Source organism: Sorex fumeus, unplaced genomic scaffold, assembly GCF_029834395.1.
Source record: "Sorex fumeus unplaced genomic scaffold, SorFum_2.1 ptg000006l, whole genome shotgun sequence".
Taxonomy (NCBI): domain Eukaryota; kingdom Metazoa; phylum Chordata; class Mammalia; order Eulipotyphla; family Soricidae; genus Sorex; species Sorex fumeus.
In genome coordinates this window covers 4,880,929-4,950,000 of record NW_026606063.1, presented here as the reverse complement: position 1 = coordinate 4,950,000, position 69,072 = coordinate 4,880,929, and the positions used below count along the sequence as shown (strand labels likewise).

The window sequence follows — 69,072 nt, the reverse complement described above, 5'->3', positions numbered from 1 at the left end:
CAAGGTTGTTGAAGGAAGAACGTGGGCTTGAAGGACTGGCTCTACTTACTTCAATATTATAATCTGTATTGTTTCCTTACCTTCTGGTTGTGATTTTTTCCCCTTTTATTGGGTTTTGGTGGAGGTTTTCGGCCACACCCACTGGTGCTCAGGGCTCTGACCTCAGGGATCACTCCTGGTGGGCTTAGGGGAGATACATGATATCAGAGATCAAACCCTTCTCAGCACCATGGAGGCAAGTGCCTTACCTGTGGTACTATTCCCTCGGGTCCTACTGTTCCTATTCTTCCTTCTGGTTTGAGGGCTCCCCTGGCAGTGCTCAAGTCTTCCACTAGAAGCTTCAGGGACCATGCAGTGCCGGAATTGAATTGAACATATGCTCCATTCTGCTGGGCCACCTCTCTGCTCCTCTACATTTTTTAAAAGTAAATTTTGGGAAAGAAAGCTCTCATAAATAAAGAACATGAGGGCTTAGAGTGATGGTGCAGTGGGTCGGGCACTTGTCTTGCATGCGGCAGGTCCAGGTTCAGTTCCTTACATACTACATGGCCCCGCCAGGAATAGTTTGAGTGCATAGCAACCCTTGAGCACCACCAGGTGTGGCCCAAAAACGAACCAGAAAAAAAAAAGAAGGAGGAGGAGGAGGAGGAGTAAGAGGAAGAAGAAGGAGAGTGCAGAGAAGGAGGAGGAGGAAGAAGAGGGGGGAGGAGGAGGGGGAGGAGGAAGAGGAAGAGGAAGAGGAAGAGAAGGAGGAGAAGGAGGAGGAAGAGGAAGGAGAAGAAAAAGGAAGAAAAGGAGAAGGAGAAGGAGAGGAGTGGGTGGGGGAGAAATTTAAAAAATCCCCCCCACACATATAAATGTGTTCACAACTAACATATAATTATGTTTGGCAAGGGCTGTTTGGAAAAAAATTGTTTTTGGCACATCTGGTAGGCAATGTTCAGGACTTCCTCCTGTCTTGGCTTTCTCCTAGTTCTGTGCTCAGGGAGCATTGCTAGTGGTCTCAGGGAATCATATAGGGCGCCTGGGATTACACCCGAGTTGGCTGCATGCAAGGCAAATTCCCTTCCTGCTGTACTTCCCTCTGGCCCCTACTTGGATGTTTTGTTTGGTTTGGGTTTTTAGGTTGCAGGTCACACACATGGCAGTACTCAGTGGAGTCCTCTGAGCTCTGTGCTGAGGGGGCAAGGGTCACTCCTGGCAGTTCTCAGGGGGATCTGCAGTGCCGAAGCTCAAACCCAGGCCTCCGTCACTCTATGCTTGTGCTCAGTGTGTTGAAGTTTTTGTTTGCTTGGGGGCGACCCCCAGCTTTGCTCAGGGTTATTCCTGGCTCTGCGTCCAGAGATCACTCCTGGAGGGGATCAGGGGATCATAGGGGGTACCAAGGATCTAGCCACAAGTAAAGTGAGTGCCTTACCCACTAAATTATCTCTCAGACCCCAGTTGAACATGTTTTTAACCAAAGCTTGGTTTTGTTTTGTAATTTGTTTTGTAATTTGTAATTTTGTTTTGTAATTTGTTGGGAGGATCCTCCCAGGATGGGAGAAGCATGCTGAAAGTAGACTATAAACCAAACATGATTGTCACCCATTGCCTCTTTTGCAAACCACAACACCCAATAGGAGAGAGAGAACAAAAGGGAATGCCTTGGCACCGAGGCAGGGTGGGATTGGGGGGGATGGGGTGTGGGAGGGATACTGGGACTCGTGGTGGTGGGAAATGGGCACTGGTGGAGGGATGGGTACTTGATCATTGTGTAACTGAAACCCAAGCACAAAATTTTGTAAGTCTACAACTGTACCTCATGGTATCTCACTAATAAAAATTTTTAAAAAAAGATGGAAAAAAACTTAGATACCTACTTTGAAGATGAAGAGGCCTTAGCCCATGCCCACTAGTTAGTGCTCAGGGCTTACTCTGACTGAATTCCGGCTGCCCCGGGGCACCTAATGGCCATATCTGCACTCCTATACCTCCAAGTCCAGCAAACTTTCTTTAGTAGGAAAATGGGTCAGTTGAGAAGGGTATTTCTGTGAAGGGTGAATCCAACTGGCTGTGTTATCGTACTGAAAGAAAATCACCCAGGGCCTTCTTCCTCCCGAAGTATTGAGGGCCAGTGTGAAGACAAGCATGCAAGAGCGTGTCTGTGACTGTCTGCAGGGCTGGCTGGTGTCTGGGACCGAGACTGAGAAACAGTTTCCTACGCGGATGCAAAGCTCTCCCACAGTGATTAGAGTGCTCAGTGCATCTCAATTCTGCAAAAAAATCTATGATTTCTATCTAGCACCTGCTTCCCTTCTAGGAATCTTTTTTTTTTTTTTGCTTTTTTGGGTCACACCTGGCAGTGCACGGGGGTTACTCCTGGCTCATACACTCAGGAACTCCTCCTGGTGGTTCTTGGGGGACCATATGGGATGCTGGGGATCGAACCCGGGTTGGCCGCGTGCAAGGCAAACACCCTACCCGCTGTGCTATCGCTCCAGCCCCATCCTTCTAGGAATCTTCGGGAGCAACTCGAATAAATACCTGGGAGACGCTGCTCTCAAACTGTCAGAACGCGGTGCTGGGAGAGTTTAGCGCGGCCTGTGGGACCCCTGGAAGCTTCACATGCTTTTCGTTTCGTGCTTTCTCTTCCTCCTTCTGCATCTGTTGTATGAATATTCGGTCAGTCGGAGGCGCAGAGACAAGTTAGGTGAGAGGAATGGAGAAGCATGGAGGACCACGGCTCTCTGGCTCTGTGGCGAGGAAGAGCTTCTTGTGATCTCCTTCTATTTACTTTCCTACCATATCCATCTCTAATGAATTCAGTACAGCGAGGGGAATCATTAACGGAGAAAAAAGGAGTTACAGGATAAGCATCTATCATCAAGACATCAAAGTATACATTGTCCCGCCAGGTCCATTAACCAAATGGCTACAATCCCTGGTTACATGGCTTCTTAGGTCACGCACTCCTCACACCTATGGTGGGATAAGCAGGAGGGCTGTTTTTGTGTTCTGCCAGGAGTTAATGTCTGACACCAAGGCAGATGTAGGAGGACCTGTTGACCCTTTCCAGATCAATCAGACCCACAAGCTTTTGCTCGCCCACTTAGTTCAAAGTGGGGTCCTGGTTCTGCATCCTGTTTGCAGGGCAGTGTCCACGGACTCGTCCTAATGATCTGGCTAAGCACCAACATGCATCATTTCTTTCGGCTATAAAAACTAACTGTGGGACCTCCCTCATGATCACGGCCACTCTCCACACGCTCAGATGAGCCTCACCCACGACTGACTGTAGAAAAACCCAGGTATGCGGGACTTGTGACTGAAAACTCCAGAATCAAGGGAACCGGGAATGGGTGACCCTTCCCCATCTCCGCCTGTTTCCAGCAGCTTGGCAGTCACGCCCACAAGCCGCCTCTGGTTCCATATAATTTCATTAACAGCCATGATCCAGGGGCTGGAGCAACAGCACAGTGGGTAGGGCGTTTGCCTTGCATGTAGCCGACCCGGGTTCGATTCCCAGCATCCCATATGGTCCCCTGAGCACTGCCAGGGATAATTCCTGAGCACAGAGCTGGGAGTAACCCCTGTGCATTGCCGGGTGTGACCCAAAAAGCCAAAAACAAACAAACAAACAAACAAACAAAACAGCCATGATCCAGAGACCCAACAATACATCTTTCAGAGGAGGGCACAGTATGATATGCCACAGCCATGCTGCCAGACTCTGGGCCAGGCTGTTTCATTCAGGCAACCCAGAGGGGGCGGGTGAGCCTCCTCCCCACCCCAAGGGACCCAGGGGAGGGACCCGGGCAGCTGAAAAGCTCCAGAACTCAACCACCACTGAACTCACAGTCACTCTCCACACGCTCTGGCTGAAACTAACCCATGAGTGAATCTATTCCTGGACATCTCATACCTCACACCACTGACATACCAAGAGCATCGCACACATTTGATGGGGTGTAAAGTGGAAGGCAACCAATCTTAGGGGGAAATTTATTTAGACAGATATGGATATAAGCACACAAGGCTCAACCTTTAACAATGTTACTAATCTCGGGGCTGGAGCGATAGCACAGGGGGTAGGGCTTTGCCTTGCACGCGGCCGACCCGGGTTCGATTCCCCTGAGTACTGCCAGGGGTAATTCCTGAGTGTAGAGCCAGGAGTAACCCCTGTGCATAGCCAGGTGTGACCCAAAAAGCAAAAACAAACAAACAAAAAAAACCCCCAAAAAACAATGTTACTAATCTCTTATAGAAGGGCTTAATGGCTCCTGGGTGGAATACAACAATCTTCACATACTTTCTTCTAGGAAACCTTTTTTTTTTTAATCTCATTTTTAGTGGATTATTCAAAACAAGCAATACAAAATAAAATATTTTGATTCTGCTTTGGGGCAGGGATTAAGGTTCGGAATAAAATATGGTGGTGGGAAGGTGTAATGATGGTGGAATTGGTGTTTGAATATGAAATGTACTCAAATATTGTGAATAATTTTATAAAAATAAATTTTTTAGAAAAAACTAACTGTGGGGGCCAGAGAGATAGTATAGTGTGTAGGGCAGTTGCTTTGCACATGGCTGACCCAAATTCCATCCTTGGCATCCCATATGGCCCCCAAGCCAGGGAGTGATCCCTGAGCACAGAACCAGGAGTAAACCTTGAGCACCACTAGGTGTACCCCAATCTGCCCCTCAAAAGAAAATCACAGCTGTGAATATTCTTGTATCCTGGTCTCGTGATATTCCTAGTGAACCACTGAGGTCTGCAGGGACCCTGGGGTTCTCAGGAAGGCTAAGAGAAACAGAAGTTCCAATTACAATCTTCTCATCAATTTAGATTCTGTTTCAACTAATTCAGACATAGGTATGTGGTTCATTTAAGTGACAGCAAAAGATAATGAGTGATGAATGAGCCAAATGAATAATACATTAATTTTGAAGAAGTTGATAGGAGGTTGAGACAAAGCTAAGTCTCTTTGGAGCATGACTGACAATGAATATGTATTTAGGCAAAGCTGACGACGGACAGGGTGGACATAAAACAGATTGAAGTATCACGAAGGTGAAAAAATGAAGAAACTCAAGGATCATTACCAGGATCTGAAAACTGAATATGTTGGACAAGATGGGGAGAGTCTCAAGGATATAGAAGTCTTTCTAGGGGCTGGAGCTACAGTACAGCAGGTAGGGCATTTGCCTTGCACGCGGCCGACCCGGGTTCGATTCCCAGCATCCCATATGGTCCTCCGAGCACCGCCAGGAGTAATTCCTGAGTGCGTGAGCCAGGAGTAACCCCTGTGCATCGCCGGGTGGGACCCCAAAACAAAACAAACCAAAGGAAATCTTTGAGTTGAAAATTATTTTGAAAAAAAATAAATAAAAGAAAATGATTTTGAGGGGCTGGAGTGATAATACAGCAGGGAGGGCATTTGCCTTGATGCAGCTGACCCAGGTTCGATTCCCAGCATCCTGCATGGTTCCCTGAGCACCGCCAGGAGTGATTCCCGAGTGCAAAGCCAGGAGTAAGCTCTGTGCATGGCATGCAGGGTGTGACCAATAAAGAAAAACAAACAAAAAAAGAAGTCTTTCTAAACCCACTGCAGGTGGCAGAAACCACCCTTTACGCAAATAACACCTGGGTGGCAGAGAGCCTACACAGCCTTCACTTTGCAGGCATCCCACTCCAGTTTGAGCCTCGGGCATTACTGATCTTCAGTCAGAAGTGATTCCTAAGCACCGAGCCAGAAGCAGCCCAAAGCAGAGGCCCAAACCCGAAAGAAACCCCAGAAACTCCTTGCATGTAAGTGTCGACTCAATTTGTGCCGAGATTCCCATTACTCAGCTTTTCCTGAGCAAGCAAGGCGAAAAGGTCCACCTATGGACCCAGGAACTTCTGCCAGCATTGATGGGATGTGCCCTCTGATGGCTTCGACTGCTATTCTAGGACTCACAGAGGAGTCTTTTATTAACTGATGATGCTGACACGGCCACAGCATCAAGCAGAAAAATCAAGTTAAGCGGGTTGGGTAACAATTCATACTGTCAGGCCTATCACTACAATTTCAAAACTGTGAGCTCATTCACGCTTTCACTCCTAACGACTCCTCTGTTAACCATAGTCTCTCAAACTGGTATCTGTTTTTTGTTTCTTGATTTTTCAGTCCAACCTCCCCAAGCAATAGATTTCATATCCAAGATCAGAATGGCGAAAGCTCATCCTGTTAGAGTGCATGTTTGATATGTGGGAGACCCAGGATCCAGCCCCAGCACCCCAGTTCCAAGGGCCCCTAGGATCAAGTGCTGAGCACTTGAGATGGGAGCAGCCGCTGAGCTCTGCTGGGTGTGGTCCAAAACCCAGAAAAAAAAAACAGGACTGGAGAGATAGTACAGAGTTAAGAAGCATGCCTTTCACAAGGCCGAGCCAGTTATTTATTTTTTTTTTAAATTGACTTACTGTGAGATAGACCCTCACAAACCTGTTCATGATTAGATTACAGTCATACAGAGTTCCAAATCCCACCCCACCCCCGTGTCCCCAACCTCCCTCTGTGATGGCAGGCGTCTCTCTCTCTTTCTCTCTCTGCCCCCCTCTCCCACTCTTTCTCTCCCCTCTCTCTTTTCCTCTCTCTCACTTTCTCTCTCTCTCACCCCCCCACTCCTTCTCTCCTCTCTCTCTCCCTCCCTCTCTCTCTCTCACTTTCTCTCTCTCTCTCTCTCTTTCTCTCCTGTTGGGCATGGTGGTTTGCAATACAGATACTAAAAAGTTGTCAGGTATGTCCCTTTACCTACTTTCAACACTCAGTTCTTGTTCAGCATGGTCATTTCCAACTATTATTTTTTTAAATTTTATTTTAATGAATCACTGTGAGATACAGTCACAGATTTACAAACTTTCATGATTACGTCTGTCATACAATGTTTGAGTCCCCATCCCTCCACCAGTGCCCATTCTCCACCACCAATGTTCCCAGGATCCCTCCTGCCACCCCCACCCCTTCCCACCCCTTGCCTCTGTGTTAGGCACATTCCCTCTTACCCTCTCTCTCTTTTTGGATGTTATGGTTTGCAATGCAGGTACTACGCAGCCATCATATTTGGTTCATAGTCTACTTTATATAGAAATATATAAATATATGCCTCTCGGAGAGCCCGGCAAGCTACTGAGAGTATCCCACCCGCATGGCAGAGCCTGGCAAGCTCCCCGTGGCGTTTTCGTTATGTCAAAAGCGGTAACTATAACAGGTCTCATTCCCCTGACCCTGAAAGAGCCTCCAATCGTTGGGAAAAGAAAGAGGCTGCTAGCTTCACCACTCACCTCTGACTTTATCAAACTATTGCTGTTGGCAATAAAATTTAAACATCTTGCTTCATTAAAACATTAATATTTTCTTAGAAATAAAATTTAAAAATATTGAATACTTTCTTTGAATAAGTCGCTACCTTTCTGCACAAATAGCAAAATTTGTACCATAAACCATAATGCATTAGCCTTTGTTTCTTCCATGCTTATTCTGGTGACAGTTTACATCTATAACTTCAAACATGTAACTTCAAATAAATTCCCTGTGTGTCTTCCATTTTTTTTGGGGGGGGTCACACCCAGCGATGCACAGGGGTTACTCCTGGCTCTGCACTCAGGAATTATGTAACCCTGGCGGTGCTCAGGGGACCCTATGGGATGCTGGGAATCGAACCCGGGTCGGCCTCGTGCAAGGTAAATGCCCTACCCGCTGTGCTATCGCTCCAGCCCCGTGTCTTCCTTTTTTTTTTTTTTTATAATTTATTTATTTATTGAATCACTGTGGGAAAAGTTACAGAGCTTTCGGGTTTAGGTCTCAGTCATGTAGATACCGAACACATTTCCCTTTACCAATACTCATTTTTAACCCCGAACCCCAATAGACCCCCACCTCCCACCCCTCCCAATTCTTGTGAGGCAGATGAGTTCTAGTTAATACTCTATCTACTTTGACTAGATAGATTATTTCGATAGAAGATGCACAATTATTGTTTAGAGTTTACGACCCACCCCCCCCCCCAATCAGACATGCTGAAACAGCGTTGTGAAATGATTTGCTTTCCTCTGTAACTTTTCCCACAGTGATTCAATAAATAAATAAATTTAAAAAAAAAAAAAAAAAAAAAAAAAGAAATGATTTGCTTTCTACAACTTGGTTTAAGAATAAAATGATGTCGCGCGGCCGCAATAGCGGCCGTGAGGTTTTGAATTTCTGCTATTTTACTTATTGACCCTGGAAGAATTTCTATTAAAAGTTAGCTAGTTAAGAGATTGGTTTCTGTGCCCTGGAGTCGTGGCCGTGCCGGAGAGCCGCTCGTGGGGGGCAGCTGGCGACCTCGGTGGGGCGTGGGGGACGGCCCACAGAGCCCCCCTTCCCATGAGGTCCCCGCCGCTCCCCCCCCCCGAGCCCGGCTCAAACCTGCTTTCCACAAGGCTCCCGTGCGGCCGCCATCTTTCTTTCCAGAGAGGAGCGGGCGGGCTGGTCAATGCCCTTCCCCCTCTGGGCAGGCTTGGTGGCGCGGATCAACACAAGTCCATTTGCTTTTCTGCTCCAAGCGGCTGGTTCTCTGTGCTAAGTCCTTGTGCCTCCGGGGCCGTGGCCGTGCCGGAGAGCTGCTCATGGGGGGCAGCTGGCGACCTCGGTGGGGCGTGGGGGACGGCCCACAAAGCCCCCCTTCCCATGAGGTCCCCGCCGCTTCCCCGAGCCCGGCTCAAACCCGCTTTCCACAAGGCTCCCGTGCGGCCGCCATCTTTCTTTCCCGTGTCTTCCATTTTTAATTTATTTTCTTTACAACTATGATACTTATGAAAATATCAACTAATTCAGGTCTAAAAGTCAAAATAAAAGTCAAAATGTATTTCCACCATTTAAAGATAGTTAAATCACTGTCCTCTCGTTGTTCATCGATTTGCTCGAGCGGGCCCAGTAACGTCTCCATTGGAGACTTTGTTGTTACTGTGTTTGGCATATCGAATACATCATGGGTAGCTTGCCAGACTCTGCCGTGTGGGCAAGATACTCTCGGTAGCTTGCCGGGCTCTCCAAGAGGGGTGGAGGAATCGAACTCGGGTTGGCCATGTTGGCTGCGTGCAAGGCAAATGCCTTACTGCTGTGCTATATATATATTATAGTTAACAGTACTATGTTATGAATGTCTCTCTAGGCTTTTTTTTTTTTTTGGCTTTTTGGGTCACACCTGGCGATGCACAGGGGTTACTCCTGGCTCTGCACTCAGGAATTACTCCTAGCAGTGCTCAGGGGACCCTATGGGATGCTGGGAATTGAACCTGGGTTGGGCCACGTGCAAGGCAAACGCCCTACCCACTGTGCTATTGCTCCAGCCCCTCTAGGCTTCTGTTTATAAAAAGATCTTGATAGAAAGATAAAGGGTACAATAAACATAAGATGCTAAAAAATCTAGAAATAGAGATTTTTAATTAAAAAAATTTAAAAATAGATGAGGCTCCTAAAATTTCAGTACTGGGAGGAATAGAGACATTACTGGTGCCTGCTTAAGTAATTTGACGATCAGCGGGATGACAGTGATACACTGAAAGTGATACAGTCTACTTTCAGCATGCATCTATCATCCCAAGCGAGCCCTCCAACCATCATTTCCTTAGTGGTCCCTTCTCGATCCCAGCTGCCTTTTCCCCCAGCACGTGAGACCGGCTTCCAAGCAGTGGAGCGATCCTCCTGACCCTTATCTCTATTATTCTTTTTTTTTTTTTTTGCTTTTTTGGGTCACACCCAGCGATGCACAGGGGTTTCTCCTGGTTCATGCACTCAGGAATTACTCCTGGCAGTGTTCAGGGGACCATATGGGATGCTGGGAATCGAACCCGGGTCGGCCGCATGCAAGGCAAACGCCCTACCTGCTGTGCTATCACTCCAGCCCCTATCTCTATTATCCTTAAGGTTCCAAATACTATTGAGACTGACCCCCCATATGTAGGGGGACTACATATGATCCCCCTCCAGGAGAGACCCCTGAGCACAGAGCCAGGAGTAAGCCATGATCAATGCTGGGTGTGCCCCCAGACAAAGACGAAGAAAAGGAGATTCAGAATTTTAGATTATCTTTTAATGATTTTAAGAGTTGGAGGCAGGGATGCAGGTCAGGGCTAGAATACTTGCTTTGCGCGTGTGAGATCATCTGCATTGTGCATGACGTCATCCTGAAATGAACAAAGCAGCCGGAGTTAAGTGACGAGGGTCCTGTTTCATTAGGGGATGTCACAATGCGGCTTTAACACAGGGAAATGATTCACTGGGCGCGATTATGTTTTCACACACTGAGAGAGCTACAGAAGAACAATCTCCTAATTGGCACTCTTCTCCTCCTCCTGACACTCACTTCCAATAAGGTTTTATTTTGCTTTTTCTTTTTTTTGGTAGTGTCAGGGATCAAACCCAGATCTCAAGCATGTAAGACATGTGCTTTGGCACTGAGACACCTCCCCAGCCCCCAAACTCTTTCTGTTTCTGTTTTTAGTGACAAATGATGGCACCCAGGGCCTTGTACATGCAACTCCATAACTGGATTCTGTCTCTGATCTCACGCCTGGATTCATATATTTTTGGGTTTGGGGGTCACACCCAGCCGTGCTCAGGGATTACTCCTGGTTCTGTGCTCAGGTGTCACTCATGGCAGGATTGGGGGACTGTATAGGGTGCCAGGGATCAAACCCAGGTCGGCTTAAAGCAAGGCAAAGTGCCCTACCTGCTATACTATCACTCCAGCCCCTCAATCCTCCGTTTACCTTTTCTCCTCTTTTAAATCTTCTATATTTTTTTCTTTTTGAAAGCTTAAAAAAATATATTTTGCCCCCCAGCAGCTGTCCTCAAACCTACTTCTGGCACTATGCTCAGGGATCATTCCTGGCAGTGCTCAGGGGACCCAGGCCCAACCTGTAGTACTAGCTCTCTGACCCCATTTCCTGCCTCTCTTGAAACCAGTCACCGCCTCCTTTATGGCTCTCAATGTGCCATTTTGATGTCGGTGGGCCCCATGGGTGACTTATGTGAAGTGGGGAGGAGAAAGACGGTCACTTTCTCCCCACCTACCTCTGCCACCTGGGACTCAGGATTACTGGGTTCTTGTCTCACCTCACAGAAAGGAATTTCAGGAGTGGACAAGCAGTGAAACAAATAGATTTTATTTGGAGGATTTTTAGGTATGGAGGGAGAGAGAGGGAGAGAGTAACGTACTCGAGAGAGAACACGGGCTTCTCCAAGGACGGAGAGAGAGCCCCTGCACACATCCTAGCATTAGACAAGAAAGCATGAAAGTCCACATCTCAAGAGGGGAGATGCGGGCGACACATGTGCTCGGGCACCACATGTGCTCGGCCACGTGGCACAAGCAGCACATGGGCTCGGGCAGCATCTGCGCGCCCTTCCTTTGTTCCAGGTGGCCTTTATAGGGTTTCTCTAACCTGCCCCCACGTGGCGCTTCTTCCCAGGTAAAAGTCCGTTGCTAAGGAGGTTACCAGGGAGGTTGGGAGCAGTGATGGTCTTCTTTGGGCTGAATCCCTAAAACTTTAGGGATTAAAGCGGAGGTCCAAAAAGAGGAATTTCAAGGGGAGGAGGCTTTCTCCTCAGGGTCTGCAGATGGTCTTATCGGGTCTTTGTTTTCTGTATCCTCAAGGTGGGTCAGTCCTAGAATTCTTCTTCCATGGAACTTTGTTTCATTGCAAAGGGCCTTTCCCTATCTACCTGCCTACATCAATTTTACTTTCTTGTTTTCATTTTGGGGCCATCTCAGCTGTGCTCAGGACTCACTTCCGGGAAGGTTTGGAGGAGCACATGAGACGCTGGCCACCGAATCTGGGTCATCTGTGTGTGAGGCAAGCACGTTGCCCGCCAGACTATCTTTTTCCAGTCTTTCTGCATTCTTTTTTTTTTTGGGGGGGGGGTCACACCTGGCGATGCTCAGGGGTTCCTCCTGGCTCTGCACTCAGGAATTCCTCCTGGCAGTGCTCGGGGGACCATACGGGATGCTGGGAATCGAACCCACGTTGGCAAGGCAAACACTTTACCGCTGCACTCTCGCTCCTGCCCCAAGCAGAACTTTAAGTGAGAAGAGGTTTTAAATATATACTATTGGTCCCTTCATCAAATATAATCCAGCATCTCACATGCTAAAGGTCCGGCAATTCCTCAAAAAGCAAGTGAGGCTGAAATAGCCAAACAACATGTCGGTGGTAAATGAAAACTTTGGTAAGTGAATTTGGTGGGTTAAAGGGATAAAGTGACCTAGTGTCCCGGATTACTTAGCACAGTACTCAGCTCCTCCCTTTTGTCCTGCTAAAACTGGTCCAGATTCCATCTGAGATTAAGTTTCCTGCAAATTCTTGCCATCTGCAAACTGGGAGGCTCTTACAATGTGTTTTCAAAGGCTAAGAAGGCCAGAAGCTTCGGTCTAAACAGAGGCAGTCATTTCCGGGGCTTTGTTCGTTTTGCTCTGGGACCATACCTGGCAGTGCTCAGGAGCCACTCCAGGTTCAGCACTGAGGGTAGGGGGTCATGGGTGGGGTCATTCCTGGTGGGGCTCTGGGCAGGCAGAACTAGGGCGTGACACAGGGTTTCTGCAGGAAGAAGAGCGTGGGCTCTAGCTCATTGCATTTCTCTGGCCCAGCCAGTACTTTGCTGATTCCTTACATTTTTTTTTCCTTTTGTTTTTGGGCCATACCTAAGTAGTGCTCAAGGACTACTCCTTAACCAGTGCTCAGGGTAGCATGCAGTGCCAGCACTGAACCCAGGCCTCCGTATGCTAAACCTATACTCAGACCCTTGCCTATTCCTCTAGGCAAAGCGGCACTCATGTTCTGTTGCTGCTGTTATTGGGCAACACCCAGTAAGGCTCAGGACTTACTCCTGGCTCTGTGCTCAGGGATCATTCTTGGCGGGGATTCGGGGACCCTGTGCGGTGCCAGGGATTAAACTTGGGTCAACTCTTCCCCCTACTATCTCGTAAGCGCCAAGGCAGTACTTTTTTTTAAAGGGAATTCTAGAAAAATGTCAATTCAGAAATTAAATTTGAATAGAATATAAACAGCCTATGTAAAATTACTTTTGGGGAAACTCTAGATTTTTATGTCATGATCTAATGTATGAGTGGCCGGCAGTACCGCTCAAGTCACTCCTGACAGGTTCAGGGGACCTTTAGCTGTGTGTGTGTGTATATATATATTTTTTCTTTTTGGATCACACCTGGCGATGCTCAGGAGCTACTCCTGGCTCTGCACTCAGGAATCACTCCTGGTGGTGCTTGGGGGACCCTATGGGATGCCAGGGATTGAACCAGTTTGGACACATCCAAGGCAAGTGTCCTATCTGCTGTTTTTTCAGGAGCAATCCACCTTCAACTCTATTCTGAGGCTGGAGAGACAACATAGGCCCCCAAAGGGACCGAGAGCTGGGTCTGGCCCAAAATACGAAGGAAGAGAAAAGACGGAAAGAAGGGAAGGGAAGGAAAGGGAAGGAGGGGGAAGGGAGGGCTTGATCCCTGGAACCCCCTGCTGCCTTCCAGCGCTCCTGGAAGCAACCCCTATGGCCCAGTTGCAATCTTTCTTTTTTTTTTAACCGTTGTAAACTCACAAACTTTTGCGCTTGGGTTTCAGTCATCCAGTGAATGAGCACCCATGCCTCCACCAGGGCCTATTCACCAACAGTGATCCCAGGATCCCTCCACCCCGCCCACCCTGCCTGCCTCTGGGGCAGGGCATTCCCTTTTGTTCTCTCTCTCTCTCTCTCTCTCTCTCTCTCTCTCCCTCCTTTTGGGTGCTGGGGCTTGCGGAACCAAAGAGCAGCACCACCCCATCGCGAGAAAGGAGCCCGGGCGAACGAACGAACGAACGAACGAACGAACCGAGCCGAAGCCCAGCCAGGATCCCGAGCGCGGGGAGGAGGGTGGAAGGGGTGGGGGGGGGAGGGCGGGGCTCCCGTGGGCCCGCAACGTCACAGCCGCGCGACGGCGCCCGGAGAACGTCGCGTGCCGAAGTGCACCCTGGGGATTGTAGTTCGCGGGGGTGGGGCGGGGAAGAAGAGAGCGCGGCGGAGCGTCGTTCCCCCGCCCCTCCACCCCGGGGCGGGTACGGCGCATGCGCGCCCGGGGCTGCCGGCAACAAAGACGGCGGTGTGCGCGTGCGCGCCGGAAGCAGCCGGGGCGGCGGCGCGCGTGCGCGTGCGCGAGGGCGGCGGCGGCGGCGGCGGGTGGCGGCGCTCGCGGCCCTGACAGGCGGTCGCGGGCGGCGCGGCGGGGCGGGGCGGGTGATGGCGGCGGCGGCGGCGGCGGCGTCGGGCGCTGTGGATGCCTCCTCCGTCGGGCCGCGGGAGGAAGCCCGGCCCGGCCCCGCGGCCTGAGCGCGGCCCGCTGCGGCGGGGCGTCGCGCTGCTGCGCCTGCTCGCGCTGCGCCTGGGGCTGCTGTGCGTGTGGCTGTGCCGGCGCCTGGGCCGCGCGCTCATGGCCGCCCGCCGGGCCGCCCGCGCCGCGCCGGGACCCGCACCCGGACCCGCGCCCGGAACTGGACCCGGACCCGGACCCGGACCCGCACCCGCACCCGCGGCCGGGGAGGCCGAGGCGGTGCGCGCGCGCCACAAGCAGGCCTTCGAGTACATCTCGGTGGCGCTGCGCATCGACGAGGACGACCAAGGTAGGCGCCGGCGGGTGGGCGCCAGGGCGACCCCCGCCCCGCCCCGCCCCGCCCCCGCCGCGCTTCGCCCTGGCCTTCGGGGAGGGGGCGCCCGCTGCGGACCCCGGGCCTCGGACCCCGGGCCTCGGCCTGCCCGGCGGGCGAGCGAGCGAGCGTCCCCGTCCGTCCTGTCCTGCCCTGTCCTGTCCTGTCCTGTCCTGGCGCGTCGCCCGGCCCCCGGTCCGGTCCGCTGCGCTGTCCCTCCGGCCCCCGGTCCGGTCCTCTGTGCTGTCCCTCCGGCCCCCGGTCCGGTCCGCTGTGCTGTCCCTCCCTCCAAGCCCTGGTCCTGTCCCTCTGTCCTGCCACCCGGCCCCCGGTCCGGTCCTCTGTGCTGTCCCTCCGACCCTCTGTGCTGTCCCTCCGGCCCCCAGTCCGGTCCACTGTGCTGTCCCTCCCTCCAAGTCCTAGTCCGGTCCTCTGTGCTGTCCCTCCGGCCCCCAGTCCGGTCCACTGTGCTGTCCCTCCCTCCAAGTCCTAGTCCGGTCCTCTGTGCTGTCCCTCCGGCCCCCAGTCCGGTCCACTGTGCTGTCCCTCCCTCCAAGTCCTAGTCCGGTCCGCTGTGCTGTCCCTCCGGCCCCCGGTCCGGTCTGTTATGTCCCTCCGGCCCCCGGTCCTGTCCGCTGCGCTGTCCCTCCGGCCCCCGGTCCGATCCTCTGTGCTGTCCCTCCGGCCCCCGGTCCTGTTCGCTGTGCTGTCCCTCCGGCCCCCAGTCCGGTCCGCCGCCCGGCCCCAGCCCCCTCGGCTGTCCTGTCGCTTTCAACCCCCCGTCTTCCCGCTGTGCTGTCACTCCAGCCCACTGACCCTTCTGCCTTTTCCTGCACGGAAGGAAGCCCCTTCCCCCGCCCCCCATGGCCCGTCGGCGCCCTCACTCGCATCCTTTGCTGCTGCCTTTCTTTTCGGCCGTGCTGGGGTCGCTCTTGGCAGGACTTGGGCCGGGACCGTGGGTGGGGCTCGAGGGTGGAGGCAAGCACCTTCCCGCGTCCTGCCACGCTGGCCCGGCATTTGGTCATTAGCTGTTTTTTATTACTTAATTGTATTTGGGGCCACGCCTGGCTCTGCTCAGGAATCACTCCTGTTCGGGCGGGGACCATGCGGGGTGACGGGGATTGAACCCAGCTGCCTTGTCCATGTGCTGTCTCTTTAGCTTACCGGGTTCTTTGTTGTTGTTGTTGTTGTTTTTAAGTGAAATTTGCAGTTCTCTTGTGATACTTTGTTCCTCCAACGCCAGACACTGTTGTGGAATTTAGGTTCGTTAAAACCAATTTCCTTTGTGGTACCTGGACAGTAGGATACAAGGAGAGAAGCGAGTGTTCCTCTTGATGGGGTGCAAGGGACAGGGTGGAGGTGAAGAGCATTTGAGGAAAGAGCCATTTCCGAGACTCCCAGGCGTTTGCAGAGGGAAGTGCTTCCCCTTCTTCACCATCTCTCAGTCACGTCCGATCGTCTCCTGGGAGAGATGACGAGAGCACCCTGTCTCTCTAGAGAAGTTCTGGCGAGAGCAGCACCCGTCGCGTTGGGCGCTGTGAAGTTTACTGATCAGGTTGAAGTGCTGAGGGTTGGACCTGGCGCAGCCTTAGCTGCCCTGTGGGGGAGATTGCTTGTAATCAGCAAGAGAGTACCAGAGACAGAAGGAGCATTTAGTTGACGCTTGGTGATGGGAGTGGGGGAGGGACATTGACGGTAGTTTTAAAAGAAACATCACTTTTGGGGGAGGGGGAATGCTGGGGATAGAACCTCGGTTTTCATTTGTGTGTGTTTATATTTTGGGCCACACCTGACTCTGCTCAGGAAGTGCTCCTTGGGAGAGTGATACGGGATGTCAAGGATCGAACCTGCAACTCCTCCCTGTCCTCGCTGGGCTATCACGCTGGCCTCTCGGAGTCCTGGGTGTTAGCCACACCTGCCGGTGTTAGGGGGTCCCTCCCAGTGTGGTCCTTGGGAGACCATGTGGTTCTGGGGATTTAACCCGAGCTTGGGTCGCCAGGGGGCAGAGCCGATCCTCACCTGAGCTGTGCCTCGTGTTTGGGGCCACACCTGCGAGTGCTCAGGGGCTGTCCCAGCTCTGTACCCAGGCTGTGCTCCCTCCCACTACTCAGGTGGTGCTGGGGATTGAACGGCCCCAAGCAAGGCACACACCCTAGCCCCGTCTCTCTTGATTTGAGCTGATGTCCCTTTGAGTTCGGCGATTGACACGTCATCTGCCAAAATAAATTAGTTTTAAGCAAGCATGTTACAGATTTATTTGCCCTTAGCACTGAATTTTTACCCTAAAAACTGAATTTACCCTTAAAATTGGGCTGGAGCGATAGCACAGCGGGTAGGGCGTTTGCCTTGTACGCAGCCGACCCAGGTTCGATTCCTCCGCCTCTCTCGGAGAGCCTGGCAAGCCGCCGAGAGTATCTCGCCCGCACAGCAAAGCCTGGCAAGCTCCCCGTGATGTATTCGATATGCCAAACACAGTAAGTAACAAGTCTCACAATTTGTTGTGAGATGTTACTGGTGCCCACTCGAGTAGATCGATGAACTACGGGAGGACAGTGCTACCCTTAAAATTGGGTCCCTTAGTAAGGTCTTGCTCTGTTGTTCCCTCGCTAACTTCGTTTCTGAATCGACTACGAGCACTTTAAGGCCGGCGGAACAGCGTGGGGCTTTAGAGCACCTGCTGTACAAGCCCCTGAACACAGGTTCCAATCCCTGATGTTCGGCTGCTCTCAGCAGGGCTTGGGGAATCTCTGCCGTTTTAGCCTGGCAGCTGAGCCGTCTGGTATCCCTGACACCACAGTGATTGCTGGATGCGTGCAAGCGCCAAGAAGGGGCGCAATCTCGGGCGAGCCTGGCAGCTGAAAAGGTGTGAGTGCCGCAGCTGGGTGTTGTGATCTCGGGCAGAACCGTGTGAGGCCAGAGAGTAGGTGGGGAGGACACTTGCCTTGCACCCAGGTGACCCAGGTTCGGTCCCTGACACTTCCTATGGTTCCCCAGCTGGGAGAGCTCCAAAATCACAAACATGTGAGTGCCACCACCATAACGCGTGTGTCTCAGCTGAGCCTGTGAGCATGTGACTCCTGGCAGGCTTGTACAAGCCCAGCGAGGACCAGGGTTGGAAGTATGCTGCAGCCAGCCAGGCCGGCAGCCACCGCTCGTCCTGGAGCATCAGCGGGCATGGAGCGGAGTGAATCAGAACTTTGTCATTTGTTTGGGGACCACATCCGACTGCGCTCAGGCTGATTCCTGGCCCTGTACTCAGCGTCACTCCTGGCAGTGCTTGGGGACCAGATGTGGTGCCGGGTAGCGAACCTGGGTTGGCTGCGCGCAAGGCTAGCTCCCTGATCCCGATCCCTGCATCCTCTCAGGCCAGCGTTGAGAAAGTAAACGGGTGGGGCCCTGGGATTGAGCCCCAGAACGTGCGTCGCGCACACACACACGCACAGCCACTTTCTAGCCAGTTTCGGACTCGGTGGTGTTGGTTAATTTGGTGTGTTGAAATGATAAAGGCTGGGCTGGAGTGCGCACAGAAAGCGCATTGTTCTAGACACTCTGGGAGCAGCCCTAGCACTGATGGGTGTGGCCCTCCAGAGCAAAAACAGAACAGATTAAGGCCTAGTGAAAATTGGCTTTGAGGGACTGGAGAGGTAGGGTGGGTGGGTGGGTAGGGCGTTTGCCTTACTTGTGGTTGATCCAGGTTCTGGGTTCAATCCCTGGTATCCCAGTGGTCCCCAGAGCCTGCGAGGAATTGAGTCCTTGGAACAGAGCCCGCAGTAAACCTGGAGCACTGCCTGGTGTGGCCCCCCAAAAAAGTACCCTTATTTTAATGAAGTAATACACAAATATGGTTTAAGCAGTACTTTTTAGACTTTGTTATTTTGGAGGGGGCCCACAACTGATGGTGCTCAGGTCTTCTTCCTGGCTCTGCGCTTTATTCTGGCTCTGTGCCTACCATATGAGCTGTTTGGGATTGACTCTGGACCTATTCTGTGCCGGCTCCCTAAGCGCTGTACTCTCTCTTGCCCCTAAGTATAACATTTTTTTTGGGGGGGGGGGATTGAATCACAGTCGGCTGTGCTCGGGGCTTATACCTGACTCTGCACTCAGGGATCACTCCCGCATCACTCTGGGGGAACTATTTGTGGTACAGGGGATCAGACCTGGGTTGGCTACCTACAGGGCAAGTGCCCTGCCCATGGCTCTGGCCCCTAAATAGTACTATTTTGAAGTGTGTGTGTGTGTGTGTGTGTGTGTGTGTGTTCAGAGCTTGCTTCTGGGTTTGGGCTCAGGAGTGTCCCCTGGCAGTGCTCTGGGGACCTTGGCAGTGCCAGGGATCTAATCGGGTCAGCCACGTGCACGACTTAGCCCCTTAACCCCTGTACTACCTCTCCCACCTCTCTCTCTCTCTTCAAAAGCGTTCCTTTGGTTTGGCACCACACCTGGCAGTGTTCAGGGGACCTTGTGGTACCAGCAGTCAACCCTTGGCCTGTAGAGTGTGTGCTCAGGCTTAGTGTGCTCTCCCTCTGGGCCTGGTTTCTGTTGGTTTGTTGTTTGGGCCGCACCCACGATGCCCAGGACTTACTCTTGGCTTTCCACTCAGGTATCATTCCTGACAGCCGTGGGGGGGTCTAGCCCAGGTGAGCCGTTTGCAAGGCAAGTACCCGGCCCTCTGTACTACCTACTTTGTATTAAAGCCTCTGGCCCTATTTTGAATTAGAGCTGAGATTTGTCTGAAATTAGTAAACTGTTTTTGACCAGAGATGGAGCTCAGTGCTAGAACTCATATCCTGCATATGTGAAACCCTGGTTTGATCCCACCACCAGCAGCACACATAAAATGAAAGCACCCTTTATTTCTGGGCCTCGTCTGGCCGGACTCGGGCTGCTGCTGGTGCAGTGTAGGAGCTGTTCCCTGCTGGGTTGGGACGGCTGCGTGCAGAGTAGGTGCTCTCAGCCCCTCACCCCTGAAATCAAACTATTTTAAATGGGAAGAGCTGGAGCACGCATGCTCTGCATGCAGGAAGCCTGGTTCAGTCCCTCCCACCAGCTCAGCCCCTAGGGACAGTCAGGAGTAGCTCCTGGCATCAGCAGGTACGTTCCTTCCAAGCCACAAATAATAAAAAGAGAATAGCACCACGAATCCTATTACCCAATGGAAGGATATGTGAAAAAATTTTTTTTTTGTGAAAGCATTTAAAGGATCCCAGGTCTGTGTTCTAGATACTGCTGGAGCACCAAGAGACAGGATACTGAAAAAGTTCTTGCCTTTCATGCATCTGACCCAGGTTTGATCCCTGCCACCTCGTATGGTCCCTTGAGCCCTGTGAGAAATGACCCCTGAGTCTAGGGTGGTTCAGAAATCAAAAACCCAACAACAGCGTAGCTACCACTTGATTAAAATTTACTCCTCCTGGCCAGGGATGTTCTGACATTTGTTAAGTGATCAGTATTTATCTATTCAGGGTATAGTGTATATATTTTTTGTTGTTTTTGGACCACATCCGACTCTGCTCAGGTGTCACTCCTGTGACCATATGTGGTGCTGGGGATCAAACCCAGGTCTGTCGGCTGCATTCAAGGCAAACACCTTAACTTTCTTTACCGCTTCCCTAGCCCTCTTACTTTTGGTTTGATTTCTTAGTTTGTTTGAAGAGTGGGCGTTTCTTTCGGGACCACACTCAGACTCAGGAATCTGCCTGGCTCCGTGCTGAGGGGCTACTCGTGAAGGCGCTTGGACAGCGAACCGACCCGGATCAGATGTGGGGCTCCCCGTGTGGACCGTGTGCTCTCGCCCTTCGGGCTATTTCCCAGCCCCCAGCCCTCTTTTGTTGCGTGTGAACATTTTCTTTGATTGTCGGAGTGTCCTTAATCAGTCACCTGTGATAGCCATTGTACCCACGCGGAAACAGATTGGAAAGTGAACTCAGTAGCCAAGCCAGGAACTGTGTCGGTGAAGAGACTGACCTACATGTTCTGTCCTTTGTAGGAAGCATGTCAATTTTACAGCGCTAGCCGTGGGCCCTGTGCAGTAATTACTACAGGGAGAAGAGGAGATTGTGATGGTGGTACTTTGGATAATCACACCATGACAGCAGTTTTTATGGCTCTTCCTCAGGAGCCCGAGGCCTCCGTAGTACAGTGGTGCAGGTTTCTGGTGTGGTTTATCGTGCTCGCTTGTCGGCTCGACAGTCAAGGCCTAATGTGTGTGTGATGCTGAATGAGCTCATCTCTCAGAACGTTCTTTGTGGTACCGAGGAATTTGGCGTCCAGGACAGACGCTGTGTAAATATGGTCCTTTTCTGAGGCTGGAGAGCAGCTCAGCGGCGTGAGTGCGTGCTGTGCGCTGGGTGGCCCGGCTCTGGGCCGGGAGGAGCTTCTGGAGCACCACTTTGGTCGCCCCCCAGCCTCTACCACTTCTTCCTAGTAGTCGTACTTTGAATTTGGGAGTGTGCGGAGGTGGTTGGGGCACGCTCAGCTCTGCTCAGGGCTTCCTTCCTGTTTCCTCTCTCCTGCCTCCGTGTGTCGCCCCCAATAGCACGTGCCGGAGAGGCTTAGTGTAGTCTTCACGCTCATGAATATTGATAAACAATTGTTTCTCTCTTAAAGCAGGACAAAAGGAGCAAGCCGTGGAATGGTATAAGAAAGGTATTGAAGAACTCGAAAAAGGAATCGCCGTCATAGTCACAGGCCAAGGTAAAGTGAGGCTTATTTGGTTTAGTAGCGTCCCAAATTATGTTCAGGTGATTGTCCTCACTCCAGATTCATTGTTAAATAAAGATACTTAGCACATTTTATTTTAATTTAATTCAATTTTTTTGATACTTAGCAAATTTTGCAATATTTTTGTTAACGTTTGTATTCCTAGCGTTGATACTTTATGACTTAGGCCACATGAGCTCGGAACCAGCGGTAAGCAGTCACCAGGAAACTCTTTCCTCTTTGGACCCTCTGGTGGTGATGTTTTTGTCCTATTTGAAATCCTCAGTTTGAAACCTGGCCCTGTCTTTCTTGTCAAGGCAGGGAAGGAGTTGTTAACACACAGACTGCCCCTTGCAGTGCAGTTGCTGGAGGGGTGGTCTAACAGATAGGGTGCTTCCCTTGCTGCGGTCGACCCAGGACTGATTCCTATCCCAAGTGCCTGCCAGGCGTGATCCCTGAGTGCAGAGGCAGGAGTAAGCCCGGAGCACTGCTCCATGGGGCCCCTATATATGTATACTTAAAATAGCATTTTTCCTGTAACCTCAAAGTAAAAATTGGAATTTAGCACTGCTTTAAGTATACAGGTAATGTTTATTGTGTACTTTGTTAAAAGTTTTTCAAAGATTTCTATTAAATGAGGGAGATAGTTACAAAGTTTGTCTTGGCTTTCAGTTATACACTGTTGCAGCACCATTTCCCCAACCCCCCCCATCAATGTCCCCCAGTTTTCCTCGAGATCCACCCCCAATCCCCCAGGCTGCCTCTGTGGCAGATTCTTCTTTTTCTTTTTTTTTTTTCCACATTTTATCCCTTTCAGGCTCTGTGGTTTGCAATACTGTGACTGGAAAGGTATCATGTGTATTCCTTTACCTCCTGTCAGCACTCAGTTCTTATCCAGAGTCACAGAGTGATCATTTCCAACTGTCGCTGTGTACACGTCTTTTTTTTTTTGCCCACACCTGGCAGTGCTCAGGCTTACTCCTGGCTTTGTGTTCACGGGTCACTCCCGGAAGGCTCAGGAGACCATCTGAGGTTTCAGGGATAAAACTGTGGCTGGCTGCTTGCAAGGCAACACCCTAATCGCTGGATTATTGCTCTGGCCCCAGTTTATAGCACACTTTATATGCGTCCAAGTATCATTGTAAGTTCTTCATATCTACATAGCTACATAACCTTTTTTTTTTTTTTTTTTGCTTTTTGGGTCATACCTGGTGCTATTAAGGGGTCACTCCTCGCTTTGCATTGAGGGATTACTCCTGGCAGTGCTTGGGGGCCATATGAGTGCTGGGCACTAAACTTGGGTCAGTCACGTGCAAGGTAAACATCCTACCCACTATACTACAATTTTGGCCTTCTTTTTTTGCCTGACCTGGCAGTATTCAGGGCTTACCCCTGGCTCTGCACTCAGGAATCATTCCTGATGGTGCTTGGGGTACACCAAATAGGGTGTCAGGGATTGAACTGGCTTGGCTGCATGCAAGGCAAGTGCCCTGCCCACTCTACTCTCTCTCTGGCCCATGACTTTATAAACAATATGTATAAATCTCTGTCAGTTGCATAGAAGAGTTGAACAAAATGATTTATAGAAAAATAATATTTAAATAAAAGTGTCTTTTTTCATAGAAAAATGCCAATTAACGTCTGACTGATTATCTTCTTAGTACTTAGAATTTGAGCTTTGTTGACCGTCTTACCGTCTTACTTATTTATGGGTTTTTTTTTTTTTGCCATACCCAGCAATGCTCAGGAGTTATTCATGACTCTACAAACTCAGGAATTAATCCTGGCAGTGGGGACTGTATGGGGTTCTGGCCACATGCGAGGCAAAAACCCTTCCTGTAGTACTATGGCTCCAGCCCCTCTTAATCTAATTTAGACTTGGCTCTAACAGTGATGTTAATGTCTGTGACCAAATTTCATGCTCAGGTATGACAGAGTGATTTTGTTACTTGTTTTGGGACCACATCCAAAAAGTAAGCAGTATTGGGACTTCCTTCTGTCTCTGTGCTTAGGGGCCACTGCTTGGGATCAAATGTGGTGCCAAGAATTGAACCTGAGTTGGCCTCATGCAAGGCAAGCTCCTTGCCCGCTGTACTATCTCACCAGCCAAAGATTTTGATTTTTTTTTTTATTAGTGAAACACCACGAGGTACAGTTTGTAGACTTACAAATTTTTGTTCTTGGGTTTCAGTTATACAGTGATCGAGTACCCATCCCTCCACCAGTGCCCATTCTTCACCACCACGGATCCCAGTATCCCTCCCACCCCCCATCCTCCCATCCCACCCCTCCTCTGTGGCAGGGCATTCCCTTTTGTCTCTCTCTCCTTTTGGGTGCTGTGGTTTGCAAAAGAGGCATTGAGTGGCAATCATGTTTGGTCTATAGTCCAGCCAAAGATTTTTAAATGTGTAGGGAAAAATAAGCCTCAGAATGCATGAACTACATGGGCAGTCAGGGATGTCCCACACTTGGTCTGAAGCTATCATAAGAAATTTGAACATACCTTGTATTATTTGGAGGTAATTTTTCATTATTTTTTATTACAAAGACTGAGTCCCCATGATATACTTTGCAGCAGTGTTTTTATCTTGAAACAGAGTCAGTTGGGACATGTGGCTATTTTAACTCTTTATTTTTGTGTTTCCTTTTCCTCAGGTGAACAGTGTGAAAGAGCTCGACGCCTTCAAGCTAAAATGATGACTAATTTGGTTATGGCCAAGGACCGGTTACAGCTTCTAGGTATAAAATAATGAGTTGAATTAGTTGGAATGAGAAGTATTTGAAAGAGTGAAGCTGTAAATGTCAATGAATATGAATCAGTGATCTTGAAATTGTGATCTCTTCCATTTTCGGGTTTGTCTTTGTGTTTTGTTCACATATGCTGTGCTCCGGGGCTGTTCCAGTTATGTGCTAAGGGCTTGCTCCTGGCCTCTGCCTGGGCTCGGGCACTGTTGGGCTGAGACCCAGGCCTTCTGCCTATAAAGCATGTGCTCTCTCTCTGCTCCTAGCCCCTTTGTGAAAAATACTTAGTAAATTTCTTGTTTTGGGGCCTTACCCTGCGGTGCTCAGGGGTTGTTACTCCTGGCTCTGCACTCAGGAATCAGTCCTGGCGGTGCCAGGGGACCATATGGGGTTTTCGGGATTGAACCCGGGTCATCTGTGTGCGAGGCAAGCGCTCTACCTGCTGTGCTATTCTAGTCTCTAAAAATATTTGTGTGAGTTTGATTTACACCAAGTAGATGATTGTGGTGAACTCCTAACGATCTATCATTCAGCCTTCATAATTCTTTCTTGTTTTTCTTTTTGGGATGTGGCTGGTGGCGCTCAGATCTTACTGTTTCTGTGCTCAGGGATCGCTCATGGCAGGCTCAGGGGACTATGTGGAATGCCAGGGATCAAACCGGCATCAGCCATGTGCAAGGCAAACACCCAACCCACTGTATCATTGCTCTGGCCGAGCCTTCATAGTTCTTTCTTGTTTTGGGACCACACCCGGTGATGCTCAGGGTTACTCCTGGCTCTGCACACAGGAATTATTCCTGGTGATGCTCCAGGGACCATATGGGGTCTCAGGGATCGAACCCAGGGGTCAGCTGCACGCAAGGCAAGTGCCTTGCCTGTTGCACTATCACTCTGACCCCGAGTAGCACTGTAGCACTGTCCTCCCGTTGTTCATCGATTTCCTCGAGCGGGCCCAGTAACGTCTCCATTGTGAGACTTACTGTTACTGTGTTTGGCATCTCGAATATGTCACGGGGAGCTTGCCAGGCTTTGCTGTAAGGGCGAGATACTCTTGGTAGCTTGCCGGGCTCTACGAGAGGGGCTGAGGAATCAAAACCGGGTTGGCCGGGTCGGCCAGGTGCAAGACAAACGCCCTACCCCCTGTGCTGTCGCTCCAGCCCCTGACCCCAGGTAGTATAGTAGTCAAATAACTTTGACTATTTTTTTATAGCTTTTGAATTAGAGTGTTAAGATTCAGTGTATCATTTTAATATACAAACACTTTCATAGCTTTTGTTGATGAGCCTGAAAGAGCCTCGAATGTGGCACTTTCTATAATCTCAGAGCTAGGACAAAAGAGACGTGACTGGTGCCTGCTCGAGGAAATTAATGAACAACAGGATGACAGTGATACAGTGATTTGTTGATGAGCCAAAGGTTACCGTTTTTCCCACAGTCCAACTTTTGCCTCATGCACCTCCATATTAGCTTTCATTGTGTTCTGTTTTCCCTCGATTCTTGGATATAGAAACTTGATTGGGTTAAACGTTGGTTTTTATTTTATTAAAAAATTTTTGTGCTCAGGGCTTTCTCCCAGTTCTGTGTTTGGGAATCGCTCCTTGCAGGGCCTGGGGGACTGTGTGAATTGGATCTGAGGATCAAGCTCAGGTTGGCCTAGTGCACGGCAAATAAACGCCCTACCCATCATACTGTGTCCAGTACCAAACCCCTCCATTTCTATTCAGTTGCTTCTGCACCTTTTTCAGACATCAGCAGTGGGCATGGCACTGGCCTTGCACACAGCTGACTGGCTTCAATCCCCGGCATCCCGTACAGCCCCATGAGCACTGCCAGGAGTGCTTCAGTGATTCTTGAATGCGGAGCCGGAAGTTATCTCTGAGCATTGCCAGATGGACCCCAACATTTACAATAAAAAGCCTATATTTTTTTCCCCTAAAACAAGTAATTCTTATTTACTTCTAGATAGTGGCTGTGTGAACTTTTATACAGTGTTTAGTGATTTCCAAATGTTTTTTTCCAATTCATATATTGCATAAACACAAATGATTTCCTTCTTGGTATTACAATTTGAACAGTATATCATTGAGAAAATCAGATGACCTACCTGTTAACTAGCCAGAGCCGAAGCTCTCCAGTATATTGTATCAACCAGTTCTAGGACACAGAGTTGTGCAGTGCTTTGTGCTTTGTGCAAAAAGGCTGGCTGCGATTTAACCTGTCCCCAAGATCGTTCCGTAAACTAAGCGTGGTGCCCGCTCGTCTGAATGCACAAATGTCCATTTGAGAGCGGTTGTGCTGCGTTGTTGGATGTGTATTTGTTATCTTCCCAGAGCAGAAGGAAAGAATCGGTTAGGACAGCTATGAATATTTCCCAAAAAGTAAGTAAGTAAAGGCCCTCCCGTTGATCATCGATTTGCTCGAGCGGGCCCAATAACGTCTCCATTGGAGACTTTGTTGTTACTGTGTCTGGCATATCGAATACTCTCGGTAGCTTGCTGGGCTCTCCGAGAGAGGCGGAGGAATCGAACTTGGGTCGGCCATGTTGGCTGCGTGCAAGGTAAACGCCCTACCTGCTGTGCTATCGAAAATTGAGCCCTTATTTATGAGAGAGGTATAGAGTAGTAATCAATCACAAATCATCCTGTTAATCGTCAGGCCCCAGTAACGTCTCCTACATCCTAGCCCTGAGATTATATTCAAGGCTCTTTAGGAGAATGAGACCCATCATTGTTACTGGTATTTGGCATATTGGATACGCCACAGGGAGTTTGCCAGACTCTACCGTGTGGGCAGGCTACATTCGGTAGCCTGCCAGTTTGTCCAAAGTAGGAATGAGATAATCACAGCATGGTGGTGGCTGGTCCTGGAGGTCTTTGGCTGCCGGAGCCCTGGTCGGGGCGGGGAGGAAAGCTCAACCCGCTCCCCTCCAAGGGGTTCCGGCGGTGAGGACAGCCAGGCGCAGGGGCAGGAGACTGCACTGTTCTTCTTCCGGGAGCTGGTTTTTATAGTCTCTGAGTCTTGGCCGCTGATGGGATTACATGGGCCAGGGGGCCAGTTGGTGGGTGTGACCCCCACCTACTGGAATTTGGAGGATCTGGTGGAGGATGCTTGGCCCAAATCCGGGTAGGCTTGGAGATCTCGGCCCCAGAACCCGCGTGACTTTGTCCTTCTGCCAGTACCTTCATGAGTGCAGAGAGTGGTCTCAGCATGGTGGTGGCTGGTCCTGGAGGTCTTCGGCTGCCGGAGCCCTGGTCGGGGCGGGGAGGAAAGCTCAACCCGCTCCCCTCCAAGGGAGTAGTAATAGAGTAGTAAATTCATGTTTATTTTATCTCTGCCATCCTCATTATTAACCCAGTGCTGAAGCATGTTCACATTAGTGAGTAAATGGCTGCGTTGTGCTTGTGTGCTAGCAACGTGGATAGAATCTCAGAAGAGGGTCGGGACGAGAGTGTAGTGATGCTGCAGAGATGCAGGAAGCCCCTGGCTCGCTCCTCATGGGCTTGGACACTAGAACGAGGGGCTCTGATCTCGGAAGGAGTCATTGTTTAATGAAGTGGGCATAGTGTGGAAATAATCTTTTGAATTGAGAGAGAGTATGGTAGGGTGGGCGCTTGTCTTGCATGCAGCAGATCTAGCTTCAATCCCTGGCATCCCCTCTGGCCCCTGAACTCCACCTGGAGTGATCCCTGAGCACAGAGCCAGGAGTAAGGAGCACCACGTCAGTGATGAGCAGCCCCCCTCCCCAAAGGAAAAAGACAGTTTAACACCTCAAGGCTGGTGCTTGAACTTGCGTTAATTAAACGACATTCAGTATGAGCTGCCCATGGTACACGCCAGCTCACTGTGTTTTAAGTATGAAAACCATCTGTCCTGAACTATCCCCCAGCCGCTCATTTCCCTTTCCCGGAGACAGCTGCTATGTCCAGTTTCTTTGGGTACTTTTTAGATAAAATCTGTCTGTAGAAGTATGCACGTGTGTGTTTTTACAATTAATAGGATATTAGACACCAAGTTCTGCAGCATTCTGCTGTATCGCCATTGATTTTGCCCATGTTACTGCAACTGAAAATGACATTTCAGAGCCTGGTTTTCTTCTTTTAAGTGAGCTTCTCCTTTCCTGAAATACCTACTCTCTGTATGTTTTCAAATACTAGCTGAGGATCTTATCTATAAAACCTTTTTTAAAAGTTTGTGTTATAGGGGCTGGAGCAATAGCACAGCGGGTAGGGCGTTTGCCTTGCACGCGGCCGACCCGGGTTCGATTCCCAGCATCCCATAGGGTCCCCCAAGCAGCGCCGGAGGTAATTCCTGAGTGCATGAGCCAAGAGTAACCCCTGAGCATCGCCGGATGTGACCCAAAGAGCAATAAATAAATAAATAAAAGTTTGTGTTATAGTTGCCAACTACTATTATTTTGGGGCCACACTTGTGGGTTGCTTAGGGGTTACTCCCAGCCTCAGTGCCCCCACGGGGACTTGCTCCCGTGGGGTGCAAGGAACCAGGGGTAGTCCCGGGATCCAACCAAGGTATGTTGCATGCAGGGCAAGTGCTGTCCTTGTTTACTCTCTCTCTCCCTTACTGGGGGTGGGGAACACCCGGCCGTGCTCAGGGTTACTCCTGGCAGGCTGAGGGGGCCATGTGGTGTCATGGATCGAACCATGGTCGGCCACATGCAAGGCAGGGACCCTACCTACCATACTGTCACTCTGCTCCCTTTTTAAAAAAAAATTCTCTTAGCTGCTCTCCCTGTGCAATGCTTTAGACATAGTAAATAATCCGGAATTGCTTACTGGTAACAAGAGTGGAACTGCCTTAGGTTACCAAACCTGAGTAAAGTATATTTCAACGTAGCCTTTCACTTAGAAATTTCTGTTGTTTTACTAATTATGTTTTGCAAAAAATTTTGTGTGAATGCAAAAAAAAAAAATCCTTGTTGATAACAGCTTCTAACGCGTTAACTCATTTTTCTATGCGCATTTTATTTGTTCATTTTGGCTTTTGTTTTTTGTTTGTTTTTGTTCTCTCTTACCCCGCTCTGTGGCATAGAGAAGCTACAGCCAGTGTTGCAGTTCTCCAAGTCACAAACAGATGTCTATAATGACAGTACTAACCTGACCTGCCGCAACGGACACCTTCAGTCAGGTGGGTTTAGGGTAACTAACACACGGAATGATACACTGTGCATGCGAAGTTCTGCTTGGATCGGCCTGGCTTTCTTATGGTAGCCTCGAGTAGGTTATGTTTTCACAGCGCTGTATTGAAAATAGAGTAGCTTCAGGGCTGTAGAGATAGTAAAGGGGTGAAGACTCTTGCTTTGCAGGTGGCCGACCCCGTTTCAACCCAGATGGTCCCCTGATACCGGTAGGAGTAAACCTCAGTGAGAGCCAGGCGTTGGCCGTGAGCACTGCCAGGTGTGGCCCTAGAATGGAAAAGAAATTTTTTTTTTTTTTTTGGTTTTGGGGCCACCCTTGGTGAAGTGTTCAGGACTTACTTCTGGCCCAGAGATCATCCCTGGTGGGGTTCAGGTGGTGGCCCCCTCCAAAAAAAACCCAAAATGAACCTTGAAAATAGATATATTTATAGTATCCTTTTTATTCATGATATTTGAACATGTTAGAAATAGCTCTTACGCTTACATATTTTTCAGCCTCTAATACCGAGATTATCATATAATGGTTATTTTGAGATCAGAGTGTTAATATTAGGCAAGTGTCCTGCCTGCTATACTATCACTCTGGCCCCCAAATATGAAAATATTTATGGGGCTGGAGTGATAATACAGCAGGTAGGGCATTTGCTTTGTACGTGGCTGACCTGGGTTTGATTCCCCAGCACCCCATACGGCGCCCGAGCCTGCCAGGAATGATCCCTGAGTGCAGAGCTAGGAGAACGCTCTGAGCACTTCCCGGTGTGGCTCCAAAATTAGTTTTACAAGAAACAGTTTTACGTGTTAAATTATAAACATCAGGTTATTACTGTTTACTATGCAAATGTTCAGTCAGTAAATTTGCATAGCATCTTGATAAAAACATGAAAGACTCATTTTTTTTTTTTTGCTCTTTGGGTCACACCCGGCGATGCTTAGGGGTTACTCCTGGCTTTGCGCTCAGGAATCACTCCTGGCGGTGCTTGAGGGACCATATGGGATGCTGGGAATCGAACCCAGGTCGGCCGCGTGCAAGGCAAACACCCTACTCAGCTGTGCTATTGCTCCAGCCCCTCATTTTTTGTTTTGTCATTAAATCCCACCTCTCCTCCACAAAAATTTAGAATCATTGAGATGGGAACTTTCGAAGTCCTATCATTTATCTGAAACACTGCAGGTAGGCCTCGGTGAGCAGTCAGATTTAATGAAGGTATTCTATTGCCCGAGTAATTGTATGGCAGTTAAGACATTAGCCTTGAATGCCGCCAACCCTGTTTTGACACCCCCCTCCCCAGCATCTCATGTGGTACCCCAAGAAGGAATGATTCCTTAGTGCAGAGCCAGGAATAACCCCTGAGCACTGCCCTGTGTGGCATCCCTGCCCCCCCCCCCCCAAAAAAAGTGAAGGTGATCTACATGTGCTTATTTGCATGTAAAGCACATAAATTGCTTGGTGTGTGTAAAGTTGTATTCTTTTTAAATTTTTAAATTAACTTTAAACTTGGTGAATACAGACTCTGAACTTCCGTATAGCTTAATGATTCGAATCAAGGTACTGCAGTGCTTTTATTTATTTATGTTCTTGGTTCGGTCACACCTGGCGATGCCCAGGGGTTACTCTTGACGCTGCACTCAGGAGTAACTCTTGGCAGTGCTCGGGGGACCATATGAGATGCTGGGAATCGAACCCAGGTCAGCTGAGTGCAAGGCAAATGCCCTATCCACTGTATTATCGCTCCCACCCTCTTGCAGTGCTTTTTTGGTATTCTTCATACAACCTACCTCTAATGCCTTTACTGCATTTTGATTCTTAAAATATTTGACCCCAGGGGCTGGAGTGATAGCACAGCAGGTAGGGCTTTTTGCCTTGTATGCGGCCGACCCGGGTTCAATTCCCAGCATCCCATATGGTCCCCTGAGCACCGCCAGGAGTGACTCCTGAGTGCAGAGCCAGGAGTAACCCCTGTGCATTGCCGGGTGTGACCCAAAAAAGCAAAAAAAAAAAAAAATTGACCCCCCCCAAAATATTTGATCCCTTGATAACTTGTTTTGTTCCTCTTCCAGTTCTACAAGTAATGTTTCTCTTTCCTACAAATAGTCATTCTTTATCAGACTTTTAGAATATATATTAGGAAAAGGAGAAACCTAAATGATTCTGTATACTCGGTGATCGTTCCTCCAAGTACCTAGCCCCTGGGGCCTGAGTGATAGGACAGCAGGGAAGGTGCTGGCCTTGCACATGGCTGACCTGGGTTTGATCCCAGCATCCTATATGGTACCCCGAGCTTGCCATGAGTGGTTCCTGAGCACAGAGCCAGGGGTGAACCCCTTAGCATCACCTGCTGTGACCCAAAAACCTAAAATAAATGCTTAGTCAAATTTCCAAAGTACAAATTTCAAGCTTGAAATTTGTAAATATGTGCTGAAATTTTCTAACCCTGCTGGTCTTACTTTTCCCTTGCTAGAAAGTGGAGCTGTTCCAAAAAAGAAAGATCCTTTAACTCACACGAGTAACTCACTGCCTCGCTCAAAAACAGTGGCGAAAACTGGATCTACAGGCCTTTCTGGCCACCACCGAGCGCCCAGTTACAGCGGCCTGTCCATGGTCTCCGGAGCCAGGCAGGGCCCTGGGCCTGCAGCTGCTTCTCAGAAGGTATCGGGGGAGGGGAGCTGTGTGCGTGGGGTGCGTGGGGAATGGCCAGTTCCCACAGTGCTCAGGGCCTTTTCGGAGTGATCCCCGGGGCCTGGGGCAAGGAGGGCAGTGGGGGGAGGGTGGCGAGGGGGCAGTGTTCCCTGAGAGGAGGCGGGCGCTGGACAGTGATGAAGCAGGAGCTCCGAGGCCCTGTCAGCAGCAGTGAACCACAGCACAAAAATGTAATTTACCCAGAAAAAAAAAAAAGCACCTCCAGTAGAATCCAGTAGAAGCTGACAGGTTGGGTGGTTGGGTGGGGTGTGGCAGGGGTGGAGAGAAGGAGTCGGTGTGGAAACATTGTATTCCTGAAACCCAGTCATAAATCACTAATTTCATGGGGACTAAAAAAATTTTTGGGAAGACTGATCCCAGGGTTGTCAGCGGAACACATGGTCCCAGGAACCTGAGCCAGGTTCTGGCCACTTTAGCCCAATGCAAGGCAAGTGCCTCTCCTTGGTCTCTGGCCTGGAGAACAGTGACTTTAGAAAATCTGAACGTTATATAGTTGCCACAAGTGCCTCAGAGAATTGATAAGCTTCCACAGCTGAATGTGATTTTCCTCTTAACAGTCCACCAGGAGGGGCAGGAGAGAGAATAGACAGCAGGTATGGCGCTTCCCTTACATGTGGCTGACCAGTGTCCGTGCCTGGACCCCACGTAGCCCTGTGGGCCCTTCAGGAGTGGCCTCTGAGCACTGCCGGGTGTGACTCCAAAACACATACAGTTAACATACAGACATACACACCCCTGGAGGGCTGGGGGTGTAGCTCAGCAGAGCACCTGTCTTACGTGTCTCAAGCTCTCGGTGTCATCTCCAGCTGAGAAATGGTTAGAAATCAGGGCGTGAGCAACAATATTGTGAACGTGTATTATTTGTCTTGAGCGTGGCCAGTCCAGGTTCCGTCCCCAGCACCTACTATGGTCCCCTGAGCATCCCCAGGAGTGGCTTCCCGCCCGCAGAGCCAGGGGTGAGCCCTGAGCGCTGCCCGGTGTGGACCCAAAGTTTTAAAAAAAAATCAGTAAGATGACACATGCTATTGAGATGCAAGTTTTCTTTTATTTTTGTGCCACATCCAAGAATGCTCAGGGTTTCCTCCTGGATTGTGCTTAGGCCCCACCCCTGTAGGGACTGGTGAGACCATATGTGGGCTGGGGAGTGAATTCAGTAGCCTGCGTTTAAGGGCCAGCGCCCTGCCATACTGCCTCTCCGACCTCGAAAAAGCAAATGATTTCAACCCTTCTGGGGTTTAACTAGACAGTTTTACTAAATTTGCTTATTCAGTCTATTTTATACAGTGTTCATATCACGTCTGTTGTTTTGAGCCAGGAAGAGATCTCAGTGGACTTGAATCCACAGTTGATCAGTCATACCACATGGTCCCCTAAGTACCACCAGGAGCTCCCCCAAGCATTAAGCCAGGAGTAGCCCGCAAATACTGTTGGGTCACTGTCACTGTCCTCCCGTTGTTCATCGATTTGCTTGCATCTAACATTGTGAGACTTGTTGTTACTGTGCTTGGCGTATCGAATACGTCACGGGGAGCTTGCCAGGCTTTGCTCTGCGGGCGAGATACTCTTGAGATACTCTTGCTGGGCTCTCCGAGAGGGGTGGAGGAATCGAACTGTTGGGTGTGGTCCTGAAAATAAAATAAAACTGGTTGTTCTGTGCAAATTTGCAATATTTCATGTATTTGGAGTTTTGTTGCAGTTCTAATAACAATTACGTGATGGCGTTATTAAGGAACTTTCATTTATTTTTTGGTTTTTGGATACACCCAACTGTGCTCAGGGCCTACTCCTGTCTCTGTACTCAGGGATCACTCTTGGACAGGTTGGGGGACGATGTGGGGCTTTGGAGATTGAACTCAGGTCTGCTTTGTGGAAGACAAGCACCGTATCTGCTATCTCTTTGGCACAAAGAATTATTTTTTCCATTTGCTGTGGGTACACCAGTGATGCTTAGGGGTCACTCCTAACCCAGCATTCAAGGGACCATATGGTCTGCCAGGGATTGAACCTGGGTCAGCCAAATGCAAGCTCCCAAAGAACTTTAAAATTTTGTGGTAATGATCTCACTGGTTAATTCTTCCATAAACTTACTTCATGTGAAGATCGAAATGCAGGAGGTTTCTTTTGTCTGTTTCTCGTTCTTGAATCACACCTGACTGTGCGCAGGATTTACTCTTGAGGGAGTAAATCAGAGTATTAGAATGTCCGTTAGGAAAAGGAGAAATGGGGCTCAGTCCTGAGTGGATGGGGAACCAGATGCATTGTGGGAGACGAGAGCTGGGTCAGCTGCATGCAAGACAAGCTTCTTCGTGTTGGACTGTTGCTTCAGTCCCAAATGTAGTGATTATTCAGTGCTGTTTTTTCTTGATCTACATACACAATATTTGTCAGAATTTTTCATATCTCTCTGCCTGTGAACATTTAATTTTGAATGTTACATTTAATTACTTATGAAGATTGTAAATAGTGTGTTTTCACATTAACGTATTGTGTTTTCACATGTCCTTTAAGAATGCTCAAAAAACAAACAGAACAAATAAGCCTTCTACCCCTACAACTGCTGCTCGTAAAAAGAAAGACTTGAAGAATTTCCGAAATGTGGACAGCAATCTTGCTAACCTTATTATGAATGAAATTGTGGACAAGTAAGTTTTGCCACCTAAAGTGTTAAATTCTTTGTTTTTGGATTTGTTTATAAAGTGTAAGTGAACTAGAGATGAATGCCTTGTCTGATTTATGCACGTACTTGTTTTTGGGTTTTCTTTGGTTTGTTTTGGGCCACACCCCTCTGCGCTCAGGGAGTTCTAGATCTAGGCTCAGGGATCTCTCTCCTGGTGGGCTCAGGGGACCATGTGTGGGGCTGGGGATAAGCCAAGGTCAGGTGCATGCAGGCAAGTGCCTTACCTGCTGTGCTCTTTCTGGTCCCCCAGTGTCTTTTAATGAAGGTTTTCAGGATCTGAGCCATAGTACAGTGTGTAATCAAAAAATAAATACGAGTGGCCGTGGTGGCTCTCGCCGCCTGTGTTCAGTGGTCTCTTGGCGCTTCCCCCACCCCGGAGAGGCTGATGGCGATGGGCGGACAGAGGAGGGAACGAGGGCCAGGCTGGTTGGTGTCAGCTGCAGTTTATTCTGTTCCCATCTCCTTTCTCTTCTGATTCTCCTCCAGGTCTTCCCCTTCGCCAACCCCCCTCATCCTCCTCTTGGGTCCTGCTCCTTCATACTTCTCCTTCTGCCTCCTCTCAGCCCACTCTTACAGCTGTAGTTAAACCCAAATCGTGAGGGGCTGGGGTCACAGTTGCACATAGGTGTGGTCATACAGTCAACAGAGGTGAAGCCCTTCCCCTAGAGGAAGCTGCTTCTAGGACAAATTCTCAGTCAGTAAGACGACCACCCAAGAGCTGAATTCCATCTATGGGTGTGTTTTTGCCTTCCCTTAGTCCAACAATCATATAAACATTCATAATATTAGTCATTTTGTATGGACATAGTAAGAGACACATTAAGCTTATAGTATTGCTGTCCTGGGGCCATCTTGCTGTAGATCTCAGACTACAGTGCTCAGGCCAGATTAGTCTTTCCTAACCCTAGCATGGTCCTAATTTGGTTGTTTTTTTTTTTTGGATCGTGACAGAATTTGTCCATGACCATGCTTTTATAGTTAAGTGTTGTGGCATTTTGGCCTGGCCTATTTCGATGCCAGGGTAGCTCACAGCTTGCCCTGGGTTCATCGAGTCCCTTGTCGGGACCCTGCTTTTGGGGTGCTAGGAACTAAGGGCAACTGAGGCTTAAGTTGAGAAAGCAGATGCCCGGGATTGAGTATTATTTGGAGTCCATTAACTCCCAAGTTGCAAAAACATAATATTAACTGTCTTCCTGTGTCTATACAAAAAGAACATTGCTTTAAAGTAAACTATGCAAAAGACATAAGGAGAGGAGAAAGGCAATATTTCACTCATGACTCTAAGTCAAGTGTCCTTAGAAGGATCTGACCTTACAAGTTAACAGAATCTGATTCGGGGGGGAAAGAGGTGATAGACTGGTTGGGGAAGAGAGCACAGAGAACAGTTTACAGATAAACACAGAGGAATGGGAGGTCTCCGGAGCACTTTGATGGGTGTAACCCGATAAACCTAAGCTCCCTGTGGCAAGGGAGAAAGGACAAACCAATGTTAAACCTAAAATGTGTAGAGCTATATTCCAACATCACAGTGGGTAGGGCGCTTGCCTTGAACGCAGCCGATCCGGCTTCAATCCCCAGCACCCTACTTGGAGGTGCCCCCCCCCCCCAACACCTCCAGGAGTAATTCCTGAGTGCAGAGCTAGGAGTAACCCCTGAGCATCGCTGGGTGTGACCCTTTAAAAAGCAAAAGAAAGAAAGGTTTTCAACTACTTTAAATGTAGAAAACCATTTCTTTATTTCACCCTAAAAATGACAGTTTTATAGACCTCAGCTTCATATTATAGTAGTAGATGAAGCGTATTTTTTTGTGGAACTAATGAAAATTCTGTTTCTTAGTGGGACAGCTGTTAAATTTGATGATATAGCTGGCCAGGAGTTGGCAAAACAAGCATTGCAAGAAATTGTAATTCTTCCTTCTCTAAGGCCTGAGGTAAGCACTTTAGACTCTGTCTACCTATAACATCACTCACTTCTGAGTCCGTAGTAGCATAAAGAAGCATGCGAGCTATGCTAGAATGATAACTGTGGTTCGTAGTTTAGTATTTTTTGATGTGCTTTTCCTGCTGTGTTCTGGGGCTCGGGGGCCACTCCTGGCAGTATTGCACCCGGCTGTGTAGATGGTTTGGAGCTCAAGCTATGCTGATTTTGGTGTTCCCAGCAGTATTGGGGCGACCAGGTAGGGCCGGTGATCAAATTCAGGGCCTCTGCTTGCCAGATATGTGCTCAGCGAGCTCTCACTGCCCCTAGATTTAGTGATCCGTGTTATGTGCGTGCGCGTGTGGGAAGCAAGATAGATTTATTTAAAGGAATGTGCTTTGAGCAGTGTGGGAGAGAAAGACGGAAATGTGTTCCTTAGAGAACAGGGGCTTTCCAGAGTGGAAAAAGCCTTTCTAGAAAAGGGGGTGGGGGGCTAGAGAGATAGTTCGGCAGGGCGGGCGCTTGCCTTGCACGTAGCCAGCCCAGGTTCGCTCCCCGGCACCCCATATGGTCCCCTGAGCACAGCCAGGAGTGACTCCTGAGTACAGAGCCAGGAGCAACCCCTGAGCACTGCCAGTTTTAACCTTACTCCAGAACGAGTTAAGTTGTTGATGACTGTTTATGTGAGAAGATGAATTAAATTCCTCTTTCCTGGTTCTGTTTTTGTTTTGCTTTGTTTCTGGTTTTAGGGCCGTACCCAGCAGTGCTGGGGACTTAGTCCTGACTCCGTTTAGGGGGCAACACCTGGCAGGGCCCAGGGAACTGTATCGATCAAATGCAGGTTGATTGTGTGCAGGGTAAGCGACCTACTGTCGGTACTATCTCTGCAGCCCTACTTCCTGAAAAACTAGTGCAAAGAGCTAAAAGTACTTATACAAGGTTTTATTTAAAGTACTGTTCTTCTTAGGGTAGAACACTGTATTGAAAATTGTGAAGAGGGGCCGGAGAGATAGTATAGCAGATAGGGCGTTTGCCTTGCATGTGGCCAACCCAGGTTTGATCCCTCGCACCCTATGAGGTCCCCGAGCCCACCAGGAATAACCTCTGAGCACCAAGCCAGAACAAAGCCCTGAGCACCGCTGGGGGTGGCCCAAAAGCCAAAGATAAATAAAATTGCGAAGAACCAGGCCAGGGGGAGTGGAATGCTTGCTTCGTGTGCAGGAACCCCAGCTTGTCTCTTGCACTGCCAGAAGTGACCTCCAAAAGCTGTGAGGTCCAGGGAGGTCTGGGGTGAGGGCCCCTGCCAGTGCGTAGGGCTTTCTCCTGGCTTGTGCCCACAGGGTTCACTCCATATGTTCTGCCCAGGATTTGAACCAGGTTTCCTAGCTAAGGCAGGTGTCCTGCCCTCTGTACTAGCTCTCTGGCTTGAGGGAGGTTGTCTGTGTTTACTCTTGCCTTATTTTACTGAGACTTCTGAAGCAAGTAGAGAAACATACGTGTGTTTGTCTTGCTTACAGTGCTTTCATTTCTTTTTTTAGTGAAGCAAAAGTTCTATTGAATGAAATTTGCATAGGAAAATGTGAGGAGATTGGGCCAGAGTGATGGTGCAGCGGGTGGCACATTTGCCTGGCATACGGCCGGCCCAGGTTCGATCCCCGGCACCCCGGTGGTTCCCCGCTTACTGTCAGGAGAGATCCCTGAGCGCAGAGTTAGGATTAAGCTCTAAGCACTGTGGGGTCTGGCCCAAAAGCCTAAAAAGAAAGGAGAAGAAAAATGTGAGGAGAAAAATGTGAGAGAGAATGCAAGCAAGCAAGCAAGCAAGCAAGCAAGCAAGCAAGCAAAACGTGTTCAAGAGAGAACATGGGCTTCTCCAGACAGGGAAAGGCAGAGTACAAGTGCTAAGTAGGCCACCTTACCAAGTGTGTGGAAATGCATCCTAAAGAGGGTCTGCACAGCAGGTAGGGGGCTTGCCTTGCATGCAGCTGACCCGGGTTTGTTGTGGCATCCCATATGGTCCTCTGAACACACGAGGAGTAGTTACTAAATGCAGATCCAGGAGTAATCCCTGAACATTGCTGGACGTGGCCCTGAAACGAAAAGTAAGAAGAAGAAAGAAAAGGGGGGAAAAGTCCACGTCTCAGGTGGATGTGGACAAAGAGGCAAGGCCCCTTGCTTGTATTTTAATCCCTGGAGATTGGGTTTTATTTGTCTCATTCATTAGAGTGTGGATACTGGGGTTTCAACTCAGAGCCGCCTCTGCTCGTGCAAGGATACATGGATGTGACTTCATCCATGAGCCTGAGCTGCGTCACTGGCCCTGTCTGTTTTCTTCGTTGCTGATAGCTGTTCTGCTGTATTATTCTCTTTAAAGCTTTGAGCAGCTTCTTTTTGGGTGAATTCAAGCATAAGATAATGCTTTTCATATAAAAACTAATACTTTGTAAATGCCTGGAAGAAATTTTGTCCGGAACCCTAATTGTGAACGAAAATACCTGTTTTTCAGTTGTTCACAGGCCTGCGCGCTCCCGCCCGAGGATTGCTGCTCTTTGGTCCTCCTGGAAATGGGAAGACAATGCTGGTGAGAATGCTTCCCACTCTGAACCAGGCTCTTTGGGTATTTAATGTAATAATACGTGTTTAAGGCAAAATTCAAACTATTTTTGTGTTTTTTTTTAAGGCTAAAGCAGTAGCTGCAGAGTCTAATGCAACCTTCTTTAACATAAGTGCTGCAAGTTTGACTTCAAAATATGTGAGTTCTTTTCCCAGAGTTATTGCCCATTTTTAAAAAACTAGTCTAAATGTACATATGTGTGTGTGTTAAATGTTAAATATGAATGTTTAAATGATACCGTTAATGTTCAAAGTAGAGAAAATATTCTGTGCATTTCGGGGGAACCTTTTCAAATTAGTATTGTGCTGTCACATGCAGCTATTAATGTGTTAATATGATTCTGATAAAGATACCACTAATTCACAAGCTTAGAGATTTTTGTTTTCTTAAAAAATTGGAGCTATCCAAGATCAAGGTGAGGCCAGAACGTTCAGTTTTGTAAAGACGTAAAATAACAGTTATTGTAAAATGGTATCTCTTTTTGTAGCCACAGTTTGCTCTTTTTGAAATTTTATAGGTGGCATTGTTCTGCAGTTTGATTAATGCGCATCATGCATGTAGTATAATGAAAGAACTGTATTTGGAATTAGGAGATGGCAATTCCCACCTTCTGCAGTTGTTGGCAAACCTGAAGGGCCCAAGGCTACACGCCTTGTCCTGCCATGGGGCCTCCGGGACAGCCCCCCCCCCCCCCCTTTGCTCCTGGGATGCTAGGGGTCGAACCTGGATCGGCCACATGCAAGGCAAATGTCCTACTTGCTGTGCTGTCGCTCTAGCCCCAGTTCTAGAATTGTCATCTTGGTGTTTAAAACACGGAAGCTTGTATTTCACGCGTAAGACACTGTGACCTGTTCTAGGTGGGAGAAGGAGAGAAGCTGGTGCGAGCTCTCTTTGCTGTGGCTCGGGAACTTCAGCCTTCCATCATCTTCATAGGTAAGGAAGAACGTGTTTTCCAGCCCGGTTAACTAAGGCGAGGACAGGATCGGGAAGCTCCTTGAGAAGGAAAAGCTTTGATAAAGCACAGGGTCAGAGTCGCGGAGCGGCCAAGTCAGGGACGTAGCTCAGCGGCAGGGCGAGCACTTGCCTCGCGCTCAGAGACGCTGAATTCCCCTCGCGCTGCGGGGCGAGTGAGTAGCGCCCGCCCGACTGCCTTCAGTCTCGGCTGATTATTGTCCCTGACCCATGGGCCGACCCTTCTGTGTCCCGCAGATGAAGTCGATAGCCTTTTGTGTGAAAGACGGGAAGGAGAGCACGATGCCAGTCGGCGGCTGAAAACGGAGTTTCTAATAGAATTCGATGGTGTGAGTACTGTATTTCCGGTGTGGCAGCCGTTTGTGGTTTCTTGCTGTAGGATCCAAATTGGAAAGCGTCTGCGTTTATGATATATTTCTGAGTTATTTTACCTACTAGCATTGAAAAAACACTGTGTGGCTTGTAGGTCCAGTCGGCTGGCGATGACCGCGTACTTGTGATGGGGGCGACCAACCGGCCGCAGGAGCTGGACGAGGCCGTCCTCAGGTGGGAGAGCTCTGGAGATGGCTTGATTCCAGAACGTTGTCCCCAAGCCTTCACTCCCCCATCTCTTGTTTCCTTCACTCTCATTTGCGAGACTCAACGCGCCAGGGGGCTGGAGTCGTAGTAGAGCGGGGTGCTCCTACCCGGGCTCACTCTCCGGCACCCAGATGATCCCCCGAGCAGCACCAAGGAGTGATCCCCGAGCACTGCCGGGTGTGCCCCCAAAACAAAAACTCTCCACTCGGGATTTATGAATTATATGGCAACTTTTTTCTTTCATATTTTTAATTCTACTTCTTAGGCCTTTTTTATTTTATCAAGTTTGTTGGGGTTTGTTTTAGTTTGTTTTTTTTTTTTTTGAATACTCCATTGCTGCTTCAGAGCTTAACCCTGGTTCTGTGCTCAGATCGCTTCTGGCAGGGCTTGGGGCGGGGTGCGGCGCCTGCCACCCAGTCTGGCCATCGGTTGCTGTGCAGGCTCTTGCCCACGGGGCCGGTTTGGTGGTTGGAACCCAACTTGGTGGTTCTTACTTCTTCCTGCTTCAGTTTCTCATCTTGCTGCTCCTTCTGTAAACTTCATTTCATTTCTGTGTTTCTGTTTGTTTGTCTCGTTTTGGTTTGGGGGCCACACCTGGCAGTGCTCAGGGCTTGCTCCCGGCTCTGCATACAGGAATTAGCCCTGGAGGTGGATGAAAATCCATATGGGATGCTGGGGACTGAACCCAGGTCAGCCGCATGCAGAGCAAAGAAATGCCCTACCAACTGCACTATCACTTGGTGCCCCCTGTCCCCCGGTGAACTCGTTTTAAAGGAGTTAACTCTTTTTTAAACTAGATCCTCATGAGATAACACAGTTGTTCATGATTGAGTTTCAGTCATAACAACGTTCCAACCCCTGTCCTTCACCAGTGCACATTTCTTGCCACCAATGTCCCCAGTTTCCTTCTCACCCCCCACCTGCCTCAGTGGCAGACCTCTCTCCCTCTCTCCCCCCTCCCTCTCTCCCCCCTCCCTCTCTCCCTTGCAGTAATGTCACTGAAAGACTCTCACGTATATCACTTTACGTCCTTTCGGCATTCAGTTCTTGTCCAAAGTGATTATTTCTGGATATTGCTGTCGTAGTGGTCTCTTCTCTGTCCTAGTTGCCCTCCACCCGCCGCACGAGTGGAATCTTCCTACCATGGACCAGTCTTGCTGGCTTTCGTTTTCACTGTTACTGGTTATTATTCTCAGACTATGTTTTTTTTAATACCCCTCAGATGTATTGCAATTATTCTGTGTCTGTCCCTCCCCATGACTCATTTCACTCAGCACGATAAACTAAAGGAGGAACTCTTAAAATGGCCAGCTACTGCTAAAATGTGTTCAAATACCTTAAACATTACACTTAAAATTGAGAAAAAAGATTTTTAACTTGTTTGCTAGCTCAACAAAATTACATGTGTTTGAATCTTTTTTTTTTAGGCGTTTCATCAAACGAGTGTATGTTTCTTTGCCAAACGAGGAGGTATGTATCTATGTTTTCAAGGTTTTTTTTTTTTTCTTTTTTTTCTTTTTGGGTCACATCTGGCAATGCTCAGGGGTACTGCTGACTTTTCACTCAGGAATCACACATGACAGTGCTCGGAACCATATGAGATACTGGGAATCGAACCCGGGTTGGTCAGTTACAAGGCAAATGCCCTACCCGCCGTACTATCGCTCTAGCCCCTAAGTTGGTTTTTTTTTTTTTAAGCAAATCAAGAACTGACGTAGTGACAACATGTCAGAATGTACTTAATCCTTAGTACAGTCATACTGGAAAACAGCTTGGAAGTTTCTTAAAGACATAAACATAGGGGGGTGGAGAGAGAGTACAGCAGATAGGGTGCTCTTGCCTTGCATGCTGCTGACCCATGCTCAATCCCCGGCACCCGATATGGTCCCCTGAGTACTGCCGTCCTGTATATCCTGAGCATCCTGTATATGGCCCAAAAACATAACAAGGAAAAAACAAAAAACAACATAGGGCCATATATTTGCATGCAGGAGACCCAGTTTGATCTCTTGCTCCACATGATCCCCTAAGCATGGCTGGCAGTGACCCCAAAACAAAACAGATAAACATAAATTCACTACATTTTATGCAAGAGAAATGAAGATGCATATTCAAATAAAAATATATTTAAGAATTTCTGTAGCATCATATGAATGGTAACCAAGTTCTGCTAAGAATCTAGAAGATTCAGGGGATGGAGAGATGGAATACAATGGATACATACTTGCCTGACACAAAGCCAATCTGGGTTCAGTCCCTGCCACTCCATATGGCCCTGAGCACCACCGTGAGTGATCCCTGAGTGCAGAGCCAGGAGCAAGCCTTGAACTTTGCCCAGTGTGCCCTGCATCCCCCCCCCCCCCCCGCACCCCCCAAAAATCCCCCAAACTCCTGCCTGAGCAAGAACGACATGTTTTTGGAGAGGTGGTTCAGTGGGTGGGCACTTTCTTGCACACGGGCTGGCCTGGTTTCATTCTTGTCTCGTATGGTTTCCTGAGCCCAGCCAGGGTGATGGAGGAGTGAGAAGTCAGTCCTGAGCACCTCTGGGTATGGCCCACAAGGCCTGAAGAAACCGAACCCAAACCCAATGTCCTCCGAACGAGTGCTGTTTAGCAATGAGCAGGGTGAGCTACATCCACATACTGTGATGTGGGTGAGTCTTGGAAACTAAGGGACCTGGAGAGAGAACAGCAGGTCGGGTCTGCCGACCCGGTTTTGCTCCCCTGACACCACGTACGGACCACTGAGCATCGCTTGGGTGATCATTTTGGTCGCCAAAATCCCCCCGAAAATAATATTAGATTAAAAAAAAATACTTGGGGCTGGAGAGATAGCACAGCGGGTAGGGCGTTTGCCTTGCATGCGGCCGACCCGGGTTTGATTCCCAGCATCCCATATAGTCCCCTGAGCACCGCCAGGAGTAATTTCCGAGTGCAGAGCCGGGAGTAACCCCTGTGCATCGCCGGGTGTGACCCAAAAAGAAAAAAGTCCTTAGGGCTGGAGAGAGTTGAGTGGCATAAGGTGCCCCAGGGACTGCCAGGTGCGATCCAAAGTATAGAATGAGAACCCAGCTGAGTTGTTTAGCTTAGACTTTCAGCGTTTGGTATGAACCGTAGCTGTTTACAGTGTTTTTCAGTGTTGTCCCAATTCTCTCAGGCACTCTGAAAAAGGTGGTTTGGGCCAAGTATGTTGCCCCACAGTCCAGCACTTGCCTCACAGGTGGGGCACTGGGGTTGTTCCCAGCATCTCCCAAACAAAGATGCTGTGATTTGAAATCTATTTCATGTAGGTAAACGAGACTCCTGAACAGAGAGGTAGTAGAGGGCCAGTGCTTGCCTGGCATGTGGCCAACTCTGATTCAGTCCCTGGCACCCATCTCCGGTCCCATCACTGCCAGCAGTGAGCCCTTGCTGTACTCTGTGGCCTCAAACTCAAAAAATACACGCAAAACCAAGAACAGAAGATTCTCCGAAGGAGAACTGACCGTCTGTGGGCGGGGAGCTGGGGGTGTTGGTGGAGGGGCGTGGGCACAGTGAAGGTATTGGTGTTTCATAGCGTCCAAACTGAAAAAGGGAAAAGCAGAAGCCAAACAGAGGAGACTGAAGAGGTGACTGTGAGACCTCCTTACCATTAAGAGGATTTAACCGGATTTCTGGACGTTGTATGAAACCAATTCTGAGAATTGATGATTATTCCATATTTCTTTTAGACGAGACTACTTTTACTTAAAAATCTGCTGTGTAAACAAGGAAGCCCGTTGACCCAAAAAGAACTAGCTCAACTTGCTAGGTGAGTGCTTCGGTTTGGTTTGTATTGCAGTTCTCTCTCTCTCTTTTTTTTTTCTTTCTGGGTCGGTCACACGCAGGGTTCCTCCTGGCTCTGCACTCAGAAATCACTGCTGGCAGTGCTTGGGGGACCATATGGGATGCCGAGGATCGAACTCAGGTCGGCTGCGAATGCCCTACCCCCCGTACTATCGTTCCAGCCCCCTGTATTGTAGCTCTTTAAAAAAATACTTAAATAATTTCTTCTTTTTTTTTTTTTTTTTTGCTTAAAGTAAGGCTGAGTATGGAATGGGTTCTTGCTACATTAGTCTCTACTAAGACTTCTCATCGCATACGTATGGTATCTAAATCTTGATTGCTGGATTCTCTGTAAGACATGACCTACGCACAGAGAAATAGGGGAAGGGCTGGGGCACAGGCTCTGCATGTAGGCGGCTCGGGTTTGATTCCCGGCACTACGTGGTCCCCAGAGCGATGAGTTGGGATTGTGTTCTGAGCACTGCTGAGTGTGGGCCAAAGCCAAACAAAATCCCCTCAGTATCTAGTGAAGCGACTCTAGTTTCATGAGCTTGCTGAAACTTGGGCCAGAGCAACAGTACGGTGGGGAGGCTGTTTGACTCGCATGTGGCCCCCCAACCCAGATCCAGTCCCTGGCATCTCATAGGGACCCTGAGCACCACCTGGAGTGATTCCTGAATGCAGAGCCAGGAGTAACTTACCCCTGGGCACTACCAGACGTGGCCCTCTGTCAAAAACACTTTTTTTTTTTTTCTTAAATAGAAACACACATATGAGGCTAGAGAGAAAATACACATGTGCTTCTCCGGGCTGTGACTGATCCCCTTTGAGTCCTTAACGCTACCTATGGTCTCCCTGTAGTACCAGGATTATCCCTGAGGCTAAGAGTAAGCCCTGAGCAAGGCCCAAATGCTCCCCAAATACTAATTTACAGGTTTAAATTCGGGGGGCCTTATTAAGGGCCATACCTCGCTATTTCTGGCCGCTCTGTCCTGGGGATAAAACCTAAATCTTTTGCATATAATTGCATGGTATACTTTCCAGAGCTGTCTCCTCGGCTCACTAATTTCAATTCGTAGCTTCTTTTTTTTTTTTTCTTTTTGGGTCACACACAGCGATGCTCAGGGGTTACTCCTGGCTCTGCACTCAGGAATTACTCCTGGAGATGCTCAGAGGACCGTATGGGATGCTGGGAATCAAACTCGGGTCGACCACGTGCAAGGCAAATGCCCTACTCGCTGTGCTGTCGGTCTAGCCCCTAATTTGTAAATTCTTTAACATTTTTATATCTGTGTACATCAGTAGATTTTTTTATTTTTAGTAGTGAGATACCATGAGGTACAGTTGTAGACTTATAAATTTTTGTGCTTGGGTTTCAATTATACAGTGATCGAGTACCCATCCCTCCACCAGTGCCCATTTCCCACCACCACGGATCCCAGTGTCCCTCCCACCCCCTATCCCCCCATCCTTCCAGGATGGGAGAAGCATGCTGAAAATAGACTATAGACCAAACGTGATTGCCACTCAATTACATCAGTAGTTTTTTTTTTGCTTTTTGGGTCACACCCGGCGATGCACAGGGGTTACTCCTGGCTCTGCATTCAGGAGTTACTCCTGGCGGTGCTCAGGGGACCATATGGGATGCCGGGAATCGAACCCAGGTTGGCCACGTGCAACGCAAGCGCCCTACCCTCTGTGCTATCTCTCCAGCCCCTACATCAGTAGATTTTTTTAAAAATGTTTTTATTTTGTTTTGGAGTCACACCTGGTGACGCTCAGGGTTACTCCTGGCGCTACACTCAGAAATCAACTCCAGCTGCTCGGGGGGCCCTTTGAGATGCTAGGGTTTTCATAGTCAAGTATATGAAAATCTGGTATTTTTAGTAAAAACTCTTCCTTGGAGAAAAGAGTCAATTCAACACTTCAAAATAATGAATCCTTAAAAATCTTGATAAAGAATCCGGCTGCTGGGGCTGGAGCAATAGCACAGCGGGGAGGGCGTTTGCCTTGCACGCAGCCAACCCGGGTTCGATTCCCAGCATCCCATACAGTCCCCTGAGCATCTCCAGGAGTAATTCCTGAGCGCTGCCAGGGGTGATTCCTGAGTGCAGAGCCAGGAGTGATCTCTGTGCATCGCTGGGTGTGACCCAAAAAGAAAAAAAAAATCTGGCTGCTAATGTTTGGCCATTCTCTGCTTTTCCTTCGCCTCCCGGGTTCTTCATTCCCTTTGATGATCTTGTGGCTGCTCAGGGCCCCCCACTGTGGCGTCCTGGACAGGTCGGCTTCTTTCCCGCTGTCTTCCCTGTCTGTCGTACATTGGCAGGCATTTCCTACAAGGCTGTGCTCTCTGCCAAGGCGGAGACGAGTTGACTTACTAGAGACATACGTGGTTACATGTCAGTGGTCCCCTGGGAAAGTGGCACCTTCCCAGGCAACTGGCACCTTCTGGACACAGCGCATGCCTTCATCCAAAGGGACAGTTTTAGCTCTGACAATTTGAGGTACAGTTGGTAGCCAATAATTTGTGTCTAGCAAACGGGCCTTTCTGTGTCCTGAGAATCAGATCACGCAGCTGTTTGCTTAGAGACAAAGACAAACCTCGTGTTAATAGAGATTTAAATCTGCAAAGATGAAAATAATTTGCTGCTTCTTCCTTTGTGTTTTCAGATTGACTGATGGATACTCAGGAAGTGATCTCACAGCTTTGGCGAAAGACGCAGCACTGGGACCTATTCGGGGTAGGTTTAGAGGACCTTGAAACATCAAGCAGGACCTATGATCCCACTTGGTTTACTGTTTCGGGACCACATCCAGCAGTGCTCGGGAGCTCTGGCTAGCTCTCTGCTCAGGTGTGAGCCTGGCACTGGGCTGAAGAGGTGGGGAAGGGACGCGTGTTTGGTGCTGGGGAACAGACCAGGATTGGGGGCGCAACACAGGCACCTCACCGCTGAACTGTGTCTGGCGCCCACACAGCCCTTCTTTCTAGTCACCGTGACTCACAGTCCTGTTAGCGATGGGATCCCATGCCCAGGCCATCCCAATCCCGTGCCCCCGCAGAGCGCCTCTTCCCCTCCAGCCCATACACCCTGTGGAAGCCGAGGGACCCTCTTGCCTTTTATTAGCAGGAAAACAGTAAAGGGGTATCGCTGGGACACTTGCGCAAAGGGATTTCTTTATACTTTCCTGTATAGTGCTGAGTAGTGAATATTTTAGTCCTGTGGACCACATATACTCTTAAACTGTGTGGGTTTTTTTTTTCCCTTCTATTTTTCTAAGGAGAGGACCAGAGTGTAACACTGTCATTAGCTCCTAGCCCACACTAAAATAGCGGTTGGGTGGACCAGTACGGTCTACCGGACAGCCGGCTTCCACCTCGGCAGCTTGAGGCCTGGGGTCTCTGCAGGCCCGGTTGCTGAGCTTCTGCTCGTGGCTGTGCTTGGTGGAGGTAGCGCCCTTCAGTGAGAAACGCCCTTCGCCCGGCTGGGTGCCTTTGTGGCACCGGGATCCCACAGAGCAGGGATGCTGCCCGCAGAAACACCAACTCATACATCATTCGTGGTTTAAAGTATCGTTAATGGGCCCGAGTGATAGGATAGCAGGTAGAATGCTCACCTTGCACCTGGCTGACCCGGGTTCAATCCCTGGCATCCCATATGGTCCCCAAGCACTGCTAGTCGTAATTCCTGAACTCCGAACCAGAAATGATCCCTGTGCATCACTGGGTGGGACTCAAAACCGAAACCAACCAAACAAAAAGAATTAGCAGATACTTAAAAGCCACAGAAACATGTTGAAAACGCAGGCTGAGCCCAGGCTTTAGTCCCTTGAGCCCTACTAGAAGAACCCAGAAACAAAAAGAAAAAATTAAAAAAAAAAAACCAATTTGCTCGCTCTCACTTGCTCTCTCGCTCTCTCCCCTTCCACCCCTACCCCCGTGGTGCTTAGGGCTTATTCCTGGCTCAGCGTTCAAGGATCACTCCTGGTGGTTCCTTTTGTGTGTGTGTTCTATGTTGTGCTCAGGGATCGCTTCTGGTGGGGTTCAGAGGATCATGTAGGGTGCTGAGGATGGAACCCCGGTGAGCGCGTGCAAGGCAAACACCCTCCTGCTGTACTGTCCCCAGCTCTCCTGATCTCCTGATTTTTTTTTTTTTTGGGGTTTTGGGTCACATCCAGTGATGCACAGGGGTTCCTCCTGGCTCTGCACTCAGGAATTACTCCTGGCGTTGCTCAGGGGACCATATAGGATGCTGGGGATTGAATGTTGGTCAGCCGCATGCAAGGCAAACGCCCTGCCTGCCGTGCTGTCGCTCCAGCCCCCTGTAAAATGTGTTCTTGTGAATAATAGAAATTGAATGCCTTTATTCAGTACCTCCTAAACAGAAGCATCCTCTGAGCATTTGTAAACTGCATGTGCCCTTCATACAATGGCAGGTGACTTGTGAGAGGGATCTACCACTTCCTCTTGACCCACCTTGCGCACCTGGGGAAATTGAGGACTGATTTGCTATCTCTGAACCCCTGCACAGTACACACTGAGGCAAGGGGGAGGGGTTGGGAGAGATCAGGAGAGAGAGACCCCCAGCCTTCTCTGCACCTGCGCTGCCATGAGTCGTCTCAGCTCCGATCCACTCAGTGCTTCTGGCCATAGTGCTCATAGCTCTAGCCTCAGGGCTACTGACTGAGTCCCTTCATCAAATCCCAGCTTGGTTTATCAGGTCCCAGGAACTCACTGTCACTCTCCTCCCTGCCTGCTTCAATATTAGCTTGTGCAATTTTCTTCTTATATCCTCATATCGAACATGTACTTTAGACCAGTGTTCTTGATTTTGTTCAGTATTTTGAACTTTGAAATCTTTATTTTTAAATGGGTAACTTTTATATTTTACAGAACTGAAACCAGAACAAGTGAAGAACATGTCTGCCAGCGAGGTATATGTTACAGTTATCATTTTATTGTTGTTAAAGCGTGCTGTATTGCAAGACACCCTTTGTCTGTATTTTTCTAGCCTGTTTTATTAGAAACCAGGGAAAGAACAGCTGCCCTGAGTGCAGAGTCGGGTGTAAGCCCCGAGCACTGCTGGGTGTGGCCCCAAAACAACAAAAAATCCAAGTGTCGACAAAACATCAAAAACAACGAAAACAACAAAAAATCGAAGTTCATGTCTTGCAGTGGATATCCTGGTTCCATCCCCAGGACTCCAAAATAAAATGAAGTTTTGCCTAAGTTACTTTTCCTTGTCTTGGGCCCAGAGCAGATAAGCTTGTTACCTTGTGTGCTCTGGTCCCTGAGTTCAAGTAAATAGAGGCCAGCTGAGTCTCTGTTTTTTCCTAAAAGTTCCGTACAATGCAAGGCATGGCAAATAAATAAATAAATAGTGAAAAAGCAGTCTGGGGTTAGGAGGTTAGTCAGAGGGTAGGTCACACTTCTTTCGGAGGTGTGAAAGAAACCTAGCAATGCAGAATTGCTCAACGCTATATCCGAGGCCAGAACGGCAAAATGGAAGCTGAACAGTGTGTATTTGGATAGTGAAGTTGTGAGCGACTTTATTCTTCTTGCCGATCGATGTTTTGTCTGATTTTGTTTTTATAGTGAACAGTCTGACTTAGAAGGAAAGCGAGAGGTGGCTTAGGCGCTTGCTCTGCTGCCCACAGCCAACCAGGGTTTGATCCCTGGCACCCCACGCGTTTTCTCCCAAGGCCCACCAGGAGTAAGCCCCCAGCATTGCCGGTGTGGCCGCAAAAGCAACAATAATCAGTGGAAAGGGTAGATGTAGCTCAGTGTCAGAGCACAAGCCGCGTATGTGTGAGAGACAGTTCATCTCCCAGAGCAAATGATAAAACGTGGCACCCAAGAAATAAAACAAAAATATAAAACTATTCGTTTTAGCTCTCATATGTAGCCACCTTGAGAAATATGTGGTATATAAAATACGATTGCCATAATTTATGAGAATGTGTCTATTTACACGAATCACTTACTTCATCATTAAATACTACTCTCTGTGTTTATCATTTATTTTGTCCTTTGTTCTTTTTTAAACCTAGATGAGAAATATTCGATTAGCAGACTTCACTGAATCCTTGAAAAAGATAAAACGCAGTGTGAGCCCTCAGACCTTAGAAGCATATGTACGCTGGAACAAGGACTTTGGAGATACCACCGTTTAAGACATTTGTAAGCTGCAGAATATTCCATCTTCCAGGAGGGAAACGCCACCTTCCAAGAATAGTTACCAGCTACAGGAACTCAGCCTAAGTTTACAGAACTTTTCATACTTCTAATTCTGCATCCTAGAAGATAAACATGAAAAAAGATTTAAATAAGATCTACAATGCAAATGGAATATTTTCATTTTTTAAACGATATTTTCGGTTTCATGCATCTTGATTTACACTGGTTAGTTTCATGCATAAAGGAATATTTTCTTTAAGGTCTTACTGCCGTGATCATGGTTACCCCACTGGGCACTGGAACTTGGAGCACAACGAAACCCGCATCTGGTCTTTCCCAGCAGCGTCAGAATGAATGTACATATTTGTATATTGTGTTGCAGATTAAAGTATTCCGGAGACAGTGAATGGTAGAAAACACAAGAGCCTTGGTTATTTGCCTTTTGGTGTCTTCAGCAGTAGTTGTTCCTGTTTTCCTTTTCTCCTGTGCTCTTTACTGAAGTGATTGGAATACCAAATACTTTCATTTTTCACCTTTTTTCTTTGTCTAAACCCAGTGTGCCAAATGAGAATTTTTCCCAATGTGACAGTGGTAGGAAAAAGTATTTTGGGATTGTTTTCTTCATAAACTTATAGACATTAAACAGTTGTATTCTCTTTTTTATTTTTCTTTTTACCTTCCATACGTTTTAGAAAGGAAAATGATGGCCACGAAGCAAATCTGATGAGAGAGGAGGGGGAGGTTGTTGGAAGGTTTGAGTTCCTCTGTCATACAACATGTAGATCGATCCTCACGTGACCTGCAGTATTGTTTTCAAGTACATCTGTCAGAAATCTGTGTAGACTGTTAACTTATTCCTCCTGGGATTTATTTTCTGCTAGGAATATTCTAATATTTAGACAAAGACCATGTTGGGGTGGAGAGTCAGCCCAGTGGGTTGGCACTTTCCTTGCTCACGACTGCCCATGTGACTTCCGTCCGCAAGCTCTCCCAGCAGGGCCCCTGCACACGAGCCTCAAGTAAGCCCTTAGCAGGCAAGTGAAACGGGACAACTTAAACTGCTATTAAAAAAAAAAATCATTGCGGTACGAGAGAAGAAAAGAACTGAGAGCCAAAATATTTATAATTTATTGCTTATTGCTTTCTTATGGTTTACAGGATAATTATAAGGCAGTGGATATCCCATCTTTAATATGAATCATTAATCTCTCCAATGAACTAAATTGCTGTTTTTATATACTGCATATATTTTCTAGGTTTCTTGTGTGCTCCCTTTGTTAACTAATGTCTTAGTCTATTACTCAACCTTTTGTGTCCCCCAAATGTACAGTAATTCTATTTCTCGTTTGTACATGCCTGGATTTTTATTACAAAAATGTCATTGTAGGTAGTAGAGATTCCTGGCCTTTCAAATATTGTAATGAAAGCAAATGGATATTTGCACTTAGTTTACTGATTAAAAGTTTGTTTACAGAAATTTTCTTTGGTGCTTAAATGATGTTACGTAAAATGGGTAGAAGGAATAATTTTATAGTAGTAACGAAGATTAACAAAGTACTTTCACTTGGGAAAAACGCCCTTGATTTTTGAGGAAATAAGATTTCAAAAACCTTGTTTCCCCCAATAGATAAGCATTTTATAATGAAGACTTTCTCCTTAGTTTTATTCTTGTTCTTTTGAAAGATTTATCTAACTGGAGAACATGTATGATTTCTTAAGATCATCTTTTTTTAGCCATAACTTAGGTCTTCTCTAATTGATTTTAGAAATCCCCAGATAATAAAATAAGTAGGAAAGTCATATACATTTTTGTCAGTTTGAGTAGTATCTTAAATGTCTAAGATATTAAAAAATATTGGCAATAAAAAATTACTTATATAAGAATCAAAAGTACCCTAAACATAAAATTTTTCATTAAAGCTCATTTCATTTTTCATTTTCCTTTGAAAGATTTTAGAAACATTTTTGGTAGTTGGTTAACTAGTCAGTCATATTAAAAACCTCGAGTTCACATTTTAAAATAGTCTATAAAATTTATCAGCAGGAAACTTACAATTATTCTATGCAATAATTTAATAACCATTTTTTATTGGATAAGCTTTTAGATAACAGATTTCAAATATTATGAGCTATAAAGTCAAATGATCACAAGCCTCTCGTAGAGTTTTACTCCCATGTGAACAGACATCTGTAGAGAGAAGCTATTTCCTTTCCTCACCATGTTCGAAGTTGCTAGAGAATTATTTTTTCTGACTTAAAAACAATGATCGTGTTTTATTTAAAGCTATGTTTCTTTCATAGAACGGCCAGGAAAAAGTAGTTTTAGAGTAGGAGGTATAAGGGAATGGTTCTGTCCCTTTCAATAAGGACAAAAGTTGCTGAGAGTTTCTAAACAAATAATAGGTGTAGATTGTCAGCGTTTGGATTTTGCATCGAGCTCTGTCACATTACCTCCTAAACAGTAAGTCTTAACATCTTAAGCATTTGCTTGCTCTAACTGTTAATTCAAAGTTTCGTAAAGTGAATTAAAACTTCCTGATGTAGGGCCAGAGCAGTACTGCTGCAGGGAGGTGCTTGCCTTGGCATTCAGGTCCGTCCCCAGCACACACAGAAGCCCCACCGGGAGTGATCGTTCAGTGGAGCGCCAGGAGGAAGCCCTGAGCACCGGCAGGTTTAGCCATGCCCCCCACACCCACCAGAAAACCCCTTTTAGATGAAATGGAGATGTAATGGATTTTAAGCCAAGGGAAAGAATTGGTGCTATCTTTCCAGGTATCTTAGGGATAAACATTATTCCGAGGTAGTCTGTCCATAGAGGGTCTTAGATTATTGACTTGCAGTCATGCTTTGTGCTTGGAAACAACTGGAGAAAAAGCAGATGCTAGAATCCTAGTTTAACACGTAGCAGTCTTTGTTTATTGTGTAAAATTCTATATATTTTGTACAAAAGTTCTTTTGGTGGGATGAATTATTTACAGTTTGTTTTTGGACTGAATGGAAGGAGTTTAAGTGCTTTGTCTCAATTTTAACCTGGTCTTTTGTACTTTTCTTCAGAAGAAATGAATTAAAAAAGATCCAGCTGCATTAAAGTGGGTTTTTATCCTAATGGATTGAAAATAATAAAATTTATTTTGCCTTTAATTTTTTTTTTAACTTTTTGAGATTTCAGGGGTTGCTATCTGGTAATGGAAGAGAAGCTTGTGTTTGGCTTATCTTTCTCACAGCAATAAAAAACACAGAAAGACATAAAAGTGGCGATTTGAAGTTCGGATGGTCCTTGAAAACTTCTCGACCTTTGTTCCCGCTAAATCTTCCCTGGGAGGGTGGGACCAGCCTTCTCTGGTCTGGGCTAGCTCTGTGTAAAGCCTTATCAGGTCTTATTTCCTATGCTCACAAGATGGGTCTGGACACCCTTAGGCTAGGTAGTTCTACTACCCCGTTTTACATGAAGGAGACATGATGGTGACCCATAGTCCGGTGGTAGAAACAAGATGAAGTAAAGAGGGCTTGACACAGGGCATGAGAAATGAGTACGTTAGTCATGGTGGGGGCAATGTGAGGTGTTGGAAGAGTCTGGAGGAAGGCATCCACAGAGATGGCAGATTGGTGACAGATACTGGGCACGTAGTACATCAACCATGGTGCTAGCCATAACACATCAGAAAGGGCGGGGGGTGGGGTTGTTTCTAAAAAAAGTCATTCCTCACTGGAACACAACCAGCGAGGGGACTGGAACTGGATTTTAGAGTATGAGCAATATTTGAATATTAGATTTAAAAAAGGAAAAACAGCGTAAGGTCTGCTCGGGACCCAAGGGCAGCCAGCTGATGAAATAGTGACGTCTGGAATCAAAGATCACCCTAACCCCTCCAGCACTAAAGACGGCTTCGGGCCCGTCCCAAGCCAGGTAGCCCCAGGCTGCATTCCTACCTTCACTCTCCTCCCCATCGCTGTGCCTGCCCAGGACAGCTTCAAAATCTGCTTAGGGTGCGGTTCTGCTCCAGCCTCACCAAAGAGAGGGTCACCCAGGAGCACATCCAAATAGACTTCTCCAGTTTCTTCACTTGCATTGTCTCTGTCCCCTGTCTGTGCGCACTGGGCAAGGTCTCCGACTTATCACACAGGGCTGGAGAGAGTCCCGCGGATGTGGCGCTTGCCTTGCATGCAGCCGATCGAGGTTTGATTCCCTGCACCACATATAGTACCCCGAGCCCTGCAGGAATGATCCCAGGGTACAGAGCAAGGAGTAAAACCCTGAGCACCGAGGCTGTGGGATCCCCCCTAAAATCTCCCCCCAAAAATTTGAATATAAATGTGAGTAGATAGAACTGTGTATGTAGTTCCTAGCTCTCTCCAATGGGCAAGGCCTAAAAGCAGTGTGTATTGGAACACTCATTATTTTGCCTCCAAATTTTCCATCTGTCCAAATGCCAGACATTAGGTGGTGTTTATTTATTTGGTTTTGGGGCCACATCTGGCTCTGCACTCAAGAATCACTCCTGATAGTGCTCAGGAGATCATTAAGGATGCCAGCAATGAGCCCAGGTGGGCTGCATACAAGGCAGACATACTACCTGCTATGCTATCGCTCTGGTTCTATTGTCTCAAAAATCTTTTCTGGTCTTTGTTGTTCTTTGGTTTTGGGGCCACACCTCGCAGTGCTAGGGGGCCATATGCAGTTTCTAGGAGGGAACCAGGACTGGCCATATGCGTGCAGGAGCTTGAACCCCAGTCCGAGCTCTACAGATGCTCTGACCTCTTAAAAATTTCTCTAAGTGGACATGGCTTTTTCTGCCAGAAGGGAACAACATGATGCCCGCCACAGCCATGCCACTGGACCCCGTGCTAGGTTGTTTTACTCAGGGTACCCCAGAGGGAGGTGGGTGAGAGCCCTCCCCGCCCCTGGGGACCCAGACCTGGCAGCTGAAAACCTCCAGAACCCAACCGCTGCCTCGACCAAGGTCATTCCCCAAAATAGAACAATCTTCACTCTGTCTCCTCTATGGGTACTTTTTTTGTTGCATTTTCAGCGGTTCTCCATAACAGACAATACAAAATATATTATTTTGGTTGTGCTGTGGGACAGGACTTGGGGCTTGGGATGGAAATATCCCCAATTTGGTGGTGGGAAAGTGTAACGGTGGTAGGATTGGTGTTTGAATATTAAACTAATCAAATATTGTGAACCACCTTATAAAATAAAAAATTAATTAAAAGATTAATTTTTAATTAATTAATTTTTAATTAATAAAAAAGATTAAACCAAAAAAATTTCTCTAAGTGGGAGCTGGAATGATAGTTCAGCCGTTAAGGCACTTACCTTGCACACAGCCTTCCTGGGTTCAACCCTGGACACCTTATGGTTCCCTGAAACCCTCCAGGGGTGCTCTCTGAGTGAAGAGCCAGGAGTAAGTCCTGATCACAACAGGGTGTGACTCAAAAATCAGACTTCCATGAGTCCTATACTTCCCTGCTCATTATTTACAGAACTATCTTATAATTGGTTTCCAAGTATTTTAGGCTGGAGTGATAGCACAGCGGGTAGGGCGTTCGCCTTACAAGCGGCCAACATGGCCGACCCGAGTTCGATTCCTCCGCCCCTCTCGGAGAGCCCGGCAAGCTACCGAGAGTATTCGATATGCCAGACACAGTAACAACAAAGTCTCCAATGGAGACGTTACTGGGCCCGCTCGAGCAAATCGACGATCAACGGGAGAGCCTTTACCTTTTTACCTTATCTGTAATAAAACTGACTTTAGAGACTCACAAACCTCAGAATAGAGCAACAAGCTGAAGAGATGCCTCCAGACCCTGCACCAGGCTGAGTCTCATACGGGGCACCCCCAAAGGGGGCAGATGAGCCCACCACCCACCCAAACAGAGCCCACAGCAGCCAAAAACCTCAAAAACCCAATTGCCACCATGCTCAGGCCTGATCTCCATAGGCTCAGGACGAGCTTCATCCATGAAAAGGAATTTGCTGAAAAACACAGGTATGCAGGTTTTGTGACTTGAACGCTCCAGGTTTTCACAAAGTTGGGAATGGGCAACCTCCCTCCATCTTCCTGTTCTTCTGGGAGCCTGGCAGTCATGCCCACAAGCTGCCTCTGGTGCCATATAAGCTCATTAACTGCCATGATCCAGAGACTCACAAAAAAAAAAAAATCTCAGAGCAACAAGCTTCAGAGATGCCTCTAGACCCCAAAGTCACCATTCAATTAAAAATTTAAGCCCAGCTGTATCACCCTATTTAAATTTTTAGAATTCCTGAAGCATGTGACCACAAATCTCATACTCTAAGCCATTGATATACCAAGAGTAGCACACCACCTTTGATAGGGTGTAAAGTAGAAGGAAACCAATCTTGATTAAAAAACATTCTATGTGTGTATATATATGTGTATATGTACATATATATAGACACACACACATATGTATAAGAGGTGGGGCAGCTGCGCAAGCTCATTGGCTTGTGGTAAAATTAGAAATAATGGTGGTGAGAAGGTGCAATGGTGGTGGGATTGGTATTGAAATGTTGAATGTAATATATATATTAGCACACAAGGCTCAACCTATAACAAATGACCTGTAAGAGATTACCTGTTAGTAATCTCTTATACAGTGTCTCCTGGGTTAGATACAATCTTCATGCACTTTCTTCTTTTTTCTTTTTTGCTTTTTGGGTTACACCCGGCAATGCTCAGGGGTTACTCCTGGTTCATGCACTCGGGAATTACCCCTGACGGTGCCCAGGGGACCATATGGGATGCTGGGAATCGAACCTGGGTCGGCCGCGTGCAAGGCAAACACCCTACCCACTGTGCCATCACTCCAGCCCCACGCACTTTCTTCTAAGGACACTTCTCTGTATCATTTTTAGCAGATTAACAAGCAATAAAAAAAGAAACTATTTAGGACCTACATTGGTAAAATTATAAATAATGGTGGTGGGACTGGTGTTGAAATGTTGAACGTAATAAACTACCGTGAACAAGCTTATAAAAATTAAAAACAAAATCAACAAGCGTTTTTGGAAGCTGAAGCGGGTACTGGGCACTAACCCGGTCTGCGTTCAAGTTCAAAGGCTACTTATGGCACCCCTGAAGCCTCTGGCCCGGCTCCCAATCTTTGTTTCCTCCTGCTAAGGGGGAAATATCACCTATCTCGGGCTACGGGCAAACACTGAACCACGCCGGTGGCTCCCAGCGCTTGGGACTCCTGAGAAATTCCCCCAGTTTACAAAGACACCCTCGAACCCCTCAACAAAGGAGCCAGGCACACCCATCCCCCATCCCCCCCACAGCCCGGAAGGGACGTAGGGAGCCGCTCTAGCCAACAAAGCCGTCTTTATGATCCGGAAGGCGGAAGGCGGGAGCAAGGGCTCAGTGACGCACTTCCGCCCCCCGCAGCCAATAGGACGTGCGCCACCGCCCCGCCTCTTCCGCTCCCGGGACCCCGCCCCCAGAGCGTCTTCCGGCGGGAGCTGTGCGGCTCCTTACCATGGTGAGTTGGGCTGGGCGCGCGGCGGGGTCCCGGCTCAGGCGGTTCCTTCTCTGTCCCCTCGTCGGGCCGCGGCCCTCCGGACGCCGCGGCTGTGGGGGGCGTCCCGGACCCCGGGGGGCGCGGCGGCGGGGCCCGGCCGGGCTCTGGGGTCGGCGACCCGCTCGCTCGCTGGCCCTGAGGAGAAGGCGCCGCCCGCGGACCCCCGCGCCCGAGCGAGACCCCCACGGCGGCGACGCCGCGCCCGACAGTCGCCCGGCCGAGCCCGCCCCGCGGCCCTGTGTGGAGACGCCGCAGGGGGCGGGGAGCCCGACGGCCGTCGGGGACCCGCGGTGGCCGCCAGCCTCGGGCAGCGCGACCCTGTGAGGACGGGGCAGCCTCGGGGACGCGACCCTGTGAGGACGGAGGAGCCTCGGGCAGCGCGACCCTGTGAGGACGGCGGAGCCTCGGGCAGCAGGACCCTGTGAGGACGGAGGCTCGGAGGAGCCTCGGGGAGCGCGACCCTGTGAGGACGGAGAAGCCTCGGGGAGTGCGACCCTGTGAGGACGGAGGAGCCTCTTGCAGCGGGACCCTGTGAGGACTGAGGAGCCTCTTGCAGCCGGACCCTGTGAGGACTGAGGAGCCTCTTGCAGCGGGACCCTGTGAGGACGGAGGAGCCTCGGGCAGCGCGACTCTGTGAGGACAGGGCGGCCCGAACAGGGTCTTCCCGGAGGGACCTGGCCCCAGGGCGTCGGACTCTCGGACTGTCGCCGCAAGTTTTCTCTCAGTCCTTCCACACGGACCGTGAAGAAAACTTGACCTTCAGGCCGGCCCCAAGCCTCTCGTTACATTCCTCTGCAAATGTGGATGTCAAAGCCGTGCGTGCTGCGCCGGAAACAACAACAACACAACCACAAGGAAAAGGAAAAGTTACCGTTCTGTTGCCCTCAGTCTTGTTCAGCAACAGCCCCACGACCCCCCACCCCGGGAGAAGCTCCTTCCTTGTTCGGTTTGGGGCCACACTGCGCTAGGCTCGGAGCTGACTCCTGGCTCTCGTGCTCGATTCCTGGAGTATTGTGGCGGCGGGGATCAGACCCTTGTTGGCCACTGGCAGAGCCTGTCGATTCGGCCGAATCTGCTTTCCAAAGAACTTGAAATCGAGTTCATCACATCTTCAACGCCCACCGGCGGCATCTCTTTGTTCACTGCCACACGACGGTCCCAGCACCCCCCCCCCCCCCCAGCTCTCTTCTACACTTTTAGGAGCCTCCTTTGTGCTCCCCTGGTGCCATGGTGCTTTCCCCATCTCCCTTCCCCCTGATTGAAGTCGTGATGTTCCACGCATGCCTGGTTGTGATGCTCTGCACACGCATCAGTTGCACAGTGGCTGTCGGTCCTGACACACACACGTTGAGGTTGTAGTGCACCTGCAGGTTGCTGTGGAACTGGGGCTGGGACCCACCCAGGGCCACATTCCTGACTGTAATGCTTGCACATCTTTTCAGGGGGCTCCACGCCCCTTAACTGGGGTACTGGCACACATAGGACCACAGTGCAGCCATGATCATGTTCATCTCATGAAATGGCATCAGAGATTGAATTTGGAGCCTCATGCTTTGGTAGGCAGGTGATTCACCCATTGAACCATCTTCTGGCCCCATAACATGGTGCTCTTTATCAGTGGTCTGGTCACCTTTACCAGACTATAACAGTACATTTACGTATTTCCGAACTGTTAAGTTCTTCAAAAGGAAAACCTACATAGTCACACTGGTGTCTCCAGAGCCTTGTGCAGTGCCTTGCTCAGAGGAAGCTTTGCATAAATTTCTCGAGGGGTAAACGGGATTTGGGCCATACTTGGCAGTGCTTGGGTTTCTTTCCGGCCGGGTGCTAGGAAGAGGCACCCAGTTGTGCTTGGGGCACCAGGTTGTGCTACGAATTTAAGCCAGAGTTTCAGCATTAAAAGCATGCAGTCCAGTGCCAGTGAGATAGTATAGCCAGTAGAGTGCTTATCTTGCACATGGCCAGTCAGTTTTTTTTATTTATTTATTTATTTATTTATTGAATCACCATGGGAAAGGTTACAAAGCTTTCAGGTTTAGGTCTCAGTGGCCAGTTTTGATCCTTGGCACCCCATATAGTCCACTGAGCTGCCAGGAGTAATTCCTGAGTGCAGAGACAGTAGTAACTAATTTTTTGGTTTTTGCACCACACCCGGGAGCTGGTTTTTATAGTCTCTCAGTCAAACCTCAGCGCAGAAGATATTAGCTGAGCAAATTGGGAGGTAGACTATAAAAACCAGCTCCCGGAATGCGGCTGCGCTACATCTTATTATGACATCTTATTATCTCACTCCTACTTTGGACGAACTGGCAGGCTACTGAATGTAACCTGCCCACATGGCAGAGTCTGGCAAACTCCCCGTGGCATACCCAATATGCCAAATTCCAGTAACAATGATGGGTCTCATTCTCCTAAAGAGCCTTGAATACAGCACTTTCTTAAAAATCTCAGGGCTAGGATGAAGGAGACGTTACTGGGGCCTGCTCGAGGCAGTCGACGAATAACAGGATGGTCGTGATTCGTGCGCCACACCCAGAGATATTCAGGGGTTACTCGTAGCTCTGTGCTAGAACCTGGGTTAACTGTGAACAAGGCAAAGTCCCTACCCACCGTAGGGTAGTGGTACTATCTGCTACTGATAGGGTACTTTCCTGTCCCAGCCAGGAGTAACTTCTGAGCATCATCAGGTTTGACCCTCAAACCGAAGCATCCAAAAAAGTTTGCACTCCGCCCTTTTTGAGCTGTCTTTCTGACCTGTGTGTACTTTATAAAACACAATAAATTAACTATGGTACTAGATTTTTGTGATCTGAGTATCAGTAACCCAGGAAAATGAAAGCATTAAAATTTAGGGCTGTTTCATGACGGAGTAGAGACGTACTGCTTGCTGAGTATTTGCTTGAGTGTTACTCTAAAACTCATGTTTGATTTTGATTTTTTTTTTACTTTTTTCCATACTGGTGGTGCTTAGGGCTCACTCCTGGCTTTCCACTCAGGGATCTCTCTTGGCAGTGCTTAAGTGCACCATATGTGGTGCCAGGGATTGAACCCATCCTGATCAAGTCCAATGCAAGCACCCTCCCTCCAAAACATAATATTCTTACACTCCTTTTGGTCTGGAGCAATAGCACAGCGGGTAGGGCATTTGCCTTGCACACGGCCGACCCTGCCGACCTGGGTTTGATTCCTCCGCCCCTCTTGGAGAGCCCTGCAAGCTCCCGAGAATATCTCGCCCACACGGCAAAACCTGACAAGCTCCCCGTGACATATTCGATATGCCAAACACAGTAACAACAAGTCTCACAATGGAGACGTTACTAGGCCTGCTCAAGCAAATTGATGAACAACGGGAGTACAGTGCAGTGTAGTGCTACCCTCCTATTTAGTACTAAATAGCTTGAAAGTGTGACATTGCTGGTAATAAAGTGTGAAATTTGTCTGATAACAGTGGAGAATTTGGGGAGGAGTGATAAGTTAGTTTCTTTGCTTGTTTCTTGTTTTCTTGTTTTTGTATTAGGGCCACACCCTGTGGTGCTCAAGACTTTTTCCTCACCCTGCTCTCAGGGATCACTTTGACCAAACCCAAGTCAGCCATGAGCAAGGAAAGCATTCTACTGCTCTAACTTAATCTCTGCCTCCTAAAGCAACAGGATTTTTTTCCTTAAATTTTTATTAGTGAAACACCATGAGGTACAGTTGTAGACTTACAAATTTTTGTGCTTGGGTTTCATTTATACAATGATCAAATACCCATCCCTCCACCAGTGCCCATTCTCCACCACCACTGATCCCAGTAGCCCTCTCACCCCCCACCCCCCATCCCAAAGGGCATTCCCTTTTGTTATCTCTCTCCTTTTGAGTGCTGTGGTTTGCAAAAGAGACATTGAGTGACAATCATGTTCCATCTATAGTCTACTCTCATCACGCATCTCCCATCCTGAGAGGAACCTCCCCAAACCCTTTATTTGGTGCTCCCTTCTCTATCTGAGTTGCCTTTTCCCCTAGCGTGTGCAGCTGGCCTCAAAGCCATGGTGTAATTCTCCTGGTACTTAAAGGTAAAGGTAAAAGGCCCTCCCGTTGATCGTCGATTTGCTCGAGCGGGCCCAGTAACGTCTCCATTGGAGACTTTGTTGTTACTGTGTCTGGCATATCGAATACTCTCGGTAGCTTGCCGGGCTCTCCGAGAGGGGCGGAGGAATCGAACTTGGGTCGGCCATGTTGGCCGCTTGTAAGGCAGACGCCCTACCTGCTGTGTTATCGCTCCTGGTACTTATCTCGACTATTCTTGGGTGTTAGTCTCCTATTTTGTTACTAAATTATGTTGGCCAGAGCAACAGCTTTAATATTCAAGTACATGAGACTTTGTAATCAAATTATTATGTGTAACCCACTGAAAATTGTGAAAAAATTTTTTTTCTCTAGAAACAATTACTCTGCTTTTGGAATGACAATTATATATATTAAAATTATTTTTTATTGAATCATGATGAGATACATAGCTACAAAGTTGATCATGGTTGAGTTTCAGTTATATTTTAACACCTGTCCCTTTACCAGTGTACATTTTCTGCCACCAATGACTCCAGTTTCCTTCCCCCCCCCCCCAGCCTGTCTACGGCAGGCCCTTTTCTTTCTCTCTCTCTCTCTCTCTTGCTCTCTCTCTCACTCTCTCACTCTCTCTCTCTCTCTCTCACTCTCTCGCTCTGGTTTACAATACTGCTACTGAAGGGTTGTCGTGCATATTACTTTATCACCACTTTACCTCCTTTCAGGACTCAGGTCTTATCCAGAGTGAACATTTCCCACTATCCATTGTCAGAGTGGTCCTTTCTCTATCCTTACTGCCCTTTGTCCTAGAGCTGTGTCCCAGCACCCCTGCTGTGCAGTTAACTACCTCTGTGCCGCTGGACCTGTTACTGTTCATTGTTCTAGCTTTTAGGGTTACTGTGACTATTCAGTTTATAAATTCAGGTAAATTATAACTTGGTGTGACTCTTATGACACTCTAAATGCTAGTGACTATCACATCATAGAAATGGGAAGCAGATACTTAAATACTGAATTTGATGTCTTTTGTATGTTTAAAGGGGACAATTCATCTCTTTCGAAAACCACAACGATCAATTTTTAGCAAGTTATTGCAAGAATTTGGACTTGTAGCCTCTGACCGCAGGGTAAGTTCTTTCCTTTAAGTTTTTGTTATTGTTGGGATAGGGTAGTTTGGTCCATTCCTGTGTTGCTCGGAGGCTGCTCCTGGCTGCTCTGCACCTGGCCCACTGCTGCCATCCTTGGGGGATCGAATGTGGGGCTTGGGACTGAACTGGGCCGGCCATGTGCAAATACCTCGGCCCATGTTTTCCATCCTGCCTTTCACCCTGATCTCACTGCTCAGCTGGGCTGCCCTGGTTTTGCTGGTGGGGTTCAGATGTTGGCACACCCAGCCAGGGTGTTCTCAGAGCTTTGCTCTGCCTGGGGTGTGCGTGTGCATCTGCTGAACACACTCTGGTTTTTTATTTTGGGCGCCACACCCAGCAGTGCTCAGGGCTTCCTCCTAACTGCTCACTCAGGGATCACTCCTAGTGAGTTTTGGGGGACCACAAGAGGCGCCAGGGATTGAACCCAGGTCAGCCACATGCAAGGCAAGTGTCCTGCCCACTGTGCTCTCTCTCCGGCCCCTGGACATCGCACTCCTGACCTGAGAGACCAGCTGGGGGCTGTGGTGCTCTCTGGGGCTTGCCGCAGTGCTCACAGGCTCCTGAGGCACTCGAGGCACTCCAAGGCCATGGTGCTCCCATGTATTAGTTGCTGATGTTTGCAGGGGATTGCCCCCCTGGGTGATGCTCACCGATACCCAGCTGTGCTGTGGCCAGCGTGACTCACTCTGGCAGCACTGGCTGTGGGAACTCGCAAGCACGCACTCTCGGGGTAGGCTTGGAAGCCTGAAAGGACCACAGAGTAAAGGAAATTCATGCCCATCGGGGTGGAGTCTGGAGCGGAGACTGGGCAGTGTCCAGCCTCTGTCCGAGTCATTCTCACGCTGTCCATTCCCTGCCTTGTCTCTGGTTCCTCCTGCCTCTGCTTGTGTAGAAGCGCAGGTCTCCCCGCTTTGTTGGGAATGTGCCGGATCAAAAGAGAAAAAGATCTCGGGAGTGCTCCCTTTGCTTTCGACATTTATTTTCATTTCTACTCCCTACCCCTTGTTGTTGCCCCCCAACGAGTCTGCTGTGGTTCTCGGGCACTCCCGCTGTGGTGCTCACTGGAGGAAGCTGTTGCCAGGGAACCTACAGCCTGCCGGGCCTCACTCCTATGCTTGCCAGGCGCCACTGCCTGCTGGGCCTGGTGCCTGCATGTCTTTTTGTTGTTTTGTTCGTTTGTATTGATGGTGCCAGTGATCAAGACCAGGTCTATTGCAATCCAGTTTTTTTTTCTTTTTCCTTTTGGATTTAATTTAGAAGTTTTGAGAGGGGAAAAGAGGGAGAGAGAGAGAAACATGCTCAAGAGAGAACATGGGCTTCTCCTGAGTGGAGAGGGAGCCCCAGCACACATCCCACAAGCATTAGATATGAAATTGTGAAAGCCCGTGTCTCCAGAGGGGAGATGCTCTTGTGCTCTTGTGCTCAGATGCTCATGTGCTCGGGCACCCTGTGTGCTCCGCAGCTTATGAACTCAACCTGTTTTATTATGCATGTGACCTCCACTTGGCCAGCTCACCAAACAGCCGCGCCAACCCTGAATTCCTCAGCCCACAGGGACCTTTTAGCTTTCACAGTTCTGTTTCATGCAGGTGTGGGGATAAATAGCCAAATGCTTGTCCCTCCTTCCCCCTTTTGGGGTGGGGTGAATACTTCATTTTGGTGTAATTTCAAGCTCTCGGGCAAGATGAGTCTGAGGCGCTCCTTTTACCTTGCACACACATTTACCATTGTTACATCTGGCCACCCGTGTTCATGCAAAGAGTTAAAGCGATACTGAAGTGTTTTTGTGTTTTCTCACTCTTCAGATGTGTGTCAGAATTTATTTGATCTTGAATAACTTCATTTCTGAATTATTCATCTAGATTTAAATTTTGTAATAACTTGGCCACTGAGTGTTTTGCTAGATTTAGGAAATGTGGTATTGCAGCTTTTCTGAAGGTAATTGTGCTCATTGCTTAGTATGGCAGAGTATGAATTATAGGAGCTTGAATGTCCCCAGTGAAGGTTGTCAGCTCTGTGCAAGTAACGCTTTTCTCTTTCACAGTCCTGGAAGATCCTGCTCTTTGGTGTAATAAACTTAACATGTACTGGTTTCCTTCTCATGTGGTGCAGTTCCACTAACAGTATAGGTAAGGCACTGCTCTCGCTCTTACTGAATTAATCACTTTCTTTTTGTGATTTAAAGTAAAAGCATATCTTAACGTTACATAGAATATATTCTAAAATACAGCTCAAGAAATATAATCAAGAGCATTTATTTGCAAAGTGCTTTGTAAACTGTTGTTCAGTTTTTAGGTTTTCTTGTCAGGGCTCATGCTCAGATGTGCTCGGCGGCTACCCACAGCTCTGTGCTTGGGCGCTACTGTGGTTCTGTCTTCTGGGGAGCCAGTGTGCTAGGATAACCCCAGGCTCCAACACTCAGTCCTACTGTGCTCTCTCTGCCACTGGTATTCTCCCTCTGTCATTGAGACTATCATTTTTATTATATACAGTTAGACAGTCATTGTACTTGTATTTTTGTTTATTTGTTTTGGGGCCACACCCGGCAATGCTCAGGGGTTACTCCTGGCTCTGCACTCAGAAATCACTCCTGGAGGGCTCAGGGGACCATATGGGATGCTAGGGATCAAACCTGGATTGGCTGCGTGCAAGGCAAGTACCCTACCCGCTGTACAATGGCTCCAAGATCCCAAGACTATTATTTTTTTTAACTTTAACTTCATTTTTATCAAGTTGGGCTTGAGCGATAGCACAGTGGATAGGGCGTTTGCCTTGCTTGCAGCCAACATGTCCGACCCGAGTTCAATTCCTCCGCCCCTCTCGGAGAGCCCGGCAAGCTACCGAGACTATCTCGCCCGCACTGCAAAGCCTGACAAGCTCTCCGTGACGTATTTGATATGCCAAAAACAGTAACAAGAAGTCTCACAATTTGTTGTGAGATGTTATTGGTGCCCGCTCAATCAAATCGATGAACAATGGGAGGACTGCTTTAAAAAGTTTTTCACAATAATTCCTTATATTTAATATTCAAACACCAATCCCACTGACATTGTACCTTCCCACCACCATATTTTGAATCGTTTTCACCCCAAATCCCAAACCGTGCCCCCCAGAGAAGAACCAGAACAACGAATTTTGTATTGCTTGCTAAAGACAATCCACGAAGAATGGTCCAGTAAAGTTTCCTTGGAGGAAAGTGTGTGAAGATTGTTGTATTTCATCCTGGAGCCATTAAGCCCTTGTATAAGAGATTACAAGCATGTTTGTTAAACCCCATCAAATGTTGTGTGCCACTCTTGGGACATCAATGGTATAGAGTATGAGAGGTCATGTGGCCACATTTGTGTCTGCACTCTATGAATTCTAAAATTTAGCATATGCTCTGTATTGTTCCAATTTTAGCACATGTGCTGTTGAAGTGAGCATGACTTATTATTTAACTTTCAAAATATTTTAAGAGATATTTTTAAGAGAGTACACCAGGTAGGGCATTTGCCTTGTATGTTGCCAACTCAGATTTGATCCCTGGCACCATATATGAGCCCTCTGAGCACTGCCAGGACCGACCCTGAGAATTCAGCCAGGAATAGTTGTGAGCATTGCTAGCTGCAGTCCCAAAACAAAACAGAGAGAACCAAAAAACTTAAAACTTGGTATCCTTCGGGGCTGGAGTGATAGCACAGCGGGTAGGGCGTTTGCCTTGCAAACGGCCAACCTGGGTTCGATTCCCAGCATCCCATCTGGACCTCGAGCACCACCAGGAGTAATTCCTGAGTGCATGAGCCAGGAATAATCCCTGTACACCGCTGGGTGTGACCTAAAAAGCAAAAAAAAAAAAAAAAAAAAATTATATCCTTTGGGCTGGAGTCATAGTGCAGCAGGTAGGGTACTTGCCTTGCATATGGCCGACCTTGGTTTGACCCCTGACATCCCTTGTGGTCCCCTGAGCACTGCCAAGAGTAATCCCTGAATATAGAGGCAGAAGTAACTCCTAAGCACAGCTGGGTGTGGCCCCCAAATCCCCAACCCCCTAAAAAATATTGATACGCTTGATAAAACACATTGCTCTGCATGTTAGACTGTGGATTCATTTCCAAGGAAGAGAAAAACCAAAAAGGTAGAGTCACCAAACTTGGGCTACCTGCATTAATCGAAGTAACAATGTAAGAGGGTTAATCTGATTTGTAATCAGTGTAGTAATGGAGGCTCTTCACAAGAAGCATTTGGTGGTCGGTTATATTCTATGTTATATTCATATAATAGAGTTATATGTTATATTTCCTAACAGTGGTTTCAGTAACATTTTAGTCCCTGTTCTTGTTGCTTTGCAGCTTTAACTGCCTATACTTACTTGACCATTTTTGATCTTTTTAGGTAAGTTTTTTTTAAAAAAAATATTTAACGTTTTGAAGCTAATAAGGAGTTTGTTGCTCTGAATTTATGAATTTCTTGTCATTCATTGGAAAGTGGATTTGTGGTATAGATAGGTAAAGCTACCAATATGAAACCTAGACACAAGCAACAGTAGTGAGAAAGCACAATGAAAGAAAATGTCCCATTCATACAACAACAGCAGGACAGTTCTCAGGCCGTTGCTCCAGGTGTCTGGCCACCTGTGCGTGGGTCACTTGGGGCTGGAAGCGCCCCTGGCAGAGCATGCCTGTTCCCTCAGTAGCAGTGCCCTGGGAAGGAAGTGAGAACAAGCCATCATGGGCGGGAGGTGATGCAAAGCTAACAGCCGTGAACTTCCTCCACGTGACCTCCTCGTTCTCACGTCAGCACTGCCACGTGCTTAGGCTTGTGCTTGAACGATGTCTTTCTACCAGGCTTGAACCTGTGTGGACTTGAATGATCTAAAACAGGTCATTGTCATCACTTGAACTTCACAGTGCAGTAAACTGTTACAGGGGAAATCTGCTAAGCTTAGAAAACAAACATAATTTGGTCTTGCCCAGGATGTTATTAGTATTTAACTGTTAATGAAGATTAAAGCTTATGCAAGGTAAAATTGTATGTGTCTAGAATGATTTATTGTTTTTTGGGTTTTGGTGTTTTTTGTTTTTTTTTTGTTTTTTTTTTTGCATGCTCAATCACAAAAACCTTTTGGGGTAGGTAACTTGTTGAATAAAGAAAGTCTTCATTTCTGTTCTGCTTAATGACTCAATGACATGTCAGAGTTTCTTTCGCTTTATCCATATGTTAATGCTGTCACACAAAAATTTAAATTAAAAGAAGACAAAGGGAAAATAAAGTGCAAATAAATGAAAAAAAACTGGTTAGGATGCTTATTGTGGTTAATTTTAAATTAGGATGACAGTATTAATGCAGAAGCATGTAACTTTCAACAATTTAGAAAATCTGAAATTTTAATTTCTGAATATTTAGCTTAGTTCTAATCCTACATTCATTTTTCTTTTAACCTAGCTTATTGACATGTTTAATAAGTTATTGGGTAATGATGAAGAAACCTAGTCCTGTGTATTCATTTGGGTAAGTTCAAATCATTTTATTTTCTGCCACCTTACTGCTATTAAAATTGTCGTTATGGAGTGGGATGTGGCCCACTGGTAAAGTATATGCCTTGTGCCTGTGCTCTGGGCTTGCTCCTTACCTGCTGTCCT

The 69,072-nt window shown here is 48.1% G+C and overlaps 2 protein-coding genes across 6 annotated transcripts in view; both read left to right on the top strand.

The window, feature by feature from the left end:
* Window positions 1–14,279: 14,279 nt before the first annotated feature.
* SPAST (spastin) lies at window positions 14,280–53,855 on the top strand. Of its 4 annotated transcripts, none has more exons than XM_056125448.1 (17): window positions 14,280–14,668; window positions 21,299–21,382; window positions 24,044–24,127; window positions 29,177–29,272; window positions 31,742–31,929; window positions 34,489–34,622; window positions 36,494–36,587; window positions 39,078–39,152; window positions 39,252–39,323; window positions 40,043–40,118; window positions 40,395–40,486; window positions 40,624–40,703; window positions 42,164–42,206; window positions 44,446–44,525; window positions 47,210–47,280; window positions 49,431–49,471; window positions 50,588–53,855. In XM_056125448.1, the coding sequence occupies exons 1-17, from the start codon at window positions 14,326–14,328 to the stop codon at window positions 50,708–50,710; spliced, it is 1,776 nt and encodes a 591-aa protein (XP_055981423.1). In that variant the 5' UTR covers window positions 14,280–14,325; the 3' UTR covers window positions 50,711–53,855. The 4 variants fall into 4 exon arrangements, with proteins under 4 accessions (XP_055981423.1, XP_055981419.1, XP_055981436.1 ...); XM_056125444.1 differs by having other exon boundaries at window positions 21,296–21,382; XM_056125461.1 differs by lacking the exon at window positions 29,177–29,272.
* A 4,314-nt stretch (window positions 53,856–58,169) lies between these two features.
* Window positions 58,170–69,072, top strand: part of SLC30A6 (solute carrier family 30 member 6) — a 23,199-nt gene continuing 12,296 nt past the window's right edge. Inside the window, exons 1-5 of one of the 2 annotated variants that reach the window (XM_056123869.1) lie at window positions 58,170–58,217; window positions 63,344–63,430; window positions 65,496–65,580; window positions 67,783–67,825; window positions 68,876–68,941. In XM_056123869.1, the coding sequence (XP_055979844.1) occupies window positions 58,215–58,217; window positions 63,344–63,430; window positions 65,496–65,580; window positions 67,783–67,825; window positions 68,876–68,941 (284 nt within the window). In that variant the 5' untranslated portion in view covers window positions 58,170–58,214. Of the gene's footprint in view, window positions 58,218–63,343; window positions 63,431–65,495; window positions 65,581–67,782; window positions 67,826–68,875; window positions 68,942–69,072 lie in introns of those variants that run through there. The other variant, XM_056123874.1, reaches the window with a different exon arrangement.

Bases quoted from the DNA above. Each gene is read 5' to 3' on its own strand.
- SPAST (XM_056125444.1), top strand. From the start codon at position 14,326: ATGCCTCCTCCGTCGGGCCGCGGGAGGAAGCCCGGCCCGGCCCCGCGG. The intron at 14,669-21,295 runs GTAGGCGCCGGC...TCTCTCTTAAAG, and splicing joins CATCGACGAGGACGACCAAG to CAGGACAAAAGGAGCAAGCC. The intron at 24,128-29,176 runs GTATAAAATAAT...TCTGTGGCATAG, and splicing joins GGACCGGTTACAGCTTCTAG to AGAAGCTACAGCCAGTGTTG.